The sequence below is a fragment of the Balaenoptera acutorostrata genome, chromosome 15, assembly GCF_949987535.1.
Source record: "Balaenoptera acutorostrata chromosome 15, mBalAcu1.1, whole genome shotgun sequence".
NCBI classification, from domain to species: domain Eukaryota; kingdom Metazoa; phylum Chordata; class Mammalia; order Artiodactyla; family Balaenopteridae; genus Balaenoptera; species Balaenoptera acutorostrata.
In genome coordinates this window covers 79,294,691-79,366,289 of record NC_080078.1, presented here as the reverse complement: position 1 = coordinate 79,366,289, position 71,599 = coordinate 79,294,691, and the positions used below count along the sequence as shown (strand labels likewise).

The 71,599-nt window shown below is 48.7% G+C and overlaps 1 protein-coding gene across 2 annotated transcripts; it reads left to right on the top strand.

Moving 5' to 3' along the window:
* The first annotated feature begins 38,757 nt into the window (after positions 1 to 38,757).
* On the top strand, positions 38,758 to 56,262 carry KCNG1 (potassium voltage-gated channel modifier subfamily G member 1). Of its 2 annotated transcripts, none has more exons than XM_057528314.1 (3): positions 38,758 to 39,192; positions 50,242 to 51,041; positions 54,967 to 56,260. In XM_057528314.1, the coding sequence occupies exons 2-3, from the start codon at positions 50,268 to 50,270 to the stop codon at positions 55,735 to 55,737; spliced, it is 1,545 nt and encodes a 514-aa protein (XP_057384297.1). In that variant the 5' UTR covers positions 38,758 to 39,192; positions 50,242 to 50,267; the 3' UTR covers positions 55,738 to 56,260. The 2 variants fall into 2 exon arrangements, with proteins under 2 accessions (XP_057384297.1, XP_057384298.1); XM_057528315.1 differs by lacking the exon at positions 38,758 to 39,192 and adding an exon at positions 39,207 to 39,391 and having other exon boundaries at positions 54,967 to 56,262.
* Positions 56,263 to 71,599: the final 15,337 nt, after the last annotated feature.

Here is a 71,599-nt window from a genome sequence, read left to right as displayed (position 1 = left end):
ATAACTCTAACTTACATCAAATAAATAATGTAATCCACAGAGAAAATAATTGATTCAAGTAACTTTTAGACACACATTCCAACTGGATACCCTTAGCGGATGGGACGAAAAGAACTGCAAAGAAATTCTGAACTTGATTTAGTAGATTTGTGGTAACAGGACAATAATTCTGAAAGTATTCTGTGTGTGTTGTTTAATAGATTAAATGAGTAACTCTATTAAATTTTTTGGAAATTAGGGTTTCCACTGTGGGAGAATGAAGATATAAATGAAATGAGGAGAGATGAGGAAAAATTGGTGGTATCACTATGAACTCATGATATAAATATATACATATCCTAGCTCTCCACTCAAAAGATCTAGATGTAATAACACTCCAGTATCAAAAAAACACACCTAGCACCCAGATCCTGGTTTCTAAATACCATGCCCCTTCTAAAAGAAGAAACGACTGATTCAATTTCTGGGGCAACATCTTATTGTGTCAGAGAGTAAGGAAGTGCTCAGAACTGACGGAGGCATGTCACAAGGTCAAAGAAGCCACCTTGAAGGGACTCCTACTGGCCAAATCTTGTGGGGAGTGGAGAGACTCTGTAATACCACAATGATACTGAAAATAAGAAACTTAAAGGTGAGTGGGATGGACAGGTGGATGGAGCGCTTCTTGACACAAGAATACCAGATAATAAACGTACAAAGAACAACAAAACTAGAAGACTGTAACTGCCAATATGGTTATTGATTTAGGCGAGGATAATCAGTAGATGCTAAAACCATAGAGGAAAGGCTGTTTGGAACAGAATTGTCACACGGCCTCAGCTGTTCATTCTAAAAGGAAAGAAGAACCTTTACTAGTGGATACAACCTTGAACAGTGCTCAGATGTAGCATTACCAATAATGGATAGTAACTGACTTGATGTGCCTCCCAGTGGGAACCAGTGGGAAGTGAAAACCATTCCCTGTGTATGACATTTGCCAAAAAGGTTTATCCTAAACCGAAGCATAAGGAAATAATCAGACAAATCCAAGTTATTGGACATTCTAGGAGACAGCTGGCTGATTCTTTTAAAATGCCAGTGTCATGGGGGCGGAAAGAACAAAGGCTAGGGGAGGGGGATGTGGCGAACATTCTAGATTAAAGAACCCTAACAGACCTGAAAACTGAATGCAATGTGTGATCCTTGACTGGGTCAAGGAAGAAAAAAAAAATTGCTTCAGAGAACAATAAAAAGGTAATTGGGAAAATATGAATAGGGATTTTACATTAGATAAAATTATTATACCAATTATTAAATGTTTGAGCATGATGACGGTATTGCGGTTTTGTAGGAGAATGTCCTAGTTCTTAGGAGATGCAGGCTCCTAAAAGATGAAGGATCATAATGTCTGCAATCTAATTTCAAATAGTTTGGGAAAAAAATGAAAAATGTGGCAAAAATGTCAAATGCCAACAACTGGTGAGTCTAAATGAAGGGCATAAGGCTGGTTATTGTACAATTCTTTTACTTTTTCTATAGACTTGAAAAGTTTTGAAATAAAAGTTGGGGAAAATGAAGAATTGGGCATGAAAACCCAATTACGTGTGTGGATAAAGGGAGCCCTCTTTTAGCAATAGGTGTGAACGTTGTTAGAATAACAATAGGTAAGTTATTAACGGCTTTGTTGTGAAAAACTGGTTACTCAGAAACATCAATGGAAAATGCCCTGTTAATTTATGTGGGGGATTGGAGAAGCAGGAAAGAAAACAATTTAAAACCAAGTATTGCAGATGAATGAAACTCCAGCTGTCCCTACTCAGACAGAAAGTGAAAAATTAGATCTTACTGATGTTTGATTTCTGTGAAGCCACTCGGCAGAACTTTTCAAAGCGTGTGTCTGCGATTAAACTGCACTCACCCTGGTTCTTGAAACATTCGTGGTACACCCCAAACTTGCCCAGGCTGGCACAGTTGCCATCTGTGTCTTTAAGATATGCTAAAAGGCCAAGGCACACAGTAAAGAGTATAGTTTTCTGCCATTTGTACATATAGATACATTTGTGTGCGCGCAAAATATTTCCGGAAGGAACTAAAAGAAACTGGTAACTGTTACTCTCTAGGGAGGAAAACCAAGTTGCTACCGTCTTGGGCTTACCTTTTATTCTTTTGTTTTATTTGAATTTTTCCACGTGAATGTATTAACTATTCAAAAAAATTTTTATTAATGGTGAAGAATGGATGGAAGGATGGATGGGTGGATGGATACATGGATGGATAATGGGTGGATTAGTGGGTAGGTGGGTGGAGAGTGAGTGAATGGGTGGATCGATGGAAGATGGATGGGTGAACGGGTGGATGAATGGATGGATGGATAGATGGATGATAAGTGAATGGATGGATGGATGATGGGTGGATGAGTGGGTGGGTGGAGGATGAATGGATGGGTGGATGGATGGATGAATGGATGGGTGAGTGGATGGATGGATGGATGATGGGTGGATGAGTGGGTGGGTGGGCGGATGGATGGATGAATGGATGGGTGGATGGATGGATGAACGGATGGGTGGACCAAAAAATGAGTCTATGCACAACTCCCATTCCAGACATTTGCTCCACAATACCTCCCCTCGGGTTCCACGCCCCAATTACAAGGATGGGCTGCTCCCAGGCTAATTAATCTCTGATTTGAGGGTGGCTGGCTCTGTGCTCTATTTTAGGTCTTTCGTTTATGAGACACAGCTTCTCTCAGTTCTGCATCTCCCCTGATTCCAAGAGCTTTCCCCCACCCCCTACAGCCCGAGACACTTTCTTCTAGCCCACTGCGGTTATGTCCCTAGCCAAGGGGACTTCATATGTCAAATTCTAACACCCATCCACTTTATCTGCAAGGACAGAACCAAATTGCAACAAATCTCCTGGACTGGAATTGCTCAACCTCTAGCACAGAGAATAATTCTAGTCACACCCCTGGGGAGCCTTCTGATGACTTGCCAAGGTCCCACACTTCCCTGGGGACTGCAATCCTTTTCTCTGTCTCTGTGGTAATGTGCTTTTTCCCCAGGCTCTCATCTCTCTGGCCTCTGTGTGAGCAATGTTTCTGCCTGCTTTCATTTGCAGCGAAGGATGAGAAGGACAGTGCAAAAGGCTGAGACACCTTTTCATCTCCACTACCTGATACCATCAGGGCAGTGGAAATGAAGAAACATCGACTTCAGGTAGATGACGCCCCCTGGGAGGGCTGAGTCGATCAATATGCCAGCCACGGCCCCCGTCACGGGCCGTAATCCCACAGGAGTTTTCATAGAAAGACAAGGACCACCAAGCCTCAATCTTTTAGGAATGAAGAAGTGCCGAGGGTCCTGATGGTGCCCACCCTGATCCCCTTTACCAGGCGTGCACCCACCCCTCTCTACTGTGGATGAGTAAGGATTGGCTTCTAACAGCTCCCAGTTGCCTCCTAATCCAGCAAATTACCTTCTTGCACGAGGAAGCCCCCATCTCCACCCCGGGAGGCAGCCCAGGAGCAACCACTGGCTAACAAAGGGTCACACAGTCTAGCCTCTTGCCTCAAGGTGGGACCAGTTCCGTGCAGTTCACATGCCAGAACCCCACTCACCCACCCCGCAGTGGGAACGGGCTGAAGCTCAGCTGAAGCTGAGACCACCACCTTACTCAGTTCTTCCCCTGCTCCATCCTGCTTCCCTCACCCCCTTTATTGCGGGGGCACACCCTCAATAAATCACAGGCGCTGCAATCCCCTCTCAGGCTCTATCTTCGGGGAGCTCCACTAAGAGGCGGCCTTCTCCTCCACCGCCAGCATCCTTACTCTCAGTCAAGTTCCCACCGCGTACGTGACACCCCACTAAAGGCAGGAGCATTATCTGATGTAACCCTCACAACAGTCCCATGAGGTGGGGCGGCTATTAGTCCCATTTTACAGGTGATGTCACAGAGGCTGAAAGAGGTGAACCCGCTTGCCCAAAGGCATACAGATGTAGGTGGTGGAACCAACGCAACTGTTAGAGATGCCAGCTGTTCCTGTCACACTTAGGGAAACTGAGACAAGAGGACGATGGAACATGTGTCAGCCTCAGACCAGACATCCAGACCCCACTGCAGTGCTCCTTCCATCACATCAGACCTTTTAGCCTCTAGTCAGGATTATATCTTTAAGCGCAAAACCAAAAAATCTCATGTACACACACACACACGCACACACACACCAAATTGGATCTTTCATTCCAAACAACCCAAGATAAATACAAACCAGCCTGTGGCGGTTTCCTTAATCCCAAACGTGGATTCCATGAGCCATGGCGCCCATTTTAATCATCTGATTACCATCAATTACTATTGCCCCTCGTGGAGAACGGGCAGGGCAACAAAGCTCCGATTTTTGGGGAGGTCCAAGAGCTGGTGCTCCTGGGAGGACATCAAGCCTTTCTTTTAAACATTTGTTCTTATTTTTTTTTTTGGCCACACTGCACAGCATGTGGGATCTTGGTTCCCTGACCAGGGATCGAACCCACACCCCCTGCATTGGAAGCATGGAGTCTTACCCAGTGGACCGCCAGGGAAGTCCCAGGACATCGAGCCTTTCAACTAAACAGAGTGAGGTCCATGCGTGTGCTCTTAGGGGGTTACGGGCTTGCCCTATCCCACCTCCCAACTCCCCCCACCCCAACCCCACTAGCATCAATGTCTTGCTAAGATTTTTGGATCACTTCGTGTACGCCAGGCACCAGGCCAGGTGCTCTACCTGCATTTTCCCTTTTGATCCTCATGATCTCCTGTGTGGTAGGTACAACCATGTGACAGGTCAGAAAACCGAGGCTCGGAAAATTCAAGTAATTCACTGGAAAATGCCGGAACCAGTGCTGGCACCCGGGGCAATCCAAATGCAAAGCCCGCACTCTCACACCCGAATTCTGATGGCTGGGCCTTGCCTAGGTCTGCCTAGTCCCTCTACAGCTGACCCCAAGGCATTTTCTAACGACATGGCCCCAGGAAGACAAAGAGAGAACAGATGGGACCGTTGGGTTCATGAAGAAACGTGAAACTAAACTAAAACTCTCGGCCTGCGAAGTATGTCCCTTTGCATCCCTGGCAGAAACATAGAGGAGATAAACAGAGCTGGGGCTGTTCGCAAACCTGTCAGCTATTTCCATATGAACACAAAGACACTGAAGAGAACAAGGTTATTTTTTTTTTTTTTTCCTTTTTCTGAAAGGCCATTGGTGGACGCTTCTGCTCTTGCTGGCGATAAAGCGTTCCTTTAATTATCAGTTTGGGGCCAAGTCCAAAAAGCTATTTTCCTGCACTATTGTCACAAGGAAATGAAAGGCGCCAGCCTCCCAAGTGGCTCTCGTTTGGGGCCACGGGTGGTCGCAGATATGCTGCATGCCCGGGAGCGTGGGCTGAGAGTAGTGATGGAGGCCACTGCCGTGACCACCCGACTCAGAGGACACTACCCTCGGGTCTCTGGGACTGTCACAGGAGACAGTGCCAGCACCTTGAGTCTGCCTTGGACTTCTCCTTGCCTTCCCTCTGAACACTCACGCATCTTCAGGAAACCGTGATGGGAAGGAGACCAAGGGGGTATTTCTTTCTCTACCTCTGACCCTCAGCTTAACTCCTGAGAACATTCCAAGGTCTTGCTGGCATGATCCAGATGTCCCTGGCCCCCCAGGCTGGCCATTGCTGGCTAGAATCTGGACATTCAACTCAAGAAGACATGCTTTTCCTTACCCCACATTGCCCCCCCCCGCCAAAACCTTCCATAGCTTCCCATCGCCTTCATGAAAAGGACCTCCTCACTCCTGCACCAGCATTTAAGGCCACTGTGATCTAGACCCTAGAGACACAGAGGGGATGATCAAGAGAGTTGAGCTGCGAATTAGTACACCAGGTTTGGGATCATAGCTGTGTGACCTTGGACAAGTGTCTTCATCTCTCTGAGCCTGTTTCTGTATTATATATTGCTGCATTTTAAAATTACCACAACAGTTAGAGGCTTAAAACAACACACATTTGTTACCTCACAGTTTCTAGGGATCAGGAATCCAGGCATGGTTTCACTGGGTCCTCTGCTCAGAGTCTCTCATGGGCTGCAGTCTAAGTGTCAGCCTGTGGTCTTATCTGAAAGATCAACTGGGGAAGAATTCACTTCCAAGCTCACCCCTCTGGTGTTTGAAGCATTCAGTTCCTCAGGAGCTTTTGGAGTAAGAGCCTCAGCTCCTTGCTGACAGCTGGCAGGAGCTGCCCTGGGTTCCTTGCCACCTGGGTCCTTCCTGCTTGCTTCATCAGAGGAACCACATGAGAAGAGCCAGAAGAGTCGCTTACATGATTAGGTTATAAAAGAAATCCATCTTTGTAACCTAATCACAGACATGACATCTTATACCTTCTAACAAATATTCTATTTGTTAGAAGCCAGTCACTAGGTCCAGACCACATTAAATGGGAGAGGAATACACAGAGGCATGAACACCAGAGGGTGGGGATCACTGGGGCCCACATCATCAGAAGCTGCCCACCCCAGTTTCCTTCTCCCTAAAGTGCAAATTATACAGAGTTGTTACTAGATTGAAGTATATAACGTATAGAAAATGCTTAACACGATGTCTGATAGATTATAAGTATTCAATAAATGGTTCTCTGACTTTTTTTAGATCAGAGTTTGACTTTTTTTTATTATCACTCCCACTGGTTTCTGATGATGTGACAAAGTGAAGAGTTCAGACAGCAAGGTGGCAAAAGCAGGAGGCATGAAATTCACTGTATGAATTTCAAGGCTCCGAAGCCCGACTGCTTGAGCTTGAAACCGGCTCTGCCATTGGTCAGTGTGTTAACTTGGAGCAAGTAACTTCACCTTTCTGTGCCTGTTTCGTCCTCTTAAAATGTAAATAACCATATTGTTTTCCCCCAAAGAGCTTGTGTAAGGATTTTTAAAGGTTATATATTTACCACACCTGAAACTATTATTTATTATTATTATTATTAAGTTCAGAAAAGAAAGAGATAAGAATTAGTGGGAGTAAGCAGGGAAGGCTTCCTGGAAGAGGCAGAACCAAGGTAGGAATAACTAAATGGATGGGATGAATTAAGCAGAAACTACTGAAGGTAATAACTCTGGTAGAAGAAATTGCACAAACTGAATGGAAGGACGACCACTGGGTTGCTGGTATTCACGGAAAGGAGGGGACTTTTCAAGAGACGCAGATGGTGGAGCTGGAGTGTTACTATTGTGACACAGCTTTGGGACAGACAAAGAAAGCCGAAGGCTAGCTCACCAGGGCTGTGTTTCTGCCTTTCAGTAGGTGGGAGCAGCAGGTGGCTCTGCCATGTTCTATGGGGCGTCACTGGCACAGCTAGAGCTACAGAAGACGAGTGAGATCGTAGGCGATCATGGACTTGGGAGAGTTAGTGTCTAATGGATATAGAGTGTCTGTTCGGGATAATGAAGAAGTTCTGGAGTTGGATGGTGGTGACGGTTGTGCAACAATGTGAGTTCAATGCCACTGAGCTGTCCACTTAAAAATGGTTAAAATGGCAAACTTTATGCTATATATATGTTACCACCAGCACCACCACAAAAAAGAATGAAATCGACCTGCATGTAATTAACATGTAAATTTACTTCAAAGAGACGATTAGAGAGGAATAAGTAGGGAGATACTACTGTAAACACAGATAAAGGGCCAGGGCACAATACCCTTATCTGACAGCAGTCATTACCTTAGAGGAAGAGACTGCAACTGATGGGGGGGTGGGGAGGGGAGCCAGTGAGCCAAGGGGACACTCTCCACATCCGGGAAGTAAGAGCCCAGGTTTTCAAGCCACACTGTCTAGATTCAAATCCCACTGAGCAACCTTCACCTCTCTGTGCCTCTTGATCCTTCATCTGTAAAAAAGGAAATAATAGACCTACCTCATAAGTGGCTAGGATTATTAAATGAATTTAAACATAGAAAACCCTTAAAATAGTGCCAGGCACATAATCCCTTAATGAATGCTAGCTATTATTATTATTATTATTATTAGCCTGAGTCCAAATAGTTGGAAGATTAAAGAAAATTGTTCCAGGAGAAGGGGTTTGTTTGGAACAGGGGCAGATCACGTAGGTCCCCCAATGCCAGGCTTGCAGAGGGAGTTTTTCCCCAGGACGTGAAGCCGAGACAGGTGCTGAATTGCGATTCATCTCACAGACCGGTTGCCTCGGGACAGCAGCAATCTCACAGTCTGTGGTCTTCCTCTCCAACCTAATTATTTATTCTCACTTCACTGTCACTCCCCTCACCCTTCAAGACCCTCTAATGGTGCTTAATTGTGTTTACCTTGCCTTTCCCCAGCTTCTTATCTGCAAGGCCCTGGCTTCCCTGAATGTTGAAACAAACCTGATGAATCCAGATGGCCTAAGTCACTCTCAGAAGCACAGGACCCAGAAAGAAGGGCAAAATGGGGCTAAATCAACACAATTACAGACACTGGAATGAAGACGGCTTTGTGCTCTCTGTTCCCGACCAGCAGGATCCTCTGGGGTTTGACTTGATGCCTCGTGGCTCGGTCCTGACTCCAACGTGATGCCCCAGGTTGAAATCTCGCCTGGGCCCCACGCAAGCCCTGTCTGCCACCTTGCAGGTCACCGCATCCCTCCAGGCATAATAATAGTGTCTGCTTCACGGCTGTCAAGATGACGAAATGAGCACGCTCCCCTACGGACCTAGAACCGGGCCTGCCCAGAGTAAGCACCCCATAAACTACACCTACATTACTGCCAAATTCAGTCATTTGGGTGAAAAAACACACCAGCAAACCAGTGGTGTCACATGACAGATAAAGTAGCTAGTGGGGTGAGCTGGTTTCCATTTCTAAATTATTCAATATATAGTTATTCACTTGTTGACTGAAAAAAATGCACCACCTAAAAGTTGAGAATTGTTTTATCTGGCAGCCTTACTGAGGGCTATAGCCCAGTATCACAGCCTTTCAAATGGCTCTGAGGGACTGTTCTAAAGAGGTAAAGGAGAAACAAGGATATATAGGAGTTTTTGCTGGGAAAAAAAAAAAAAACCCCCATGTAGTCAAAGACCAAAAAATGACTCCTAATCATAAGAAACAGACAACTCAAGTTAATGATTGTAGTGTTTTTCCATGTATGAGAAGATGCAAGAGTCTGGGCTCATTGAAATTATTCCTTGGATACGCACCTTCACTATCTGGGGCCAGTATCCTATTTTTCTCCATCCTGAGTCCCCTCAGGGCGCAACGTCAGGGGCAGCTGCAGTGGCCAACTGCTTGATGCCCACAACATCCTTTGTTTACTGAAATGGCAGGCAACATTCTTTGTCCACACCCTCCATAACGTACACTGAAGGCAGGTAGCAGGCTGGGATAGCAACAGTGTCAAACCAGAGACCCCGTGCTGAATGGCCCATTGGACGAGGTTTCACATTAAACTCCAGATATCAGCCTCCCCCTCTGGGAAAAACAGAGGCTCCACAGCGCTGGGCTGTGTTCTCTCGTGGCAACAATTGGCCGAATCCCTTCTCCCCACCAGGGGCAGCTAGCCATACCCCCGCTGTATCTCAGTCAGACCCTTACCCACTCACATTACTGTCTGTTCCCTGTCGTCACCCCAACTTGCCACCCCTGTAATCATGCCCAGATATACAGAAATGAATCACAAGCGCTTCCTTACCCAGGAAGCTTAGAAACAGGCTGGAGAAACCCTCAGAGGTACACAAATAACAACGTACAGTATAGCCGGTGACAAGATTGACCAAAAGCAGTAAACAGACAAGGAATCCGGGAGTCTTCCTGTAGGAAGTGACTATTAACTCACTCTGGGGCTTCCCTGGTGGTACAGTGGTTAAGAATCCACCTGCCAGGGCTTCCCTGGTGGCGCAGTGGTTAAGAATCCGCCTGCCAATGCAAGGGACACGGGTTCAATCCCTGGTCCGGGAAGATCCCACGTGCTGCGGAGCAACTAAGCCCGTATGCCACAACTACTGAGCCTGTGCTCTACAGCCCACGAGCCACAACTACTGAGCCCACGTGCCACAACTACTGAAGCCTACGCACGTAGAGCCTGTGCTCCGCAACAAGAGAACCCACTGCAATGAGAAGCCCGCGCACCGCAACGAAAAGTAGCCCCCGCTCGCCGCAACCAGAGAAAAGCCCGTGAGCAGCAACAAAGACCCAAACAGCCAAAAGTAAAAATAAATAAATAAATTTATAAAAAAAAAAAAACTCACTCTGGAAGGATGGAGAAGATTGAGAGAGGGAGTGTCCGGGAGGAAGGAGTGACAAGGACAAAAAGGTCAGACACGAGAGTGGGGCTGTGTGCAGAGAACAGTGTACTTATTCAGTCTGCGGCCAGGTGCCGAAGATGAGTAGGTCAAGGTTAGGGAGGCAGGTCAGAATCATATTGTAGAGAACCTTGAATGCTAAACTGAGTTCAGACTGTTTTCAAAGGGAAATAGAGAGCGACAGAGCCCGGGAGAAGAATCGGAACGTATTGTGAGAAATGCATTTGGTTCAGGGCGGGAGGCAGCATCAGAAAAGGAACTGCAATGATTCAGCAACAAGTTCAGGGGGCCTGAACGTTTGGGGACCTACAGTATCAGAGACATACACCCCCAAATCCCAGGGCACAGGGACGGTGGGGGTGTGGGGTGACCTTTCTGTCGACAATTTGAAAGGTGTCAGAATCTTACACTGAATTTCACAGGAAGCTGCAGCATTAAGAGTTTTCCAGAACAAGAAAGAAAAAACAGTTTATAACTTCGAACATAAACAGGCTGGCTCAGTAACACTGATTTTTCAGAAAGTCCATAACCTGCAAAAATTAAGTAAATGTGAATGCTGAATGCAGAGTAAATTACTGTTGAAAGGAATTATTGGATTCCTACGTTCACCGTGAAATATCTTGGGGATTATGATAGAGAAATGTTTCATAAAGTTAATAAGGAGGGGGAAAATATTGCTAACCAGAAAGCCACACTATATTTCATAGTGATTTTCCTCTAAGTATGGTGATCTGCTGAGGAATAATTAGGTATAATAGTCATATTATTTATGTCTAACTTCTATATCACGACACACTGGCAGCATTTATGAATCTTAGGTGGTTTTTAAATGTTTCAACTAAGTATGATTATTCTCTTCAGTGTTTTCTAGGTGCAGTATAGGTATGATTGTGGTGCACAAGGTGATTTTAGGTAGCACACAAATAAATATTTTGTTTTAATTTAGTAACATTAGGGAATCTTTTATTGCATTTATATCTGGCTGTTTTTTACTTATGCCAAGTGATGTTGGTTTTCCATTTACCATACTGATGATATAAAGCTTCTTTTTATTTATTTTTTTAACATCTTTATAATTGCTTTACAATGGTGTGTTAGTTTCTGCTTTATAACAAAGTGAATCAGCTATACATATACATATATCCCCATATCTCCTCCCTCTTGCGTCTCCCTCCCACCCTCCCTATCCCACCCCTCTAGGTGGTCACAAAGCACCGAGCTGATCTCCCTGTGCTATGCGGCTGCTTCCCACTAGCTATCTATTTGACATTTGGTAATGTATATATGTCCATGCCACTCTCTCACTTCGTCCCAGCTGACCCTTCCCACTCCGTGTCCTCAAGTCCATTCTCTACGTCTGCGTCTTTATTCCTGTCCTGCCCCTGGGTTCTTCAGAACCTTTTTTTTTTTTTAGATTCCATATATATGTGTTAGCATACGGTATTTGTTTTTCTTTTTCTGACTTACTTCACTCTGTATGACAGACTCTAGGTCCATCCACCTCACTACGTATAACTCAATTTTGTTTCTTTTTATGGCTGAGTAATATTCCATTGTATACATGTGCCACATCTTCTTTATCCATTCAGCTGTCGATGGGCATTTAGGTTGCTTCCATGTCCTGGCTATTGTAAATAGAGCTGCAATGAACATTGTGGTACATGACTCTTTTTGAATTATGGTTTTCTCAGGGTATACCCAGTAGTGGGATTGCTGGGTTGTATGGTAGTTCTATTTTTAGTTTTTTAAGGAACCTCCATACTGTTCTCCATAGTGGCTGTATCAGTTTACATTCCCACCAACAGTGCAAGGGGGTTCCCTTTTCTCCACACCCTCTCCAGCATTTATTGTTTGTAGATTTTTTGATGATGGCCATTCTGACTGGTGTGAGGTGATACCTCATTGTAGTTGTCATTTGCATTTCTCTAATAATTAGTGATGTTGGGCATCCTTTCGTGTGTTTGTTGGCAATCTGTATATCTTCTTTGGAGAAATCTCTATTTATATCTTCTGCCCATTTTTGGATTGGGTTGTTTGTTTTTTTGATATTGAGCTGCATGAACTGCTTGTAAATTTTGGAGATTAATCCTTTGTCAGTTGCTTCATTTGCAAATATTTTCTCCCATTCTAAGGGTTATCTTTTTGTCTTGATTATGGTTTCCTTTGCTGTGCAAAAGCTTTGAAGTCTCATTAGGTCCCATCTGTTTATTTTTGTTTTTATTTCCATTTCTCTAGGAGGTGGGTCTAAAAGGATCTTGCTGTGGTTTATGTCATAGAGTATTCTGCCTATGTTTTCCTCTAAGAGTTTTACAGTGTCTGGCCTTACATTTAGGTCTTTAATCCATTTTGAGTTTATTTTTGTGTATGGTGTTAGGGAGTGTTCTAATTTCATTCTTTTACATGTAGCTGTCCAGTTTTCCCAGCACCACTTATTGAAGAGGCTGTCTTTTCTCCACTGTATATGCTTGCCTCCTTTATCAAAAATAAGGTGACCATATGTGTGTGGGTTTATCTCTGGGCTTTCTATCCTGTTCCATTGATCTATATTTCTGTTTTTGTGCCAGTACCATACTGTCTTGATTACTGTAGCTTTGTAGTATAGTCTGAAGTCCGGGAGCCTGATACCTCCAGCTCCGTTTTTCTTTCTCAAGATTGCTTTGGCTATTTGGGGTCTTCTGTGTTTCCATACAAATTGCGAAATTTTTTGTTCTAGTTCTGTGAAAAATGCCATTGGTAATTTGATAGGGATTGCATTGAATCTGCAGATTGCTTTGGGTAGTATAGTCATTTTCACAATGTTGATTCTTCCAATCCAAGAACATGGTATATCTCTCCATCTGTTTGTATCATCTTTAATTTCTTTCATCAGTGTCTTATAGTTTTCTGCATACAGGTCTTTTGTCTCCTTAGGTAGGTTTATTCCTAGGTATTTTATTCTTTTTGTTGCAATGGTAAATGGGAGTGTTTCCTTAATTTCTCTTGCAGATTTTTCATCGTTAGTGTATAGGAATGCAAGAGATTTCTGTGCATTAATTTTGTATCCTGCTATTTTACCAGATTCATTGATTAGCTCTAGTAGTTTTCTGGTAGCATCTTTAGGATTCTCTATGTGTAGTATCATGTCATTTGCAAACAGTGACAGCTTTACTTCTTTTTTTCCGATTTGGATTCCTTTTATTTCTTTTTCTTCTCTGATTGCTGTGGCTAAAACTTCCAAAACTATGTTGAATAATAGTGGTGAGAGTGGACAACCTTGTCTTGTTCCTGATCTTAGAGGAAATGTTTTCAGTTTTTCACCATTGAGAACAATGTTGGCTGTGGGTTTGTCATATATGGCCTTTATTATGCTGAGGTAAGTTCCTTCTATGCCCACTTTCTGGAGGGTTTTTATCATAAATGGGTGTTCAATTTTGTCAAAAGCTTTTTCTGCATCTATTGAGATGATCATATAGTTTTTCTCCTTCAATTTGTTAATATGGTTTATCACATTGATTGATTTGCGTATATTGAAGAATCCCTGCATTCCCGGGATAAACCCCACTTGATCATGGTGTATGCTCCTCTTAATGTGCTGTTGGATTCTGTTAAAGCTTCTTTTTAAAATAAATCCATTTAGTCAAAAAGAATTAGTTAAAAAAAAAACTTTGTCAGTAATAGTACAGGTATTCTACTATGGCATGGACATGGTAAATGGATATGACAAATATAAGGAATGCAGAAAACTAAAGTTTGCAAAATATTGTTCTTAAATAAAAGGGAATTTTGATGGAATCTAATATACAACTTCTTGGGTATTGTTTCCCTCTAATTTTATTCCTTTTAAATATTTTCCTACTATTTCCAGTATATTAGCATGGCAGGCTCTCATACATATTTGCTGGATAATCAAGTGAGGATCAATCAATAGAAGAAACTTCCCATAAGACCTGCAATATCATCCCTGATTAATTCAGTTAATAGTGACAGTAACAAAGGCATTTACAATACACTGAATATTTATTATATTTTAGAAACTTAGTCATATGTTTTACATACATAATCTCATTAAACCTCTACACCAACTTTATGCAGTAAGTATTTATTCTTCCCTTCTTACACAAGAGTAAGACAGAGACAGGTTAAGTTGCTTGCCCAAGTATATCAAGTATGGTCTAAACTCTAAGGATATTTGTGCCTTATTTAACAAGAGGCCTAGAGGTAGATGCTTCCAGGCTTTATTCAGTGGTTCACCAAGGTCAGACATCTCTGTGAGTCTCCTGACTTACCTCATGGTCTCAAGATGGCTGCCACAGCCCTATTTATCACATCCTCACACAGGTACTCCAGGCAGGGAAGCTGTAGGGGCTGACACCAGACAGCTTCCTCTCCAGAACATCTCAGGAAAGAAGCAGTCTCTTTCCCAAAAGCCCCCAGCACATCTCCCCTTACATCTCAGTGGCCAGAAATGTGTCACATGGCAACCTTGAGCTGCAAGAGAAGCAAGAATTATCTAGCACTGGGGTGTGCACACAACTGGCTTAGACCTGTCACAGTTTATCTCTGTGGCTGGTAAAAGACTAAGCTCTTTGAAGAGTGAGGTACCTTAGAAGATAACAAGAATGGAAAGGGAAGTTACATTCAGAACAACAGGAAGAGAAAGGAAGACTGTGAAGTTGTCAGAAGTCAGAAAGCTGGGAAAATAGAGGTTTGTGAGTCTCTAAGGCAGGGTTTCTCAATGTCAGCACTTCTGGGGGCAGGATAATTCTTTGCTTTGTCGGGGAGCTGTCCTATGCACTGCAGAGCATTCAGCAGTGTGTGTGGCCTCTACCCACCAGGTGCCAGTTGTGACAACCAAAAATGTCTCCAGAAAAACATCCCCAGGGGGTGGGAGGAGGGGAGGGAAATTGCCCTGAGTTGAGGATGACTGTCCTAGGATGATAAGGTGGGATCCCAGCCACAGTGAAGATACCTATGGCCCAAACACAGGTCAAAAGCCAGGGCTTTCCCACCGCTCTGGATCTGCCAGGTCCTCGGCACACTCCTGACAGTTGTGAGGGGACAGAGAGAACCCCATTAATGACCGAGATTGAATTTGCCACCAGTTGAAGTGAAAGAAAGTAGAGAAATGTGCTACTTCTTTTTCTGGCCTGCCCAATATTTATGGACTAAGATTTATAGCTGCTACAATGTCCCCTGCAAAGTCCATGTGAGATAAATGCCGAGGTCACCGGGCCAGCTGGGGCCCCACAACATCCCACTAGAATGACTCAGGGTCCCCCAGCCAGGCTGCTTACATCCCTCTGACCACCTCTCACAGCCCTCCTGTCTGCAAGGCGGGTCACAGCGGTGCCTTGTTATTCCACCTGCCTGTGACCTTGGCCAAAGCAGCTCTTCCTCAGATGACATGGGCCAGTGTGTGAGACCCAAGTTGTGAATCCAGGTGCGAGCAGCTTGGCCGGACAGAGGCCTGTGGAAGGACATGTCTGTGCTGTGAACCTTACACTACAGCATTATATTTATAATAATGTAGTTAATTAATGTATGTGTGTATTGGGTGGGGGATGAGAAGGGTGCTCTTCCTGTTTGTCAACGATTTGATGAGTGTTAGAATCTTCACTGAATTTTGCAGGAAACTGCAGCATTTAGAGTTTTTCAGAACAAGAAAGAGAACACTGGTTATAACTTTGAACATAAAAAGGTTGGTTTCTGATTTTTCAGAAAGTCTGTAGCCTGCAGAAGTTAAGTAAACGTGAATACTGAATGCAGAGTAAATTACTAATCACTGTTAGAAGTCATTATGTTATTACTATTATTACGATTACTATAATAATTGATGTACTTATTATTATAATATGTTACGCTGTAATCCTGGAGAGGAAACGTGAGGATCCTGCCCATGGAGCGTTTCCTGATCTCACCTGAGCACATCAGGGTTCCGGGCCAGCCTGAGTCACGTGTAAAGATTTCATGCACACATGGTGATGCCCTTTGTGGAGCCAAGGGCAGCCAGGAATATTTTCAGGGTTCGTATTGGGGGCCAATCAGCAGACCTCAGGGTTTCCTTTGGGTCTTTGGAGAAGTTAGGAGGCTGGCAATGCATTCAGAGGGATCCCCAGAGCAGGCAGGCTGCACCCCGCCAGCCCTGAGTCTGCTGGGAGGCACAGCCCTGCCAAGACCAGCGGGTGGGCTGCAAAGGGCATGTGACCAGTGGGCCCCCTGTTCAGAAGAGCCCTGTGCTTGGGTGAATGCTCTGCGGTTGCCATCTTAAAATGCTTAATATTTTAAAAATGAGGGTCCACATTTTCATTTTGCACTGGACCCTGCAAACTCCATAGCCTGTCCAAAAACCACCCACCACAAGGTGGCCAGGTCTGGTTCACTGGCCTTCAGGTGAGGCGGGGGTGTAAGCACCTTGGCTTGGGAGGCGAATTACCTGGATTCACTTTCTGCCTCTGACAGTCGGTAGCTTTGAGACCGTGGGCCATTACCTGAGCTCTGCCGCTCAGTTTCCTCATTTGAGTAAGCAGAATGATAATGCGATGACCTCACAGGGTTACCATGAGGAATACATGATGAGATGATTCATAAGAACACAAAGCACCAGGCCTCACTTCTACTAGGTATGCAATAGCTGACCATGCTTATTGGCAAAACCATCGCTGCCAGATATCATGTGCTCCACAAATACAATTTCACACTTTTGTTTTTTTTAAAAATGACGCTGGCTTCCCTCGTGGCGCAGTGGTTGAGGGTCTGCCTGCCAATGTGGGGGACACGGGTTCGAGCCCTGGTCTGGGAGGATCCCACATGCCGCGGAGCGGCTGGGCCCGTGAGCCACGGCTACTGAGCCTGCGCGTCTGGAGCCTGTGCTCCGCAACAAGAGAGGCCGCGATGGTGAGAGGCCCGCGCACCGCGATGAAGAGTGGTCCCCACTTGCCGCAACTAGAGAAGGCCCTTGCACAGAAACGAAGACCCAACACAGCCAAAAATAAATAATTAATTAATTTAAAAAAAAAAATGACGCTGAAGGTACCATTATCCTCATTTCCCATGAAGCATCTGAGACAGGGCAGGTTAAACAACCCACCCAAGTAATCAGAGCTAAGGGAGTGTCAGAGCCAGGATTTGAACCCAGGGCTACTAGGCTCAAAGCCAGTCCCCTTTCCACCACGGTACCCTGCCTTGCGCCCTCCGTATCCATCCAAAGACTCCCACTCCTTGAACACGAAGAGCTGGATCAGGCTAGTGGGTATAGAACAGCTGCGGGGGGGGAGGGGGCAAAACAGAGGGCGCAGGGATTGCCAGCCAGTTCGCAGCCAGAGCTGAGTCCTGGCCGGGGCGGCAGCTGCTGCAGGTGTGACATGAGATCCAGCCCAAGCTTCAGCGGCTGCTCAGCTTCCCAACTCTAACAACCCACGGCAGAACCTGGCGGATCGGCTTCTCAACTGCTCATATTCACAAGCCAGCTCTTGCTGTTCCCTTTATGGAAGGGACATTGAAGAGAAGCCAGCAGATTCTCCTTTCCAGCCTGCTAAAATCAATGTTTACCAAGTACCAGTGAGGTGCCTGGTGCGGTGTTAGGCGTCTGACAGAGTGGTAGTGGCTGGGAAACAAAGAAATGGGAGATGTTTAGCTCTGCTTCAAAGAGCTCATCTTCTTCCTAGAAATTCTGATATATTCACTCATTTACTCATTCGTTCAAATGTAACTGGAACAACCCATAAAAAAAGAAATGCAAATGTCTATTAACCATAAAAAAGATGTTCAATCTCGCTCATAATAAGAAAAATGCAAATTAAAACTACATTGGCACACCTGAAACTAACACAACATTGTAAATCAACTGTACTCCAATATAAAATAAAAATTAAAAGAAAAAAACCACTCTGGTAAACCATCTTTCCTCTATCAGATGGGCTAAAATCCAAAGATTTATACACAAAGTTTGGGAGAAAGAAACCAGCCCTCCTGCACATTGTAGGTGGTAATGCAAAATGCTATACCCTCTGTCAAGGGCATTGACAACATCTGCAAAATTGCATATGCATTTACTCTTTGATCCGGCAATTCTACTTCTAGGAATCTATCCCAAAGACACACTGGCAAAAATATAAAAGGATATATGTACTGCAGCACTATTTGTTTCAGCAAAAGACTAGAAACAATCCAATGTTATCAAAAGGAGACCAATAAATAAAATACGGTACTTCCACATAATGGGATTGTCTACGCTATGAAAAGGAATGAGGAATGACTCTACATACTGCTATGGAGTGAGCGCTAGACTATACGGTTAAGTGAAAGAAGCAAGGAAAAGAAGAACATGTATAGAACCTACGGATCTAAGAAGGGGGTACAAAGATATAAGCATTTGGTTATGTATTTATATAGTTGATTACATATATATGTATATACACATATATATGTATGATTATATTTCTTAAAGATGGAAGGATATGCCATAAATATACTTTAAAGATTATAAGGGAAGGATGGAATAGGGTGGAGGTGGCAGGAATAAATGCTAGACGCAGTTTTTGGAACTGTATGAGTTTCCTAAGGCTGCTGTAGCAAATTACTATGAGTGGCTTAAAACAACACAAACTTATTCTCTTACAGGTCTGGGGTGGGGGGCATTTGGCTAAAATCAAGGTGCTGGCAGGGCTGTGCTCTTTTGGGAGGCTCTGGGGGAGATCCGGTCCCAGACTTTGCCAGCTTCTGGAGGCTGCCTGCATCCCTGGGCTTGCAGCTCCTGTGTCTCCGACTCCAAAGCCAGCAGTGTAGCGTCTGCTCTGCTCTCTGACCTCCGCTTCCATTACCAGATTTTCTCTCTGACTCCCCCACTCCTGTGTCCCTCTATAAGGACCCTTATAATTCCATCGGGCCCACCTGGATTATCAAGGATAATCTTCCCATCTCAAGACCTTTGGGGCCTTCCCTGGTGGTCCAGTGGGTAAGACTCCATGCTCTCAATGCAGGGGGCCCGGGTTCAATCCCTGGTCAGGGAACTAGATCCCACATGTGTGCCGCAACGAAGATCTCGTGCGCGGCAATAGAGATCCCGCATGCCGCAATTAAGACCCCATGCAGCCTAAATAAATAAATAAATAAATATTTTTTTTAAAAAAAAGATCCTTAATCCCATCTGCAAAATCCCGTTGCCATGTAAAGTCACATATTCACAGGTTCCAGTGCAGGGATTAGATTGTGGATATCTGGGGCCCATGGCAGGGGAAGGGTGGGGATTAATCTATCATGAGAACCATACAAATATTTTACATATCTATAAACAAAGTTGAATTTTTCACAAAGCAATACTTGAAAAATGAAAATAAATTAAAACAAAAGATACTATGTATCCAGCTGGTGGCATCACCTCACAGAGAGGAAGTATGCCAAGTGACTTTAAGTGACAGTATTTTGACTTATATTATTCTAAGGGCAAAAAGGACTGCAAGTAAATCTTAAACTGTTTTTGGTAATCACATTGTTGATAGTAATGTTGACGTTTTGCTATTCTGAGACTGTTGTGTGTGTGTAATGGGATAAAGAAGATGAGCAATTATGTTTTTGTTGAGAGAATGAGGGTTTGGGCATGAGGGAAAGAAGACACAATGTAAAATCAATGAATTTAAGTAAAAACCCTGTAGTTCCTGAATTTGAAGTATGAAATCATGATTTACTGTAAACATATATATATTTTTAAATAATATTTCCTAACTCTATCTTCTGAAAAGACTTAGGAACAATGACCAACCCAGTAGCAATGAGCACCCTAGTGCCTAGATCGTGGTCTCTAGGTGTCATTTCCCAATAAAAGAACCAGAGCCCCCTGGAGAAATGACTGAGTCTAGGTCTGGGGCAGGAAGTATACAAGATGAGTCTGGGGCATCTTGTCGTAACAGAAATTGAAGAAGCTACCAAAGACTACTAGTGGTCACCTACCAGGAAAGGTCTCTGAGGAGAGGTGGCTTTTGAGCTGAAACATGAAAAACAGAAGACGCAGCCATGAAAAGATCTAGAAGGAACACCAAGGGCAAAAGCTCTAAGCCTGTTCAAGATGAAGAAAGAAGCCTGGAGTAGAATCCTAGACAACGCAGAGGTGAGAAGACAGGCTGGAGAGGGAGGCAGGAGCCCCACCAGACACACAGGAAGGAACTGGGATTTTTTTTTCTCCTAAGTGCAATGAGAAGCCACTGATGAATTTTAAGCAGGTGATGCCATTAAGTTTTCAAAAGATCCCTCCAGCGGCAGGGAGGAGGATGACTTGTAAGAGGGCAAGAATGGCAGCAGGGACCCCAGCTGAAAGGCTGCTACATTCCTCCAGGCAGGACATGATGGTGGCCTGGATCAGGAGAGGGACCATGGAGGGACGAAAACTTGGATTCAGAATTCGTTTTGAAGGGAGTAACAATATGACTGGCTGATAGACTGGATATGGGATGGGGGGAGAGGAGAAATAAAGGAAGACTCCTAGGACTTTAGGCTGATAAATTAGGGTTAGAAAGAGGTGAGGAAGATGGGGCGAGAGTGATCTGGGTTGGAGGGGAATCAGTGGTACCCTGTGTAAGTGGAGTTGTTGAATAGATAGATACATGAGTCTGGAAATCAAAAGAGAATCAATGCTGTAGATATAAATTTAGGATTCATCCCAATATAGATGGTATTCTAAGACTTGGGACTGAATATGATCACCTAGGTTCTGTATGTAGAAAGGGGAGGGGAGAGAGACAAAAGCTAAGCTGTGATTTACTCCAATATTCAGAAGTCAGGAGGAAGAGGAGGAGCCAGCAAAGGAGGCTGGGGAAGAGCCGTCAGGGAGGTAGGTGGGAAGCCAGGAGTGCGTGAGGTGTAGCTCAAGAAGAGTGTAGCTCAACGACAAGGTCAACTGTATCAAATGCTGCTGAGAGTTTGCGATTCTCTTGAGCAGTTGGAGTGGTTCAAAAGACAATGGGCTGGCATAGCACAGGGAGATCAGCTCGGTGCTTTGTGACCAACTAGAGGGGTGGGATAGGGAGGGTGGGAGGGAGACGCAAGAGGGAGGAGATATGGGGATATATGTATACGTATAGCTGATTCACTTTGTTATAAAGCAGAAACTAACACACCATTGTAAAGCAATTATACTCCAATAAAGATGTTAAAAAAAAAAAAAAGACAATGGGCTGGGAAGGAACTGGAGACCCAGGTATGTACAACTCAAGGGCGTCACTCTCAAGAGAAGTGGGAAACTGGGAGGGTGGTTAGAGGAGGCAAGGGGTGTAGGCAGAGGTTTTCCTACAATACTGAAGGAGGGGCGGGGAGAGAATGCAGGAGGTGGAGAGGAGATCAGTGCAGGAATAAAATCCGCAAGGAAAGGGGGAGGGTTCCAGTGTGCAAGTGAAGTTGGGTGAGGATGGAGGAGGGAGAAAAGGTGGGGTGTATGGCTACAGACGCAGGCGTGCTGAGGGCAAGGAGAGAGCTCTCTTCTGCTTGCTTCTATCCTCTCAGGAAAGTAAGAAGCCACATCATCAGCTGAGCGAAAGGAGCGAGAGGAATTGAGGATAGAGTAGAAAATGCAAAATAGTAAATCCTGAGTAGGAGGATGAACAGAGAGACTGAGGAAGTGCGGTGGGATTGTCGGCATTTCTGAGGGTCCACTGAGGGCTTTCTGTACACGAAGATTTAAAAAGAGACCCTTGGCACAGCTGTCTTTTTCTGTCCAGGTAGTGTCCAGTGTGGGTGCAGCTGGGGACAGCTGGATTTAATCAGGGTCAGGGTTTTGCTGGAAGGACTCGACAGAGGGAGAGGGACCGGAGAGCTGAAGCTGTGTGCACAGACCAGCTGTAACCGTGGAACTGGAATTTAAGATGGGCCTGCTCTTCCCAGGGTTGTTACATCTGGGCTTGATTCTCACTGGCTTATTTCAAAGACTCACAGAGAAGAGGGACTTGATTTCACTCCTCCTTGGCCATGACTGACTAATCAGCCTTGGCCTTTGCACTGAGTTGAATTTGCCCCCCAAAAAGGTATGTTCAAGAGCTAATTCCTGTTGCTTGAGAATGTGACCTTAGCTGGAAATAGGCTCACGGCAGATGGAACCAAGTTAAGATGAGGTCACACTAGATTAGAGTGGGCCCTAAATCTAGTGTTTTTGTAAGAGGAAAGAGAGAGACATTTGGACCCAGAGACACAAGAGGGAAGGAGGCCACATGAGGACGGAGGCAGAGAGTGGAGTGATGTTGTCACAAGCCAAGGAGTGCCAGAAGCCTCTGGGAGCTGGAAAATGAAGGAAAAATTCTCCCCTGGAGGCTCTGGAGTATGCCACCACTGATACATTGATTTCAGATTTCTGGCCTCCAGAACTATGAGAGAATATATTTCTGTTATTTTACGCCACTTGCTTTGTGGTACTTGGTTACTGCAGCCACAAGAAAATAATCCAGACTTCTAATAAGATTACTTACTCCTCAATAAATTTCACAAAGCTTAGGAATTCAAAGGATTTTTCCCTGCCTAGGAAAAAATATATATATATTTTCTAGTCCTATCTCTGGATATGTTACCTAATGCTTAATATGCTCTGGTTATAGTACTTAATTACTTAATACTTAATGTGGTAAATTTCAAAATTGTTAAATATGAAGATAAATTAGGCACCATGAAGCACTCCATCACATCACCTTTTTAAAGATGAGATTTGAAATGGCCTTATCACTTATGTGGTTACATGAATATTGTCTCCTTCTCCCCAAACCCCCTCTAGAATATGGGCTTCATGTGTGGGTAGGACCAGAAGCAGGACACACCAGAACCAGGTCTGTCTGGTTCAATTTTATATTCCCAATGTCTGGTACACAGTACATGGTCTTCTACATATACTGAGAGAGGGAGAAATAATAACAACAATGACAATAATTTATCCTCCAGAGTAATATCCAGGGGAAATATTTCCCATAACCTGCAAAGCTTTTAGCCTACACCCTAAATCAATAGTTCTTAACTTAACCAGGCACAATTTTGCTCTCCAGGGATGTTTGTTACCATTTTTTATTGGAGTCATTTCTGTTTGTCATGACTTTCAGGGCGGGTGCTCCTTGCATCTAGCAGGTAGAGACCAGGGATGCTGGAGACACCCGACAAAATACAGGACGTTCCCCGCAGCTAAGAATGCTTCTGCCCCAAATGTCAATACAGGCAGACCTCAGAGATATTTTGACCCCTTGTTCTTTTTTTTTTTTTTTTTTAACATCTTTATTGAAGTATAATTGCTTTACATTGTGTTAGTTGCTGCTGTATAACAAAGTGAATCAGCTATATGCATACATATATCCCCATAACCCCTCCCTCTTGTGTCTCCCTCCCTCCCACCCTCCCTATCCCGCCCCTCTAGGTGGACACAAAGCACAGAGCTAATCTCCCTGTGCTATGTGGCTGATTCCCACTAGCTTTCTATCTGACATTTAGTAGTGTAGATATGTCCATGCCACTCTCTTACTTCGTCCCAGCTTACCCTTCCCCCTCCCCATGTCCTCAAGTCCATCCTCTACGTCTGTGTCTTTATTCCTGTCCTGCCCCTAGGTTCTTCAGAACCTTTTTTTTTTTTTTTAGATTCCATATATATGTGTTAGCATACGGTATTTGTTTTTCTTTCTGACTTACTTCACTCTGTATGACAGACTCTATTGACCCCTTGTTCTTCACGGCATCTAGAATGGTAAATCCTTTCCAGAAGGTCTTCAATTGACTTTGTCCAGATCCATCAGAGGAATCACTTATCTGTGGCAGCTATAGCCTTATGAAGTATATTTCTTGAAGAATTAGACATCGAAGTCAAAATTACTCCTTGACCCATCGGCCGCAGAATGGATGTTGTGTTAGCAGGCATGAAAACAACACAAATCTCATGGTCCATCTCCATCAGAGCTCTGGGGTGACCAGGTGCATTGTCAATGAGCAGCAATATTGTGAAAGGAATCTTTTTTCTTGAGCAGCGGGTCTCAACAGTGGGCTTAAAATACTCACTCAACCATGCCGAAAACAGAAGTGCTGTCAGCCAGGCTTTGTTGTTCCATTTCTAGAGCACAGGCAGAGTAGATTTAGCATAATTCTTAAAAGCCCCGGGATTTTCAGAATGGTAAATGAGCACTGGCTTCAGCTTAAAGTCACAAGCTGCATTAGTCCCTAACAAGAGAGTCAGCCTGTCCTTTGAAAATTTGAAACCAGGCACTGACTTCTCCTCTCTAGCTATGAAATTCCTAGATGGCATCTTCTTCCAGTAGAAGGCTGTTTTCTTTATATTGAAAATCTGTTGTTTAGCGTAGCCACCTTCATGAATTATCTTAGCCAGATCTTCTGGATAACCTGCTGCAGCTTCTACATCAGCACTTGGCTGCTTCGCCTTGTACTTTTCTGTTATGGAAATGTTTTCTTTCCCTAAACCTCATGAACCAACCTCTCCTGGCTTCAAAATTTTCTTCTGCAGCTTCCTCATCTCTCTCAGCCTTCACAGAATTGAAGAGAGTTAGGGCCTTGGCTCTGGATTAGATTTTGGCTTAAGGGAATATTGTGGCTGGTTTCATCTTCCATCCAGACCACTAAAACTTTCTCCATATCAGCAGTAAGTCTGTTTCATTGTATTATCATTCATGTGTTCACTGAAGTCGCACTTTTAATTTCCTTCGAGAACTTTTCCTTTGAATTCACAACTTGGCCAACTGTTAGTCACAAGAGGCCTAGCTTTTGGCCTCTCTCAGCTTTTGACATGCCTTCCTCACTAAGCTTCATCATATCTAGCTTTTGATTTAAAGTGAGAATCATGCAACTATTCCTTTCACTTGGACAGTTGGAAGTCATCGTAGGATTATTAATTGGCCTAATTTCAATGTTGTTGTGTCTCAGGGAATAGAGAGGCTGGAGAGAGGGAGATAGCCAGTCGGTGGAGCAGTCAGAACGCACACAACAAAGTTCCTCATCTTATGTGGGCAGGGTTTGTGGTGCCCCAAAACAATTAACAGTAGTAACATCAAAGATCACTGATCACAAATCACCATAACAAATACAATAGCAATGAAAAAGCTTGAAAGGTGGCTAGAATAACCAAAAGGTGACCCAGAGACATGAAGTGAGACGGTGCTATTGGAAAAATGGAGCCGACAGACTTGCTCGGTACAGGGTTACCTCAAACCTTCAATTTGCAAAAAACGTAATACCTGTGAAGTGCAATAAAGCAAAGCACAATAACACGAGGTATCCTGTAGTGACTGGGCTGAGAAACCGTGCCTAGAAACACAAGGTATTCAAATTGGAAGACACCTTACATATCACAGTACAACACCCTCATTTTACTAAGAGATAGACTGAGGGCCAGAAAAGGAAGTAACTTGTCCAAAGATGGAATAAGGGAGTAACAGAGCTGAGACGAACACTCAAATTTCCCTTGCCCAGGGTAGAGTTCGGGCCTCTGAGCCATGAGACCCCATCGCTGGAAACGAGGATGGATTCAGTAAGCTGACAAAGGGAGAAAAAGAGGGCCGCTTTCCCCACCCTCAGCAACAAACACGATTATCATTATCAAAGCCGGAGACTGACAGCAGGCAGCGGTGGCTGGCTGAGAACCGCCTCTAACCCTGGCGCTTGGTACAATGCCTGTACCCAGCACTGAATGCCAAATCACAGCAATTAGCCGTGTAGTGCCCACCAGCCAACTTCACGCTGGGCTAGTGGTCCAGATTGCTGAAGAGCCACGCCCTCTGCATCTAAATGTCTTGGCAACCACAGCAATGTTCTCTGCTCTCCTTGGAGCAGGGATCATAGGGCTCTGGCTGTGGGGTGTCTCCTAGCTGCTATAGCCTGGCATGTGAGTCCTGGAACAAAGAAAGAGGGAGGGCAGTTTCCCCTACACTCTTCCTGCAGCTTGGCACACCACCCTGCCATCTTCCCTCACCCCCGAAGAGGTGTTCCCTTTGGCTGGAGGGAGGGAGGGAGGAGGGAAATAAACTGCTCACTGCCTGAAGCATTTATTAAAAGCTGGAGTCAAGATCTTGTCTACAGGTCCCCAGCAAAAACTGGGTATCCTGCATACTGATGGGTAACAGAACTGCTACCCACACCTGGGAGTTTAAGAATTTTGTGGATTTTTCCATCAGAAACCAATTTAAGTGAATCGGTTGTGCTAAAAACATCTGTCATTCCCAGGTCCTCACGGTGACCAGTAACCCATTTTGCGTCTAGACTTGGAATTCCCGAGTCAACGAAGGCAACGTCCTGGTGGCTGAAATGAAAGCAACCAATTGTCCAAGACTCTGCCATTTGCAAAGCATTTCCACATCTTGAACCTCACTGAAACTTCACAACCATCCAGAGAGGGATGCAGAGCAGGGATCTTTAGCTGCATTTAACAGATGAGGCAGAGGGCACAGTGATTTGTCCAAAATCACATACCTGGTCAGTGGGAGAGCTGAAGTTCAAATTCAGGCCTTGTTATTCTCCACACTCGTACTGGTGGAAATGTTGCTGGCCTGACCAAGGTCCAGTCCACTGGGTCAACCTTTGCCCACTGTGATGGCCCCCAAACTCTTTAATAAAAGCCTAGGGCTCCAAACAAGAGTTTGAAGGCCACTTGCCTCCAGATCACTTTCTCCACCCGTCTCCGTGCCCTTAGAGGCTGACAGGTACCTGCCTCCATCTTCTGATCGGGCCTGGCCAATGGGGAGCCTCAGCAAGACCAGAGGGAGTGAGGAGAGGACGAGTTCATCAGGCTGCCTGGTCCCTGAACTGCAGGTCATTGGTTCTCTCCAGACAGCTCTCTGTCTCCACTCTCCCTCGGATTCCGGTAATGCTCCCTCCCTCATCCCAGATGATCAAAATCTACAGTATGTCAAATCAAAAGCTAAGGAGGAGAAGGAAACAGCACAGAGAATGGAGAGGTCTAGGAGTAAGGATGGGGTGACTGTACTTTTAAAAAGAGTGACCAGGAAAGACTTCACCATGAAGGTCACTGACCTTTGAGCAAAGACCTAAAAACAAGTAAATGATCAAGCTGTGCAGATAGCTTGGGGAAGAAGAATTTTCCAGACGCCTGGTGTGTTGGAGCAACGGCAAGGGCAGCTGGAGCAGATGAGCAAGGGGTGATCCAGGGTACTAGTGGATGGACTGGATTTAGGAGAATGCAGGTGGGCCAGGAGCCAAAGAGAACAGGGTGAGGGTGACAAGGGTTCAGCACGGCAAATTCCTGACTCGTAGAGAAAGAACACAAGGGACAGACGCTGTGGACAAAGGATCTGCGGCTCGGCCCTATGCTTTTCAAGGAGTGATTATTGAGTGACCGGAGTGTACTCAGCCCCGGACATGACTTTCCCAGAGCTGCCCCCATTGCTCTTGAACCCTCACCATTTTACTTTTCCGCCCTTCGTTTACCATTACCTATCATTCCATATGCATTTGTTTATTATTTACTGCCTCTCTCTCACACTAATATTTACAATGCATGGAGACAGAGATCTTACCTGTCATAGTCAAAGCCATATCCCCAAGAGCCAGTAGAAGGCTTGGCTCATAGCAGGTGCTCAATAAATGTTTGTTTCAAGATGAATAAATGAGTGGACCAATGAATGCACAAACTACTACTACTGCTGACAGCTAATTTTTTTTTCTTTTCCCCAAAAGATTTTTCATTTCAGTTCCTATGAAATTAAAGACAAGAGCTACTGCTTTACCCCTGAGAAGAAAGCATAGCTTTTAAGCATTCAGGGTCCATGAGTCAACATAGCGTTTGGCATACGGTAGATGCTTAATAAATATTCAGTAATTTGACCAGGCATGTAAGCTGAAGTGATGAGAAAGCATTAACCTGGGAGCCCCATTCTACCCCAAACCCATCCTACAATTTCTAAATGCCACAACAGACTCTCTTGAAATATGAGTCTTTATGTTTTTGTTGCCTTCTCTGCCCATCCTTCCCATCCAAGACTCTGCCCCAATAAGTCAGAAGGATCCACATTGTGTGAAAGAGAATTAAAATTGTTTCAGAGGAAATAAAAGGAGAAATTAGTATGGTTCCTTTTTTTCTTACTTCAAAAGGAAGCTCTTGAAAATAAATGGGAGCCCCCAAGGGGGATGAACATTAAGCGTGCACCATAATAAGGGTCTGAAAAAAGAACAGAGAAATTGCCAGAGCCCTCCATTCCAGGGGTGGCTGGAGGGGACTCGACTAGACTGGGAGACTGAGGGACCAGACTTGGGAGGACCAGGAATAGGATCTGAGTCAGTATCAAGAGAGCCATGAAAGCCAAGCCCACCCCTGCAGACCACCAGCCACCAGTTAAATAACCCCCTGGGCTGTTCAGAGTCAGACAAGGGCCTTCCATTGGCAGCTGCCCAGAAGCCCCCAGGGATCACCCAGCAGGATGATGCCCACCTAAAACCAGGACTCTGTTGAGCGCTAACAGGTGGGTCGACCCTCTTGTCAACAGCCCAAGATACTTCTAAGTTCCACCCCCATCCCACCCCCCTGATGTCCAGAGGGCTGCTAGTAGTACAAACAGGCAAAAGCCCCAGCACCTGGACCCATCTGAGACTGGCCAGCCAGTGGCCAAGCCCAGGGCAGTTACATGAGACCTTTACTTTAGTGAGCCTCTGTTTCCTCTTCTGTAACATAGAGAGGGCGATATTTGACCATCACAAGCAAACATCTAGCAGAGCGAGAGAGGTGGGGCTTTGTCCCCCTTGAAGTGCTCTCAGCAGCATTTGTGTGGGAGAAGCTCAGGGGAGGTGATGGGGAGGAAGAGGAGAGCCAGCCTGGCGCAAAGCAGAGGTGGCTCGCCAGGAGCTGGCCTCCAAGCAGCTCTGACAATTAGCCAGGCCATCTATTCCCGAAGTGCCCTTCTCGAGGAAGAGATGGCGGGATCGAGGCAACGCGCATTCATTCACTCAGCCATCCAGTCATTCATTCTATAAATATTTATTAAGCATTTTCTGTGTATCACTGTGCACTGTGCAAGCCCCTGGGAGTAAAGCTGTGAACAAGAGGGCGTAGGCAAGGACTTCAAGATCTTTAAAGATAAGTTTTGAACTATACTTGCTGTTGTCAAAAGTGCCCCAAGGAAAAAAATACAGAGATCACTTTTGTCAAGAACTGTGAAGGTTCTGAGATTGGCCCTACTTGCAAGCTAGCAGGTTAGCCTGCCACGATTTGCTGGATGCTGGCAGAAGACATGAGCCTCCTGGGTCAGAGACAAAGGACAGTTCATTACTCACAGCAAGAGGAGAAGCTAGAGGATCAACATTTTCTCATAGGAGTTCCCCAAGCCCCAGCTCCCACAGGGCAGTGCAAAGACATACAGTGAGTTGCATTACACGAGAGGAACCCTGAGCTTAGGAAACCCAAATCTTTCGTGAGTGTGCGTCTGTGTGTGTTAAAAACATGCAACATATGGATTTCCCTGGTGGCGCAGTGGTTAGGAATCCGCCTGCCAATGCAGGGGACACGGGGTCGAGCCCTGGTCCGGGAAGATCCCACATGCCGCAGAGCAACGTACGCCACAACTACTGAGCCTGCACTCTACAGCCAGTGAGCCACAACTACTGAAGCCCACACGCCATAACTACTGAAGCCTGCGTGCCTAGAGCCTGTGCTCCGCAAGGAGAAGCCACCACAATGAGAAGCCCGTGCACCGCAACGAAGAGCAGCCCCCACTCGCCACAACTAGAGAAAAGCCTGCACGCAACAATGAAGACCCAACGCAGCCAAAAATAAATAAATTAAAAAAAAACAAACACGCAACATAAAATTTACCATCTTAACCATTTCCAAGTGTACAGTTCAGTGGTGTTAATATTCTCATTGCTGTGCAACCGATATCCAGAACTTCTCCATCTTCCAAAACTCTATACCCTTTAAACATCTCCCCACTCACTCCCCACCCAACCCCCCTGGCAACCACCATTCTTCTTTCTGTCTCTATGGATTTGACTGCTCCAGGTACCTCATACAAGTGGAATCATATAGTATGTGGTTTTTTGTGTGTGTGACTGGCATATTTCACTTAGCATAATGTCCTCAAGCTTCATCTATGTCATAGCCCTTGTCAGAATTTCCTTTCTTTTTAAGTTGGAATAAGATTTGGAAACCTAAATCTTTTATAATGGACAGTAAACATGCTTGTCCTTTGCTCCGGAAAGAAACACTATCTCTATCTTCCAAAACTTTTCCCAACACAAACAACCTCTAAAATGTGGTCTGAAGGAAAGCAGTTTGTGCCTCTGCTTACAAGACATGCAGAAACACAAGACACCCAGGAGGATTATCTCCAAACAACTAGCAATGCAAAAAAGACTCACCCCTCAACCTACTCATCAGCGCTGGCTGTGGACGAGCTACTAAGCAGAGTGCCTCGAATAATAATGCACTGGGCCTTCACACAGTTCACATCCGGGTCACGCCTCCAGGCAGAAGACCCTAGCACAGGGAGGTAGTCTATCATTGTAAATGAGGATGTGGGATTTTTCACCCAGCAAGTTCACTGCTAGGAATCTACTAAAAATGGGTGCACATGTCCACAGAAAGACTTGTACGAGAACATTCATAGCAGCTTTATCCACAGAAGTCCCTAACTGGGAACACCTGAATGTCCATCAACAGGGGAAGAGAGCAACAAAATGTGGTGCATCCGTGCAACAGAACACTACTCAGGACTGAAAAAGAACGAACTAGTGATATTTGCAGCAACACGCCAAGTTCAAAGCTGAGCACTGAACTTTATGCTGAGCCAAAGAAGGCAGACACAAAAGAGTACACTCCGTATAGTTCCACTCACACGCAATTCCAGAAGACACAAAGCTAACCTACGGTGAAAGAAATGGGAACAGTTGTGGCCCCTGGGATGGCAGGTTTGGGGGAGGGGGGCCTGATAGGAAAGGGGAGGGAACTACCTGGGGTAATGGAAACCCTCTTTTCCTTGATAGGTGTGTGAGTTATGCAGGTGCATGCGTTTGTCAAGACTGATCAAACCACACACTTATGATCTGCAGCATTTCACCCTATGTAAATTACACCATCATTGTTTAAGTAGCTTTTAAAGAACATGGGCTTCGGAGTCAGGCAGACCAAGCCCTCGACTTTTCAACCATGTGAACCAGTGGCTTCTCCTTTGTGGGGAGGCCAGTTCAAGAAGAATCCGGGTGAACCCCGGCTTCTCCTTGTCTCCGCACCCCCAGCACCTTGCACAGGGCGTAGCACAGACCCGGAGCTGAGGAAACAGTGTCAAATGAACCAATAAAAGTGAGGCTAGATATATGCCCTTGAAGCATTTTTAGGAGTGGACTTTGTCTCCACAAATAAAATCTTAAACTAAAGCAAATGAAAGTGATTCCGCACATGTTTAAATCTTCATCACTTACTGAAAACGGTTTCCTTTGTTTAAGGATCAGCTGAAGTCCCTGAAATCCACCTGCATAGGTTTATTCCTTCGTTCTAAATATAGTTATGGAGCACCTCTGGTGGGCCAGGTGCTTGAGAGAGAGTGGTAAATAAAACAGACAACAGACATGGTCCCTGCCCCCAGGGAGCTTGCACTCTGGTGGGAGAGACACTAAAAATGTAAATGAAACTCTGATAGGAGATCAATTGGGATAGGATCAGAGCTCTTGAGGACAAGAAAATAGAGGCTGTGAAAGAATGTGATGTGGGACAGGGGTTGCTCTAGATGAAGACCTCAGAGGCAGTCTCTCTGAGGAAGAAACACCTGAGCTAAAACCGAAGGAAGAGGAGGAGCAGCCCCATGAAGGGCTGGCGGCAGAGCTTTCCAGACGGTTGGAGCATAGGGAAGGGACCTCTTGAGGTTTGGCCTTCTGAGATTCTGAAGAGGCCGGCCCGGCTCGTATAATGTAAAAGAGCTGGAGCCTGTCAGTCTTGCTCTGCCACTCAACTTGCTGTGCAATCTCCACATATCTCTTGCCCTCTCTGGGCTTTGTTTCATTTTCAGAACACTGAGAGAAGGTCTGAAAACAGTCTCTTGGAGCCATTGCAACTATGACAATCCAGGAGTATCTGACTGGACACTTGCAAAGCCCATGCTGTGCTCTCCCAAGCTCTTGAGTCCGAAAGGATAAAACACCGAGGGGCAGAGTCCACCAAAGCAGTGTCCTCTGGGGCAAAGGGGATAAGCACTGAGGCTCTAAGGCTCTGACAGCTTTGCTGCTGCAAAATGAAGACGTTCTCCTGTCTCCCATCCCTGTCTACAGGAACAAAACAAGGTGGCAAAAACCCAGAGTACTCCGCTTAGCTGTCGGCCGCCCTCTGACTGGCTGCAGCCTTGGAAATAAATGGTCCCATCAGCTCCGAGGAGGGTGAGCTCAGGATTTCAGATGAAAATGAAATAAGAGGGAACGCAGCCCAGAAGCAATGCAAAGTAACGATAAGGGCACTAAAATCTTCCACTGCAGAAAGATGGATGCTGAGAGCGGTGCAACGGGGCACTGACCTCGGATGTGGGGACACTGGAGGAATGAGCTCACGCCCCAGGGCCGGCTGGCGGGGCCTGCATTTCTGGGATCCAGGGGCTGTCTGAGGGGACCTGGGCCGGGCTGACAGGGCCCCTGCCCCACCCCAGCCCGTCCTTCTCTCGGGAAAGCCTTATCCTCCTGCATTTCTCCAGATCAAAGAGCCTCCAGGAACTGACCTGCAGGGCTGGCTAACTGCAACCCTGTGCCAGGGAAAGGAGCCTCAAAGCTGACAGCCTCCCAGCAGGAGGTCTGCAGGTTGCAATCCCAGGAAATGAGGCAACATAGAGAAGACAATGATTTTTAAAAACCATCATCTACCGGCACCTCCAGTCCTGCTAAGCTCGAGGTTCCAGGGTCATCTGTGGACACTGCAATCACAGCTTCCAGTTTTCTGGCCGTGTCATCCTGAGCAAGTTACTTACCCGTTCCCTTGCCTCTAAAACAGGGGAAACAATCGTACTGACCACGCAGGGTTATTATGAGAATTCAATGTAAAAATCTGAGTACAGTTTCTGGCCCATAGTAAGTGCCCTCAATAAGTTAGTTTACTTTAATTTTTACATTGTTTTATAGTCACGTTAAATATGCCTCTATATGTACAGGTAAAGCAACATAGTACCAGCCAAGTTTAACACCCATCTAGGTTCACTGATACTAAGAATCTACAGCCTGGATTCATAGCAAACAATCTCCTGACTCTCCCCTCCCCCATCAACCCAACACTCTTTAGCAATGACACCCAGCCTCCCTCTGAGCCTTGCTAAGCCTCTGCCAGGGCACAGCGCTCTGATGAACTGTCCCTCCTCTTAGAGGAAAAGACATTTGAAAGCAAGGGTTAAAATCTCAAATGCCTACAGGGGCCAGGAAGGTAAAACAGATGAGTAAAGGGAGCCCAGTGTTAGACATCAAGGAGTAGGGAGGACTGTGGCAAACTAGAGAACCCATGTCCCATCTGAAGGAAGAAGCTGCTACCAGCTCTAGCCAATTTTTGCCAGGGAGGAAGGTAGGTCCAGGGTTGGCATATCTTTTAGTTTTCCAGGGAAGCCAGAAATCCAGATTTTTATGTGAGATCTCCTGATGTTCAAATATTGGCACATAATTCATTATTTTAAAAATATGTAAGTCCTAGCAAGATTCATCTATTTGTACCCACTGACTTGAGGGGCAGAGCCCTCCCAGCTGTTACTGGCTGTTGGGCAACTGCCCTCTCCCTGCAAGAATCAGAATCCTGGCTGGGCTGAAGTCACAAGGAACTCGAGACAGATCTTAATTAAGCTCCAGGCAGAGCGCCTATTAGTTGATAAAGGCTTTGGAAAAGAGTGAAGGAAAGAGTCCCCTGAGGGCTGGAGCTGTGGAGGAAAGCTAAAAGAAGGAGGTGGGCTTTGAAATGGGTTTTGGGGGCTGTCGGACCAGGAAAAACTGAAGAACAAAGCACAGTCCAGAGGAGGGACGGAGGGAGATGGGGAATTAGGGAGGAACTGAAAGCTCTTAACTCACAGCATTGCCTGTTCAAGTGTGGATGCAAAATGTCACACAGCACCACTCTCCAGAGGATTCTGCTAGGAAGGTGATTGTACACTGCTCTGGGCTGGGGGCACCTGGAGATAGCACCAAGGATGCAGGCTCCTCCCAGGAGAAAGGACAGTGCCCAGTTCCCTGGATGTGGCCTTAGCCGGAAGTCCTCTGCCCCGTGCAGACCTCGCTCAACACATGATCTGCTTACACGTGCATCCTCCTTCACTAGAACTAACCTCTTCTAAAGCTGGAAATGTGACTTCTATGTGCTGGGCATGTAGAAGGTCCGTAATGAATGTGTGTCACATGATCCACTGAATGAAACCAAAGAACAAGAAGCAAGACATCAAAGAATAGGGTGCATGCCCACACTTCCAGAACTGAACATTTCCCTCAGGGAAAATGAGCAAAGGCATCAGTGGTCACTGCACGCAGCAGCCATGAAAGACCTGGTGTTTGTACAGAGAAACACCCCGCGTGGGGTGTCGGGAAAAGGACGGTGTCATCCCATAAAGACCAGAGTCAGTGAGGCTTACAACACCCCAAAGCCCCCAGGAGATAGACACGATGCACAACCTATCAAAGCTCCAGTGGGTGTCTTGGATCATTCTAGAATGAATGTATTATAAAAAATTAAAGTAAACTAACTTATTATTTTAAGCCCTTCCCTGGAAAGATGGTGCAGCTGAGAGGCTCAGGGCACCTAGGGGACTTGGGTCCAGTCACACAGCGAGTCTAGGGGCACAGGCTGGACCAGAGCTCAGCTCTCCTGACTCCCATTCCAGAACACTCTAGACCAGGAGCAGAGCTGGGACTAGGGTGAGGCAGGTGAGGCACACTCGCCCGGGGAGCAAAATGTAAGGAGGCTAAAAAGCTCTGTAATCAAGGTAAGTAGCATTTTGATGCAATATTTTTTTTTGATGCAATATTTTAAAAAAATTAAAATCAGTGCAAAACAAATCCATGATAAGCAACACAGCAACTTTTAAAACAAAGACTTAAAGTTGTACCCTCGTGTGCCTCAACCTCCTCCACTGCACCCTGATCCCAGCCTAGACTAGGAGCCCCGCGGTGACAACTGACTAAGACGCGGAGAAAATGGTTGTGTGGCAACCTATAGGAAGATCACGCCAGGATCTTAGTTTCCCAACAAGGGATTGAACCTGGGCCCTCGGCAGTGAGAGCGAGGGCCACTGAACCGCCAGGGAATTCCCTCAACCTCTGCACTTTAGAATCACTCAGGAAACTTCAAAAATTCCCTGCCAGGGAATTCCCAGGACGTGGCTTGCTTGGGGTGTCTGAGGCACAGAAAAGAGGCAGAGTGCCGGGAGAGGTGGCAGGTGAATGCCACCCCAACCCCCATCCCCACCCCAACTTGCAGGGCAGCATTTTTCCTGCAACAAGCTGTGTGCCAGGGACACCCAGCTCGACCCCCTGCCAGGAGAGCTCAGAGAGAAAATTCCATCCACCACCCCCCTTCCTAGACAACCCCCTCCTAACTCTAACCAATTGTCTTGCAAATCTTAGCCTTTTCACCTCAAGGGGCAGGATGGATTAAAAAGTTTGGACAGCTCTGGGTAACCCTTCCCGCCATGGAAAAACAACCCAGAACTTTATGACTTACTGACAGTGGGTTATGAATGGGAAGGAAAGCATATCCTTAAACCACAGACCGTAACTCCCTTTTAAGGTATTTCCTTGGGGCCAGAGACGCCACATCTTCCTCCTGTCCCCGGTTCTAATAGCAGCTTGTTTTTTAGTGACAAGCTTGGGCTTTTAGGTCAGCCAGGCCTGGATTCAGATCCAGTTTTGCCATTTACTGGGTGGCCCTAGACAATTTACTGAGACGAGACGATAGCAACTCATGCTTCCAGGGGTCCAGGGGTAACTGAAAGGACATGATGGGGGCTGAGGGGCAAACCATAGGCAAAGGGGGCAGGGCACAACCCAACACCAACACACTGCTCTCATGGGGGATGTCAGCCAGATCTCCCAGTGTTTCAAAAGAAAAAAAATTATGTGAAGTCTCCTGATTTTTACAGGCTGGCCAACTAATTCAAAATTAAAAAAAAAAAAATGTCAACCCAGAAGGGCCAAATAAAACAGGTCTGCGAGCCAGAGCCCACCGACTGGCCCAGTTTGTGCCTCTGACATCCACAAATCACCCAGTAACCTGCCTGGCACCTAGTAGGTGCTCAGCAAACACAGGCCATTTCCATCTTTTCAGGAAACTCTCCAGGCATCATCAACATCTATTTCCACACAACAGCTTGGGAAGGAATGCTTCTCAGGAGGAAAATGAAGATACGAAAAGAAGAGCTGAAAATCTGGAAGGCTCCAAAGGGAGGGAGGAACTGCCAAGGGAATTCCTTAAAAGGATTTAAAAGAATTTTATTGGCCATAGTTTAGCACAAGTCAGGGATAAGATCAGGCAGTAATTTAACTCCTGGGCCCAGCAAGCGAGTCTGTGCCTGTGGGGTGGATGGGGGGTGGGAGGGAGGAATTGTTCTTACTGTGGTCTCCACCAGTGTCTCGGGTCCTCTATCCACAGGTCACCCCAACATCTGACTCCGGCTCACAGTGTTCTGATGGGGACAGCCCCTCCACGGAGGTGCTCATAAGGCCCAGCTGATCCTACACAACAGAAAACAAGGCTTGAGTCTCCCCACCCTCCCACCCCAGTGGATCTGGTAGCTCACATGAACTTTGAAGTCAGACCCAGCTGGGTTGAGTTTCAAGTCTTCAACATCAGAGGTTCTCAAAGTGTGATCCCCAGACCAGCAGCGACCCCATCAGCAGCGGTAGCAGCAGGGAACTCGTTTGAAGTAGCAGCAGGGAACTTGTTTGAAAGGCCCCACCCCAAACCCACTGAAACAAAACCTCGGGGTGGGGGACGGCGCCAACCACCTGGGCTTTAACAAGCCCTCCAGTGGATTCCGATGCACAGTAAGTTTGAGAACTCCCGCTCTCCATCTTTATCCTGTGGTCTTCAGCAAGACCTATGTCTCACTGAGATGATCAACTCTGTCCTATGGGACTGTCCTGAGCATCCCTCCAACAACTATTTCAGAAGCCTGGTCTGTCTGTGCCAGACAGTGTGGAAGATGCTAGGGGGACAGCACATAATCCTGGCCCTGATGGCGCTTGATGTCTAGTGGGGAGACAGATAATAGCAAGGAAAAAAGATATAAACGCCCATTTTCAGAAGGGAGAGGAAGGCAGGGGCCTGATCCACCACATAGAGCTGTGTTTCTCAAAGTGCACCCCAGGGACCACCTGAGCACCAAAGCCCACACAGCCAGGCAGACCTCCTTTCCTACACGCCCCCCAATTCTCCTCTCTAGTGTCCCTGCAGCTCCTCAAACACGCCTCTCTCTCCCGGGCTTCGGGGCCATTGTCTTTGCGGTTCCATCTACCCGGAAAGCTCTCTTCCCAGATCTTCCAAAGATGGGCTGCTTCTCCTTGTTCAGGGCTCAGTGTAAATGTCGCCTCCCCCTAGGTCTAGCTAAGGCGGTCTCTCCCCTCACTCTGTAGCCCCACCACCTGCTCGGGCTTCCTCCCTGCCCTTCTCACAGCCTCCAATCTTGCGCCTCAGCGGCTTTGCTGGTTCTGCCTCTCTCCCAACAGAAAGTGAGTTCTTGGGGGCAGTTCCTTGTGGCGGCGGCCTCTGCGGCACCGGTGAGCCATGATACCCTAACCCTATTCCTCCTCGCGCACTCCCAGCTCCGGAGCTGCTCCCACCCCTGAGGAGGAGGCCACAGGCCGGGCTCAGGGCAGGGTTTCTTCACGGCCTTGCTGGGTTCTCTGATGGTGAGAAAGGGCGGTAGAGACTGGAAGGAACAGAGGAAAGCGCGGTGCGAGGCCAGCGACCCTAAAAGGCCTAAAAGGCCGGCTCCGCGGTGGCGCCCTCTCTCGGGCAGAGCCCTCCAACCCAACCCCCAGCCAAAGCGCGACTCCTACCAATTCCGAGGCGAGGCGTCGCTCTCAGCCGGCTCGGGACCCCAGGACCCGGTCCGAGTGCCCCGCGTCGGCTGGGGGTGCTGGCAGCTGGGCCGCGCGGACTCCGGGGCGGTGGCGCACAGGGACTTGGAGGGAAAGGCACCTGGCGCGGCACGTGCTGTCCCTAAGAAGTTGACGCCGCAAGGCGCGTGCAGTCCCTGGCCCGCAGTGGCACGAGGGGCCCAAGGGCAACGGCGCACTCGGACCTCCAGGGAGAAGCACAAGACCGGGCGCGTGGTGCGTGCGGCCCCGGGGCGGCGGAGCGTGGAGACTTTCCGTGGCACGTTGGCGCCTGGGGCAGTGACGCGAAGGGTCCAGGGCCAGCGGGCACTCGAACCTCCGGGGGAAGCACCTGACCCCTGGAGGCTGGCGCGCGGGGGGGCGAGTGCATCCCGAGGGCAGCGGAGCGCGGGGACCACGAGGGCAGGCGGGCGGAGGGGCGTGGGCGGGAGGGCGGGGAAAGGGGTGAGGGCGGCGGCGGGGCGCTCGGCGCGTGCGGTCCGGACCGGGGCTCGGGGAGGCGCCCAGCGGAGCGCTGCACATCCGAGGGCCCGGGCCCGGCGCTGGGCCGCCCGGACGCCCGGGGTCGGCGCCGCGTGGCCCCCGCGTTCCCCGCCGCCGCCCGCGCTCCCCGCCCCGAGCGCCGCCCCTCCCTCCGGCCCGCCTCCCGCCCCGCTCCCTCCCTCCCTCGGCGGCTGCCTCGCGGCGCTCCCGGCGCACTCGGAGCCCGGCGGGGACCGGGAGGCAGAGGCGGGCGGCCCTGGGTCCGAGTGCCGGAGCCGAGCGGGGCCCGGGGGCCGAAGTTTGCCGGCGGCTCCGGGAGGTGGCGCGGGTGGCTTCCAGCCCCTGGTCGTGTCCTCGCCGGGACCCGCCGGCGAGCCGCGGCCCGGCCAACTCCGCGGTGGGGACGCTGTGCCGCGAACTTGAGGTGGGAACTTGGCGCGCTGCAGCCTCTCCGAGCACCGCCGGACTGGCGGACTCGGGCTCCGGTGGGGGGAGATGCACGTGGCCGTGGCCCCGGCGCCCCCAGAGGGGACCCCGAAAGCCACTGAGGGGGGCGGCCGGGACGACAGAGGACCCGGGAGCAGCTGCGGGCGGCGGCGTGGAGCGCGCTCGCCACGGTCATGGTGCGGGTCCAGCTTCTTTTCTTCCCGGGGGTCCCCGGGGTGCGAAGTGACAGGGCAGGAGGTGGGGGGGCACAACCCGGCTGTGGCAGAGGTTTCTCGCCGTCTCGCGGGAGGATCCAGGGAGGAGGGAGTGTTGGGGGGAGGTGGTAGGGGGGCGTCTGTCACTCGCTCGTTCACTCCATCCTTAGGAACCGAAGGGAGCATCCCGTCAGTGGGCTTTATTGAGCCACTCATTAACGCCACAAGCTTTTATTGAGCGCCCACTGTGTGCTGGGCTCTGAGAACTCCTCAGCCTCCGGGGTTCCCTACCCAGAAGGGGCTCAGCCTGGATGGATTGGAGTCTTCGGATGAGGAAGGAAAAGAGAGAAGTTCATTCATTCATTCATGGATAGGACAAAGATTGGTTGAGCACCTACTGTGCACAGCTCACCATGCCAAGTGCCCAACGTTCATTATTTCATTCATTTAACAGTTATTGAGGCACTGTGCTGAGGAGAGAACCGTGAAGGAGAGGGATGGGATGGGGGCAGGAGAGGATGGAAGCCAGCTTGCAGCTTGGAGAGCATACCCCTCCCCATGTGTGTAGGCAGAACGTCACTGGAAGGTTGCAGAACGGCCTTTCCTTGGTTCGCCTACTGCATTCATTCTCAAGGGGAGGGGTGGAGGCTGCAATAGGTTGTTGGATAAGAAGAAAAGGTCTTTAAAAAGCTCTTTAGGGGAGGGTGGTAGTGGGGAGGGGGGCTGTGAAACACTGATCTAACCATACCGATGAAGGGAGGCTCCCACCGATGGGGTGTATTAGTTAAGTTGTCCATTCAGCAGGCATTTTCTTAAGCACTTGCTATTCTTAAGTACATACAGGGTGCCAGGCACCAAAGTCACCAAGGAGAATGAGACGGACACAGAGACCCCGTTTGCTGACCCCTCAGACAAATGCAGGGGAGGTGGGAGGAGGGAGCAGGAGCTGCCCTGATTCATTGTATGTGTGTTAAAGGGGGAGGGGCTGCTTCTGACTCTATGAATCTAAGCAGAGGTTTATTCACTAGGGTGTGTTTGATACCCACACACATGACTGCAGTCAGAGTCACTTCAGGGAGCCCCCCCGGAGCACGTTTCCAAGGCAGATTTGGCACTGCTGGAGCCAGGGGAGGGGCAGGTAGCCAGACCTGAGCTTGACCCTGTGTCCTCTGTCTTGGAGCTCTGCAGAGGCACCTGCCAAGCGGGGAGGGAGGGAGGGTGTGTCTGAAAGACAGGTGAGGATGGCCCCTGGGGATTGCCCTCACCAGTCATTTCCTAAGCCAGCCCATTCCACTGGAAAGATGTCTGTCATGGGACCCACTCCAAACCCACAGGGGACTGTGAATGTGCTAGAAACAAGACAGCCTTGATTCTTGTGCCAAGCCCTGAGAACCCAGGCTGGGGGAGTCCTGGAGTCTGATTGGGGCAGATCTGGGGGCTAAGCTCCTGTCCCACTGCCGTTCTGAATTCTCTGCACCAGCCATACAGCTGGGCTCTGGCAAGAGGTGAGCGAGATGCCCCAGGGAACAGAAGAGCAGAGAGATGTGTCCTGGATGTAGGGCTGAGAGACTCAAACCGAGACTAAGGAATTAACCCCCTGGACCCCTAAAAGGTGTCTTGACTGGGCCGTCTTTTCTCCACATCCCCCTTCCGAATATGTGAGGAAGAGTCAACATTTCCGGTTGCCAAAGATATAGGGTCTGGGAATCCACTCTTGGTTGGCTCATTAAACCCAGATATGGAGCCCCTGGGTGGAAAATGGCGGCTGGAGAAGCCACTCTAAAGAGAATTAATATAAAGGGGGAGGCAAGAAAGGCTAGCTGCAAGCACTCGATCCCTGCTGGCCATTTTTGTTCCATAGCAGCCAGTATTTGACTGACAAAGTCAGAACACGGAGTGAATGTGCTCCAGATAGGATCCGAACGGTGCCTCAGCTCTCCCCCTGCCCTGTGGTCACAGCCTTACACCTGCGTCTCCCCAGGCGGGCGGGCACGCCATGCTCTCCCTCGTTCCTTCCTCCCTTCCCCGCCGCAGCTGACCACAGACACGCGGCCTCAACACTTGCTAAGGAACAAGAAACGAGGGACTGTTTAAGCCGGTGTCCCCTTCCTGCTGCTCCAAGGCCCTCACTGCTCTCCAAGCCTGTGCCTCTACTTAACGCCTGTGTTCCCAAATTGGGGGGCTGCAAGGAGGCAGAGAGAAACGGACCGTCCGGCTCCCACCCGCAAAGCCCCTCCTGGTAGAAGGCAAACTGTTATTTTGCCAGAAGCAGAGTAGGGAGGCTCCAGAGGCCGCCTCTGTCGGGGGGGAAGGGCGTCTCCGGCATGTTCTCTCTTTGGGGGTGGCGGGGTGGAGGAGAGAGCCCAGCTCCCAGCAAATATCCCCCCCACCCCAGTGACTTGGGCCCCAGCTCGCAGGAAGCAGGGCTGAGGTCCAGCATGGTTGGATTGTAACGAGGGAGGACGGGAGGGAGCCAAGGAAGATGGATTCCCCACGCGGGCACAGCATCTCACAGAGATCCAGCATGCCAGGACCTGGGCCAGCCTAATGGCTGGATCTGTTTGGATTAACGTTTTAATTGAGGATTAATGCGGCGTGACCCACCTCTGAGTCAGCCCAGCCAGGAGCCCTAACCCTGACAGATGAAGCTGCACCGGCAGGGGCAGGGCTGCATGGAGAGATCAGTGGGGTGCCCTCGACACCCGCTCGGGGTCAGGGGATCACACAAGTTGGCAAGTGTGGAGCGGGGTGGGCAGAAAGAAACCAAAGACCGAGGAGCTCAGGAAAAACTGCTTTTTTCTTTTTTTAAGAGAGTTGCATTGTACTTGGTTCATTTCTTACTGCCACCTATTACCACCAATTTAGTGGCCGAAAGCAACAAATTTATTATCTTACAGTTTGAGGGGATCAGGAGTCCAAATGGGTCTCATTGGGCTAACATCAGGGGGGCAGCAGAGCTGCGTTCCTTCTGGGGGGAGAATCCGTTTCTGCCTTTCCCAGCTGCTGGAGGCTGCTTGCCTCCTTGGCTCCTGGCTTCGCATCATTTCACCCTCTGCTTCTGTCATCACATCTCTTTCTCTGACTCTGATCCTCCTGCCTCCCTCTTCTAAGGACGCTTGTGTGATATTGGGCCCACCAGTCGATCCAGGGTCATCTCCCCATCGCGAGGCCCTCGGTTTAATCACAGCAGCATAATCTCTTTTGCCATGTTAGGTAACATATTCACAGGTTCCATCCAGGGCTTGGGACATGGGCATCTTTGGGAGGCCACTATTCTGCCAAGCACAGGAACGTGCCTCATCAGTTTACATTGCTGACAGGGAAACTGAGGCCCAGCCAAGCGAGTGACTTGACTTCAGTGCCAGGTGAGATGGAGAGCCGGCACTGAGGTCCAGCCCTCTGGAAGGAGTTGTCTGCTTCACATTCCTCCTCTGAGAAAGGAAATGCAAGGGGAGGAGCGGGCAGGGGAGGCGCCAAGCGTGCTGTGCAGAAGCCATTCTAGCAAGCACAGAGCCCTTCTAATGTGCCAGGCACGGCTCCAAGCACTTAGGAGGAGGGTGCAATGATTACCCCCAGTTTACAGCTGAGGCCACTCAAGCACAGAGAGGTGAAGTTATTTGCGGAAGGCTGCACAGGTAGTAACTGGTGAGCCAGGCAGCGTGGTCCAGAGGCCACACCCTCACCCCTGGCTGGTGCCTGTCTACACCATAGGAGAGTTCTGCCGAGAGACCAAAATGGCAACTGAGAACTTGACGCAAGCAGGAGTTTTGTTGATTTCTTACTCTGCTCTTGTGCAAATACCCAGTAGGAATAAAGATGTTTCCCCAGCTACGGGCAGTTGCCTGCTTCTCCCCATCCGCAAAGACTTTTCGAAAGCTTGTGCATAGAAAATAGAGTCGAGAGACCCCGTCCCTGGCTTGCTCCTGGTGCTGGACACCCTCCCCACTCCACCAGGAATGAGCAATGCAGGGGCCCAGTAAAATGCAGAGTCAAAGAGGTTTGCTCAGAATCCCACAGACCTAGTTGGAGTCTGGTTTCATCAGCAGAGTCATGAGTTTTCACTTCTCAAAGCCTCAATTTCCTCATCTGTAAAATGGGGGTGTTAATAGTAACACCTGCCTCTTAGGGAAGGACGTGGGCTCGCACAGTTAAGGCTCTTCCACAGCGCCTGGCGCCTAGTGTGTGATGATGGGAGGCTGTGACGGGTGTTGCTCCAGCACTGTGAGTGTTTGGTGCTCTCTCTGCATCCCCCCCCCTCCTGCTCAGAAGAGGGACAGGCCTAGGACTGGAAGAGTGGAGTCGAGAGAGGACAGCAGTTTGTCAAAACCCTGGAGAGACCCAAGAGGTGTCTTAGCAGTTGGGATCAGCACATAACAGTTTGTGGAATCCTTCCTGTCCTTGATGGGATGTGGCCGTGGGGATGAGAGATCAAGTGACAGTGATCGTACCTGCAGCAAACCTCCGTTCACCAGATCCTCATAACAGCCCGGTAAGGTCGGCACACTTATCCCCGCTTTATAGGGGGAAACAGGCCCAGAAGAGGGCCGGCGCCGCAGTGGGTGCAGATGGCTGTATCGGGCCGAATGGGTATTAACAAAAGCAGCAGTGACAGCCAGGCGAGCCTGACTTAGACCTTCCTCCCATCCTGCTCCCCACGCCTGAGTCCTACCCCCCAGGCCCTGCACCCCACCCTCAGTCAGATGCTGACCACAGAGCAGCCTCATGGTGGGGGGTGGGGGGCTGCCCCTCAGAACTCCTCCTGGCTTCAATGCTCATTTCTCTCTGGAAATGTATCCTCAGCCCTCCATCATAGCTCGTGAAAAGCATCTTTCTCCCAGGAAGAAGGAAAAGAAATTGCATGGGGAATGTCATCGGATCTGTGGGCTCACAAAGGGGCATTTGATCAAGGCAGCCCCAGTGCAGAAGGTTTTTCTCTCTAAACAGAGGGTCTCCACTTCTCCAGTGAAGCTCCCCTAGCGTGGGATCCACAGAGCCTTCCAGAACCCCAAGGAGATTGAGCAGTTGGGCAGGGGGCTTCCTGCCAAAGCCCAGAGCAGCTAGAGGGTCTGCAGGCTTTCCTGGCCCCTCCCTTTCCTCTCTCTCAAACGTCAGTAGGCTCTCAGGGAGCCTTCGAAAATGCCAATTCCTGGGCCTCCCCCTTGGGGATTCTGATGGAGAGGCTCTGGGGAGGGGCCTGGGAATCTGTATCTCCACTGAGTCCAGGGAGATTCCGAACCCAGTGGCTTGATTTTTTTCGTATTCTTCTTCTTTTTTCTAAAACCTGGATTAAAACCCAGGGTTGTGCTAACCACACTCTACTTCATACCACTCTTCATCACTGGCCTGTGCCAGGCCACCTTAGTCACTGTTCCCTTCATTCCAATCCCCACACTTATTCCCCTCCCCCTGCCCTCCCAGGCACCCTCCCTGTGGTTGATAGAGGTCCTTACATGTGCTCAAGTCTTTGTAAAATATGTAATGTTGTGTGTGTGTTCATTTACATAAATAGCATAGTGCTATAAACTTCTTTTCCTTTTTCCACTCGGCACCATGTTTTTAAGATCTAAATGTGTTGCTAAACCTACATCTAGTCCGTTGCTTCTAATTCCTGTGCAACCTCCAGGCATCCGCCATCTGCATCGCTTGTTCATTTCCCCCCTGGGAGGGACACTGGGAGACCTCCTAGCACCAAAGCAACACAAGCTGCACACTCTTGTGCCTTGTTCCTCACTTAGATATGAGTCCCCAGAAGCAGATGCTGAGTCAACTATTGAGTGTAAATAATATATTACAGACAATGTCTATCACAACCCCTATGGACCCAGGTCTGGGGAATATACCAAAGAGTGGGTTTCCTGGGTCATAAGGCACATTCCCCTCAGTACCCCTGATGGCTTTCCCAGAGGCTATACCAGACTGCGCTCCCTCCAGCAAGGGGCTCTGGGGTCAGACAATACTGGGTTCCAGTCCTGCTTGATCAGGTCAAGAAAGGAGTCACCATTGGCTGGTGGAGGGGGAGGATGACAAACCCCCCTCATAGCTAATAATAATACAGCAGGCCCACTGAGGGTCCACAGGGTGTCAGGCATCGGGCCAAGCACATCACCTGTGACATCTGCTTTAGTCCTCAGCATAACTCAGGGAGGTTGGAGCAACTCATATCCCCATTTTACAGAGAAGGAAACTGCATCTCAGAGGCAGGACATGACTTTTCCAAAGTCACAGAATGACTGGGCTTGAACCCAGATGTTCTGACTTCAGAGCTTGTGGGCTCTTCTGCTTCCCCGTCTTGGGGTAGTCAGCAAGTTGCCCCCCAAGCTGAAGTCTAACCAGCTTTTTCTCAACATCCCCTGTATTTGTCTCCTATTGCTACTGTAACAGATCACCACAAACTGAGTGGTTTAAAACAACACGAACTTCACAACATTGTAAATCAACTATACTCCAAAAAATAAAATTAATAATTTTAAAAACCACGAACTTACTACCTCACACTTCTGGAGAAGAGAGGTCTCAAGTGGGCATTACAGGACTAAAATAAAGGTGTGGGCAGGCTGCGTTCCTTTCTGGAGGGGAGAGTCCATTCTTTGCCTGTGTTGGTTTCCAGAGGCTGCCTGCTTTCCTTGGCTCATGGCCCCTTCCATCTTCAAAGCCAGCATTGGCCAGTCGGGTCTTTCTCGCAGCGTTGCATCACTCTGATGCACCCTCCTACCTCTCTCTGCCATCTTTTAAGGACTCTTGTGGTTGCATGGAGGCCGCAGAGAATCCAGGAAAATCTTCCCACCTCAAAGGAAGCTGATTAGCAACCTTATTTCCATCTGTAAGCTTGATTCCTGCTTGCCACATAATCTAACATATTCACAGGTTCTAGGGGTTTGGATAAGGACACGGATATCTTTTGGGCGGGGCAGGGTGGGGATTGGGGGGATTATTCTGCCTACCATAGCCCCCCTAGTGGTGTCTACCCGCACTGACCACTCGGGCCTGGGGTGGAGTGCAGCTTCAGCAGGGAAGTGGGTGCTGGGCGGCGGGCACTGAGCACAGGGAATACCAGCCTCTGGGCTTCGCCATATCTCTTTTAGCCTGGCCCTCCTGCCCACCCCAGCCCAGCCAGGTCAAAGCTATCAGCTAATACCATCCCCTCCCTGACCACACATGATCATCAGGTCAGCTTTGGTGGTCTGACACCACCCACCCATCCATGTGCGAGGCCGCCATCCCTGCTCTCTCTCCCTGATTTGCCCACACCCTCTCCTGTCCATCATCCCACAGCCAGGAAAGGCTGCCTCTAACTCAGGCCTCATCACAGCACCACCTATCGGTCACCTGGGTGAATGGCACCACTGGAATCATCCTGCAGCCTAGTCTTTCCCCCTCACCACACTCCAGTCCTGCAGCAGGTCCTGTCAGCTCTTCCACCAAAGTCCACCCCAAATCCATCCAATTCTCCAGACCCCTCCACTGATCCAAACCTCGATGGTCTCTTTCAAGAATGACTACAGGGGCTTCCAGCCTGCTCTCCCCAACCCAGCCTGAATCTTCTCCTGAGGATGCCTCGCCCACGAGGAATAAACCCCAGCTCCATCTGATGCCTGCCCATGCCCCCACACTCATCTTCTACTACCTTCCCCTCACTCACTCTGCCCAGCCACTCGGGCTTCACTTTGGTCTTTGACCATCCAAGCCCACCCCCAGGTCAGGGAGCAGGCTCTTCCCATTCCCACCACCTGAGGCACCCTCCCCCTGGTCCTCCCAGGGCTGGCTCTGCCCCCAGGGTCCCCTCCTCCGAGAAGCCCTCCTGGGTTAGCCCTCCAGCTAACATTGACCCCCAGTCATTTCCCATCTGTCACCTTGTTCTGTTTTCATCACAATACTCACTACAGCCTGTGTACTTATTTAGAGACTGTCTCCCCCACTAGAACGTCACCTCCGTGAGGACAGGGCTGGGTCTGTCTTGTCCTCTGCTGTGCCTCCAGACCTAGCCCAGTCCGACACATGATAAGTGTTGACTGAATGAATGACAGCTCCCTCAGGACTCCTCCTCCTCATCCCCACCATCGGAGCCCCTTTCTCAAATGGCTTCCTCTTCCCAAGTAGACATATAGACCCTAAGAGGCAAAATCATTAAATTCCACCATGCTCGAGAACTGACAGACCTAACACTGTAGGGAAATTTTAAAAGATCAGCCTTTTTGTGAGGGTATCAGACTGGGTGAAAAGAAGCATTATATTCCAGAAGCAGGACTTTGGAGCCTGTTTGATCTATGATCCTCACCCGAGACTCTAGCATGCAGAACCGTCAACCCACACCCATCAGACTGGGTAACCCCAAGACCAAAGGCTCAGGAGAAGTGTGCCCATCCCTCGCTTAGCAAATTCCAGCATCTGGGCCTCCCCAGGGCCCTCTGGCCCTCTGCATACAAGCAGCCTGAACGAAGCATGCTTTTTCTCTCCTCTCCATACTAACAAGTCTCTGAGACAGGACAACTTTCCACACAGGAGACTGAGGCTTTAACTCACAATTGACATGGGTCATGAGAGAAAAAAAATGAGGAATCGTTAATTGGGGGAGCTTTCTGCTGGAGGGAAATCGAGGAGGGTTGAAAGAAGAAATTCTGCAAGAAGAGAAGTGATTACAGATGTGGGGTTTCACAAAAGCTCTCCAGGGCTTGCAGGATGAGAGGAATATTCCTTTGCCTTCATCACTATTCTTGCCAAACAGAATGTCGTTTTCCCTCTTGTCTTTGGTGGCAAAGATAAAGCAGCAGAGCTGAAAAGCGGTTGCACTTAAAAGTGATCTTTCTCCTCCAAGGGATTCTGGCAGGCTTTGCCTGAGGAGATGAGTTCCAATTTTAGGTGAAGTTAAAAACACTCAACTCTTTAAAATCAAATCATTTTCTTCAAACCCTAGTTTTCCAAAACCTGAGTGAAACTATAGCTTGCCCCAAAGATAAATGAGTGGAGTGATGATTTGCTTTTGTGAAAGAATTTCTGTTAGGAAGGTGCCCCTTTCAGATGTGGAAACCGCCGTGGCTCCTGTTAAACACTGCTTCTCATCCATGCAGGGTTGCATGTATGTGTGTGCACCCACGTGTGTTTCCCCTGAACATGTCCATAGCACAGATGGACACTCAGGTATCGGAAATAGGTTTCCATTTGTAATTGATAGGCTTTGCTGGTACCACTTGCATCCATGGGGGATTGAGCTGGGGGGAGGAGTGGTGATTTTTAAAAGCAAAGTATTAGGCTCTTACTACTTTTCCCTGGATCAGCTGAATTCTGGAGAGCTCTGTTGCTGTCATCTAGGGGTCTCAAACTCAAATGCCTACAGGGGCCAGGAAGGAAACATACATGTGGTGGATTGTAGCATTCATGCCCTGCCTAAAGGGGGCAGTCATTTCTCAGCTGGAATTTGGGTCAAATATTACCAGATAGTCTGATTTTTCAAAAGAAACCAAGATATACGAATTTTTACATGAAATGTCTCCATTTTCAAAATCTTCTCCCAGCGAGGCAAAATATTTGTGAACCAAATGCAGCCCATGAGCTATGAATGAATAAGCGATCTCATTCTAGTGGCACAAACCCTTAGCTTTGAGGGTTGGGAAGGAAGAAGTCTATGGAAGCTGAGATTTTGACCTCATCATGTTGGCCTCACCGACAGGAAACGTACTCATTTGTTGAGCATTTCTTGGAGCTTTTACACTGCTGGGCACAGGGATTCAGAGATGAGTAAAGCACGCTCTTCCCTCAGGGAGCAAGCAGTCTACTGAAGGAGCCAGGCTTGCACACAGATCATTCGAAAACAGGTGGCAAGTGCAGTGAAGATAAATGGGGGTGGGGGGTGGGCCTGACATTCGATTTAGCTGGAAGAGCCAAGGAGGGCTTTCTGGAGGAGTGAGCATGCCTGTCCGATTCATTCCTGTATCCTCAAGATGATGTTTACTGATATATGAGCAAACATGGCACTGTTGTGATAACTGTGCATTTTTTGGACATTGACCCTGATTTATGGCAAGTGATATTAGTTTTCCATGTATGGAAGGAATACAAGGTGTCCCTTTGAGTTAAATACTAATAATAATAGTAGACAGTGGGAGTTCTCTGGTGGCCTAGTGGTTAGGATTCCAGGCTTTCACTGCCATGGCCTGGGTTCAATCCCTGGTTAGGGAACTGAGATCCTGCAAGCCACATGGCATGGCCAAAAAATAAATAAAATAAAATAATTTTAAAAATAATAGTAGACGGCAAGTATTGAGTACATACCATGTCCCAGGCACTCTATTAAGTGGTCTTAGATGGTACATAATTCATTGAATCCTCTCAGTAATCCTGTGAAGTAGATCATATGGTCATACCCATTTTACAGATGAGGAATTGAAACACATTGAGGTCGAGTAACTTGCCCAGGCCATGTGGCTCCAAAATCTATGCTTGTAACCACAACAGCAGACAGACATTTATTACTCACAGTTCTGGAGTCTAGGAGTCTGAGATCAGGGTGCCAGCGTGGTTGGGTTCTGATGGGGGCTCTCTTCCTGACTTGCAGGTGGCTACCTTCTCACTGTGCCCTCACATGGGACCTCTAGTGTCTCTTCCTCTACTTATAAGGGCACTAATCCCACCACGGGGGCTCCACCCTCATGACTTCACCTAAACCTAATCACCCCCCAAAGGCCCCACCTCCTAATACCAACCCATTGGAGGTTAGGGCTTCCCCCTGTGAATTTGGGGGAACACAATTCAGTCCATATCAGCAAATATCTGCAGAATCAGCATCATCCGTGGAGACTCAGGAGTCACTGTGGGTCTTTCCTCCCCTCTCCCCACAGGCCCGAGAGGGATGTGAAGGCCCAAAATGACCCTCTTACCGGGAGACAATTCTGATTACGACTACAGCGCGCTGAGCTGCGCCTCCGACGCCTCCTTCCACCCAGCCTTCTTCCCCCAAAGCCAGTCACTCAAGGGCGTCTTCTACCGCCGAGCCCAGCGGCTGCGGCCGCAAGACGAGCCCCGCCAGGGCGGCCAGCCAGAGGACCGCAGGCGCCAGATCATCATCAACGTGGGCGGCATCAAGTACTCGCTGCCCTGGACCACGCTGGAGGAGTTCCCGCTAACGCGGCTGGGCCAGCTCAAGGCCTGCACCAACTTCGACGACATCCTCAACGTGTGCGATGACTACGACGTCACCTGCAACGAGTTCTTCTTCGACCGCAACCCGGGGGCCTTCGGCACCATCCTGACCTTCCTGCGGGCCGGCAAGCTGCGGCTGCTGCGGGAGATGTGCGCCCTGTCCTTCCAGGAGGAGCTGCTCTACTGGGGCATCGCCGAGGACCACCTGGACGGCTGCTGCAAGCGCCGCTACCTGCAGAAGATCGAGGAGTTCGCCGAGATGGTGGAGCGGGAGGATGAGGACGACCCGCTGGACAGCGAGGACCACGACAGCGAGGGCCCCTCGGAGGGCGAGGGCCGCCTGGGCCGCTGCATGCGGAGACTGCGCGACATGGTAGAGAGGCCGCACTCAGGGCTGCCCGGCAAGGTGTTCGCCTGCCTGTCGGTGCTCTTTGTCACCGTCACCGCCGTCAACCTCTCCATCAGCACCTTACCCAGCCTGAGGGAGGAAGAGGAGAAGGTAAGAGCCCAGGACCACTCTCCTCCCAGAAGCGCACAGCCTTCTCACCTGCACTGTCACCTCCTCCAGGAGGTCTTCCCTGAGTGCACTGGCTGAGCAGCACCCCAGTCCATCATTGTGCTTACATATGTTTGTAAGTGTGTTTACATGTGTGTTGCCCGTCTCGACGTTCAAACACAAGCTCCATGCCTGTGCAGGTCTGCGCTGTGCCCCGCCCCCACCCCCGGCAACATTGTCCAGCAGGGAGGAGGCACTCAGCCACTCTCTGTTGGATGGATGGATGGATGGATGGATGGATGGATGATGTCATGGATGATGTGATTTATGATGTACCTGGCCCCCAGCTAAGCACATGACATATACCATCAAAATTTATTTCACCAACTTGCATCCTTTCTCAGTCTTCCTAATTCCCTTGCATGAAAATATCCCAGAAAGCTTTTTTGGGTCCTGAATATGATTTTTATTGATAGGTGTGTGTGTGTGCACATGACCTCAAATAGTGAGCATTTCTTTCTGTTAAATAAGAGAATTCCCATAAAGTGTTTACTCCAGGGCCTGACAGGGTGTGTGTCCAATTCTCAGGGATACCACTCACTTAGCCAGCAGTTACTAGGAGCCAAGGGCTGGGCTGCCACTCTGCCTGCATCTTATTTTCTCAGCGAATCTTCCAGCATCCTGGTATGGGAGGTGTTCTCACACCCACTTGACAGCTGAGAACACTGAGGCAAAGCAGCTTGCCCAGACCCAGGTCTGACTGAGTCCCTAGTCTGGCTCTTAAACATGGAAGTATGGGTGCCACATGGCAGCCTGGGACCTCATCTAGCTCCACAGTTCAGCCTCCTTATGTATGAGACCCTCAGCCTTTGAGTTGGGGCCCTTTCCCCACACATAGGGGTTCTGGAAGCAAGTCTCAAGACAGACCAAAAGGTTCAGACGGTTCAAATTGTGTAGGCATTGGAGAAATAGGTAGTATGGCGGTATGAACTCAACATAAATATCATGCCAGACAGCATTTATTGAGCACTGGCTGTGTACCCTGCATGTGCTAGGGGCTTTACATGAACTCTCTGATCAAACATTAGAACCACTCACCACGTGAGGGTTTTTCCACACACATATATTATGGAAAAAGTAGCAATAGTGTTGCATTTATAACTCACAGGGAGTTTCTGGCACTTCTTTTTTAATGCGTTGAATTTTAAAAACCAGTGTTAAGAAAACAGCACTCAACCAGTAAAATGAACTTTTGAGAAGCATAAGGGGTAGTGATGAAGGGGGCAGGGCTAGAGCCAGACGGCATGAATTTGAATCCCACTTCGTCCACTCTGGCTGTGTATCTGTAGGCAAGTTACTTAACCTCTCTGTGCCTCAGTTTCCCGACATGTCCAAGAGGCTGTGAACAGGCTCACCTCACAGCACTTGAGGGTTCAGTGAATGGGTCTACAGGAAGTGATTGGAATATTGCTTGGCGATTGCGTGCAGAAAGTGCTCACTATGAGGATTATACGTGCCTACCAAAAACAGAGGAAATGCCCGTCATTTGAGACCTGTCTGGAAACACCTGTGTTTAGTGTAGATTTCTTTTTGGCTCCAACGTACACAATACTGATTTTATCAGGAAAATACTAACAAAGCCACAGTTTTATTCAACTTCTGATATTTGCTTAAAAAAAAAAAAAACCAGCCTTTTTCATGACTCAGTAAAAATGCTGTTCTTCTACTTCATTTGGGGGACCAGTGGGGTTCACTGTTTCACCTGAGCACACGTTTGAGTGCCTACTGTATTCAGGCTCCACAGGGCAGACAGGGTGACCAGAGTGAGTCTCCAGATTCAGGGAGCTCAAGTCTAGGTGACAGCCCCGTGACCATAAGTATGACACACAAGCCAAGGGAGCTCTTGTGAGAGGACCACCAACTGTGCTGGGGATACTTGGAGGGGAAGCACTCCAGGAAGGCTTCCCAGAGGAGGGGGCTTCCTGTCCCAGAGGTCTGAGACCTCAAAGCCTCACCAAGTACTAGTTCATCTCTCCAGCCTCTTACGAATTCCTAGAGAAAGAGCTAGCAGAGCAGGTCTGATAGAACCCAGCTGTGCCCGGGAACCGACAAGATGCCCCAGGTAGAACCATTTGTGCCTTCCCTCTCTGCCAAAGGCCCCTTTGAGGTTGAGGTCCAAACCCACTGGGGACGGTCCACCATCCAGTTGTACTGCAGACCAGAGCAACAAGCTGGCAGCCCACATGACAGATGCAGCGCACAGATGTGTTTGAGTGAACCACGGAGTGCTTTCTTTGTATTAAATTGTCACAACATTTAAAACCCAGGAGATTTCATGTGAAACTCCAAATTTCCAGCTTCTCTTGAAAAATTCGGTGAGGCAGCCTCAAGACTGAATTCTCCTGGGACAGCCATCAGGGGGCGGTGAGCAAGATGGCTGCGCTCCCCAGCAGGCCTCCACCCGACCTGGGCCACCTCCACCGTTTGCCCTTTGCCTGACTGGCCTTCACTTGACACCCCGTCTAAACACGAGGCCAGGGCTCTTCCATCCATCCTGGTAACAAATATGAATTGATCACTGGGCGCGTGCTGGGCCTTTCCAGGCACTGGGGTCCTGAGAGTGAACAATACACAAACTGTCCTGCCCTGTGGGGCTACAGTCTCCTGGGGCAGTGGGGCAGGCAGGCAGGGCTGAGACAGACAATAAACATGGTAAATAAGTAACTTACTGAGCATATTAAAAGATGATGAGCATTACGATGAAATAGAGCAAGATAAGGGGAATCGGGGTACCGCACAAAGGGGGGGGGCATTTAAACAGGGCAGGTCCCAAAAGCCCTCCCTGGGAAGGTGATATGGAAGCAAAGAGCTGGAGGAAGGGAGGGCAGAGCGATACGGGCGTCTGGGGGAAGAGGAATCCTGCAGGGAAAGTCAAGAAAAGTCAACGCTGAGCTGGGGGTGAGCCTGGGGTGTTGGAGGAGCAGTGAGGAGGCCCGTGGGGCTGGAGCAAGTGAGCGAGGCAGGCAGGGGGCAAGGAAGTGGGAGAGGTGGTGGCTTGGCCACCTGTGCCCCTGGGAGACTTGAGCCATCTCTCTGAGCCACGGAGGATGCTCAGCAAGGAGGGACAGGATCCGATTTGTGTTCTGAGTCCCTCTGGCCGTGTGTGCGAAATGGACTGCAGGGACCAGGGAGCCCAGGGAAGAGGTGCCTGCAACCGTGCAAGTCAGAGAGGGCGGTGGCTGGACCCGGGTGGGACAGTGGACAGAGTGAGAAGTTCTTTGACTCTGGAATCATTTTCAATGAAGCACCAGTGGGATTTCATGAGGATTACAGGGGAGGCGTCAGGATGAGGCCAAGTCTGTCCTGAGCACCCGGAAAAATGGGATTGCTGATCGCTAAGAAGGGAATCCACAGGTTGGCAGGTGTGCAGGCAATCAGGAGCCCAGAGAGACTAGATCTTAAATGTTCTCAACACAATAAACGGAACGATAATTATTCACATTGCAATATATTAATGTATCAAATCAACTCATTGTACACCTTAAATTTGTACACCATGTTATATGTCAATTACATCTCAATAAAAATAAATTTTAAGAAGAAAGAAATCGGGAGCCCGTTTCAGGACATGATGAGTTTGAGACACCTATCAGACATCCCAGGAGGCAGCCCGTCTGGGGTCTGGAGTTCAGGGGCGAGGTCTGGGCTAGAGAGAGATTAGGAATGGTCAGTGTTGAGATGGTACTTCAAGCCCTAGGTCTGCACGGGATCAACCAGGGAGTGAGCATAACCAGAGGAAGAGAGGACTCGGGGCCGCAGGATGGGGACAGGCATTATGCCCAGACCACCTCTCACCCGGGCAGCCCAGCCAGGACAGAGCCCCGTGCTCCTTGCTGGTGGGACCGCTGACCTCTCCCCTCTCTCCCAGGGCCAGTGCTCCCAGATGTGCTACAACATCTTCATCGTGGAGTCTGTGTGTGTGGGCTGGTTCTCCCTCGAGTTCCTCCTGCGTCTCATCCAGGCGCCCAGCAAGTTTGCCTTCCTGCGGAGCCCGCTGACGCTGATTGACATGGTGGCCATCCTGCCCTACTACATCACCCTGCTGGTGGACGGCGCCGCCGCGGACCGCCGCAAGCCCGGCACAGGCAACAGCTACCTGGACAAGGTGGGGCTGGTGCTGCGGGTCCTGCGGGCGCTGCGTATCCTGTACGTCATGCGCCTGGCCCGCCACTCACTGGGGCTGCAGACGCTGGGGCTCACGGCCCGCCGCTGCACCCGCGAGTTCGGGCTCCTGCTGCTTTTCCTCTGCGTGGCCATCGCCCTCTTTGCCCCCCTCCTCTACGTCATCGAGAACGAGATGGCCGATAGCCCCGAGTTCACCAGCATTCCCGCCTGCTACTGGTGGGCCGTCATCACCATGACAACTGTGGGCTATGGCGACATGGTACCCAGGAGCACGCCTGGCCAGGTGGTGGCGCTCAGCAGCATCCTCAGCGGCATTCTCCTCATGGCCTTCCCGGTGACCTCCATCTTCCACACCTTCTCCCGCTCCTACCTGGAGCTCAAGCAGGAGCAAGAGAGGGTGATGTTCCGGAGGACCCAGTTCCTCATCAAAACCAAGTCGCAGCTGAGCAGCATGTCCCACGACAGTGACATCTTGTTTGGAAGTGCCTCCTCAGACACCAGAGACAACAACTGAGCCCAGAGGACACACCCCGCCACCGCCACCGCCAGGACGCCCCCAGCCCTACCCGCCCTCTGAGGCTTGAAGCTATCGCCATCACTACAGAAGCCTTCAAAGGCACGTGCTGCTTCTGAGCGCAGCCCTGGCCTAGGAGAGACCGAGCCACGCCCCAGGGAGGATGTCCCAGCATCCATCCGCAGGGGGTCCCTGGTCCTCAGAGTCCAGAAGGGAAGCCCAGCACACAGCCCTGTCGGTCCCCCCGCCCGCCCCAGCCCCCACGCCTGTTTCCCTAATAAGGAAATGGCTTGTTCTTTCCACAATGTAAATAACATGCCCAGCAAAGACTTGCTTTCTGGGGCTGCCTAGAGAAAAAATACAAACAGCAGCAGCTACACATCTGTCTTTAGTGTGGATCATATGCAATTAAAGAAAACCGGTGAAAAAGAGAGAAAAAGCCTTCCATGGAGCTCTCTTAAGAGAGGAAACGGCGCTTCCCAGCAAGGCCAGCCAGTGTGGGAACCAGAAGTAAAAGGGCCTGTTTCCTTGGGTCCTTCATGCCTGGTGGGGTCCCCGTGGGGTTGGAGGAAAACAGGGCAGGTACCTTTGGGAAACTGCTGGTAAAGACTGCAGTCCCTCGCTCCTCTTTCTCTTTGATTCCTCCCACCTCCAGGCCTCTCTTTCCCTCCTTTTTCCTTCTCTCCCATCTGCTGTTCTCCACTTTTGCACCTTAAGGCCTGTTTCTCAAACTTTTCCCCCGAGGCACCCCTAACAGCCAAGTAGATACCACGTCAGCACTGCTGACTACAAAGGTGAAATCACTTCATTTTCTCTTTAAAAAAAAATAGTGTGGATTTTTTAAATTCTATGCCACATTTATTTTAATTTTTGAAAAAAAAAAATGCTTCAGACCGTTTATCTGAATCTAAATGTAAACCTAGATGACATTAGGTTGATGCTTTGGGAAGGTGGACCACAGTTTCCTGGGCCATCTGAGGGCATAGTCTGAAGCCCCCAAAGGCCTCCCTGGGCCCCTCAAAGACCTACAGAGCACCCACCCGACCAGGAACACCTCCCGGTCTCATGCAGTGTGGATGGTGCCTGGTAGAGCGGGAGTCCCGGGGCAGCCCACCAGAGTTACTCTGCTTGCAGAGGTCACAGCCCCTCGGTGCCAGTCTGGAGAGGGGGCCTGGTGCCCAGGTGGCGGTCACACGCCTGCCTTCCGCCTCCCGGATACCGCAGCATCGCTGGCTTCTCCACGCCAAACGCCTGCTGCCTTGGCCCCGGACCCTCCCCTCGGCCAGCTGCGGAAAGCAAAACAAAAGCTCTAAAACAAATCTGGTCCCATCACTGTCCTGCCTAAACCCACAGCGGCATCCATCACGCTGAGAATAAAGCGCAAATGCCCGGCATTGACTGGGCCTGCAGCCCTCTCCAGCCCCATTTCCCACGTGTCTCTCTTTCGCTCACGCCATCCAACTACGCTGGCCTCCAAACTGCTCTTTAGAAGCACCCAGCGCATTTCCCGCCCCGGGCCTTCACACATTCAGATCCCTCCGCCGGGAACGCCCTTCCTGCCGAACTCTGCAGAGCTGGCTCCTCCCATCACCTTCCGGACCACTTGCCTATAGAATCCCTTCCAGCGCGCACAGTACCCGCGCTGTCTCTCTCACCCAACTGATCTTCTCCATCCACTTATCGGCCTCTGGAATTGCCTTGTTTATTTCTCTGCTCCTCACTTATGGTCTGTCTCCCGCCCAAGGAGGTCAGTGCTATCGTGGCAGGGATTCAGCGCTAGAGCTCACGGCTGACTCCCAACAGCTAGCACAGGGCCCGGCAGCCAGCAGGTACTCAACAGACATTTGTGGAATGAATGAAAGACTGAGGGGAAGCAAGAAAAGGGGCCAGAAAGTAGAAAGGCTTTTGCTTTTAACATTGGATAGCAGGACTTCCGAGCACCTCTCCCTCCGCCTCCCTCTCTCCCTCCCCCTCCCTCTCTCCCTCCCTCCCTCTCTCCCTCCCTCCCTCCCTCTCTCTCTCTCTCTCTCCCTCCCTCCCTCCCTCTCTCTCTCTCTCCCTCTCTCTCCCCCTACCCAGTGGGGAGGCAGGGGGCAGGGCTACCTCTGCACGGTGTACACGCAGTGATGCCGACTGGAAATATCATGCAAGTCACGAGGGCCTCGTGAAAGCCTCCCCCTGACACCTGCTTCCAGTGACTCACGCCTGAAAAGTAAGTGTTCCGACTAATTAGCTCTACCTTCCCGAGCCCGGTGTGTGTCATAGAGATCAGGCAGTGCCGTCACCGTAATAATACCTTAGATTAATGGAATGAGCTTTTCCCCCCTCCGAAGTGGCTAAGAGAGAACGGAAGACAATTGAAAACGCAACACAGACAGAAGCATGACACACAAAGAGCCTTTAAAACTCCAGGGAGGGGAAAGCCAATACCATTTGAGTTGGGGGAACCCAGAACGGGCCACGCTGGGAGGGGAGTCGCGCACCCACCACACCGAGGGCAGAGGAGGAGCTGGGGTCACTGAGGGTTCAGGTTTCTGGCATCTTCTTGCCCAGATTCTCATCTGTGCTGGTGGCTGAGGCGGAGGCCCAGACGCAGGCACCTCTCAAGACCTCCCTTGAGGGACAAAGGGGCTCGAGATACTGACCTTCACACCCAGAGTGGTGCTTAAGGATCCTTTGCCCTAATTAAGAATCCGGAGGCCTCAGGACACCTAACTAGCCACTTCTAGGACCATCATCGACTTGACCATCGTGGCTTTTCCACTTTTTTTTAGCAATATGAAATCTAATGAAGAAGCCCAGCTATAAATTGGACTGAATAAGGGCTGTTCTGATGGAAGTTGGGGGCACAATTCTTCCCCCGGCCCTAATGGGGCCTCCCTTTTGACCCCGGTACAGGCAACTAACTCCATGCAGTGAAAATCACGGTGAGTGAAAATCACTGCTCTAGGGGAAACGGCAAAGCAGACCTTTCCCAAATGTGTCTTATTTTTTAGGTCACATGGACATCCCCCATCTACAGTTGAGCTCAGTGCTTCCCTAAGACTCACAGTGGGGATTGGGAAAGGCTGATTTCACAGTACAGATTCTCAGCCCACCTCTGAGGAGGGCTGGGACCTCTCACCTCGGGCACAGAATTTAAGGGGGAGTCTAAAAAAAAACACTTAGTAATCAAGATAAATCATATTTCAGTGCAATATTTTAAAAAAATCAAGACTAATGCTAAAAACCCATGAGGAGCAAAATAAAGACAGGATCTGCCTTTGCCATTGCATAACTCTGACCCACATACCTCTCTTCAGTTCCGGTCCTGACTGGACACCCCTGCCATATCCTGCAGGACAGTTCCAGCCAGCCAAGCCAGTCCCCCAGGAAGCACGTGTGGGAGCCTTTAGCACCTGGCACCGCAGCTGCTGGGCATGGGCACCCTTCCCACTGGAGGGGATCAGAATGGCCACCAACCCCACCTCCTGCCCCAGTGAACATTTGAGAACCAGGCCCCTGCCCTCATGGGGCCCGCACAGTGATGGGGAGAGAGAGAGAGACAGTGACATGCAAATTGAAGAAAATAATTTCTGATGTTGGTGAGCACAGGGTGACCTGGCAGACAGCGACTGGGGCCAGAGGAGAGGTGGAGGGCAGCCCCTGAAGGGAGGCAAGGAAGGACTTTCTGAGTAGGTGACATTGAAATGGGGACCGGGAGGAGGGGAAGGGACAGCCATCCAAGCAGAGGGGACAGCCAGTGCAAAGCCCAGAGAGGGGGAAGCCCTGGACATGCCACCAGCTGTCGAGGGAGCCTGTGGGCCCATGGCCCCACTGCGAGAGTCCTTCCTCCTAGGGAGAACACTCAGATCTGCAAAGTTGACACTCTTTGAACAAACATTTCCAGAGACCTTACTGTGAGCCAGGCCCTCTCAGAGCAGCTGGGGACAAAACAATAAAACAACAGAACTGGACTCAGTCCCTGCCCCAGAGGTGCTTATTATTTAATGGAGAAAAAGTGAATAAAAGATTTCTGCACACGTGGGATGATGGGGGTGCAGGCGCAGGGAGCTGTAGGAGCATGGAGAACGACATCAGCTGGGAATTCCCTGGTGTTCCAGTGGTTAGGACGCGGCACTTTCACTGCCAGGACCTGAGCTGGATCCCTGGCTGGGGAGCTAAGATCCTGCAAGCTGCACAGCACAGCCAAAAAAAGAAAAAAAGACATCAGCTAAAGGAAGCATGATTTTCACTCAGATTTACATTTGCTAAAACGGCCTCACATACATTTTCCTCCAGAAAAAAAAAAAAATAGTATTCCTCCTAACACTGGTTCTCCTATCTCTCCTGTTAACTTATATCAGGAATCTGGCCACTTAACCTCCTCCAGTGGTCCAGCCCCCATCCTCTCCCACGTGGATTGTTGCTGAAGCCTCCTCCTTGGTTTCCCTGCTCTCCTGCTTCCCCTCCCATCTGTTCTCTGCACAGCTCCAGACGGACCCTGTTGAAATGCAACTCCAATTATACTCATCCTCTGCACAGAGTGTCTCCCCCAACCTGGTGACATTCCATCCCACTCAGTCAAAGCCAGTGTCTCTCGCGGCCCCAGCTCCCTGACCTGGTCTCCTTGTCTCCTCCTCATCTCTCCTTTCAGCTACACCAAACTCTTTATTCAATGAACGGACCAAATACAGTCCCTCCTCAGGGCCTTTGCACTTGCTGTTTCCTCTGCCTGGAAGACTCTTCCCTAAGGTATATCCATGTGCTCCCTCTCTTCATTAGGGTCTCTGCTCAAATGTCACTTAAACAGAGAGCCCTTATCTGACCTCCTCCCCACAGCCTGTATAAAAGACCACACTCCTAGCATGCCCCCAGTGTGTTAACCATGGCTTTTCTTTTCTGTATTCTGATGCTTTGACATCCGGAACCTTGCAGACCCTGCAAGGACTGCTCCTTCCAGGGATAGCCAATTCCTAGAGATGGTAAACCACTCACCCGCAAGCGTGCTTTTCAAATACAAACCAACCAATCCGGATTCCATACCCTTAGCCACCTCCTTCCACCTCCCTTTTTGGGCTCTCACACACCAGGCCACTATCCACATGCCCTAATCATCCCAGGGCCAGATCAGACAACCAAGGACAGCCCTATGGCCCAGGGCTCGCTGAAATTTTTCCAACTAGCCAATCCTAAGCCAGCTTACCCTGCCTCGCCCACTCCTTCCCTCAAAAACCTCAGTAAAGCTCTTGCCCACAGGTACCCCCTCCCTCTGCCTCTGACCAGCCCTGTGCTCCCCCATGTGTCCCCCCACGATGTGGCATGCCCCCTTCGCTTGGGAACTATGAGTATAACAAACTATCTTTTCAATGGCAATTGTCTCCTGATATGTTGGCCTCGCCGTACCTGAATAATAATAAAATCTATATTTAAAACACCCAGCCCCTTAACCTGCTTCATCCTTCTCTGAGAGCCTTATTATCACCCAGTACCTTATATATTTATTGCTCATGGGCTTTCTTTCTCCACTAGATGGTCAGCTCCATGAGGGCAGGGACCTGCACAGCAGTATCCCCAGTCTACAACAGCACCTGGCACGTAGTAGGTGCTCAATAAATATTTGCTGAATAAATGAATCTGTGGACCCCTTACTTCTATACAGAGTCCTACAAAATACATACACATATCAACCATATTTGTTCACACACATGGTGGCATGACTCTCATTACAATCTATTCCTGTATAAGGGCACCACAATTAAGCAGTCAAATAACCCACCACCACCGCCAGGTCACCCGATGATGTCTGCTTGGAAACCACCTCCACCATGTGAATTTATTTATTTTATTTTATTTTTTTGGCCACTCTGCATGGCATGCAGGACCTTAGTTCCCCCAACCAGGGATCAAACCCATGCCCCCTGCATTAGGAGCACGGAGTCTTAACCACTGGACCGCCAGGGAAGTCCCTCCACCGTGTGAATTTAGTCCTCCATCAACATCCATGTATTTTTAATTAAATGTATAAAAAGATACTGTGGGAGTTTGTTTGAAAACATAAAACAGAGCCCGAAATATTTTTTTCATTTTCTTTTCTGAAAAGAACATGCCATTTACCCAAATGACCTGGAAATGTCCAAATAAATAAATTTGTTGTAATAAATTTAAAGCCACCAACTAGACTTGCCTTTAAAAATAGGGGGCAAAAAGAACCTAATAGGACTACGTCCCAGGTCTGGATTACTTGGTAGCTATTGGCATTCCACCATGTTTATTATTATGTATACATGGGACACAAAACAGAAGTCCTTAGAATCATTCTCTAAATGACAAGTCCATTTAATAAGGACAAGCCCAAGGAGGTGGGTATGTGACCCCATTTAACAGAATAGCTGCTAAATAGATAAAAGCTGTTTCTCCATAAAGAAGATTAGATGGAAAACGCCTCATTTTAGAAGCACAGAGGCTTTTGAAACAGGCATAAAAATTACTCAGCAGTGAGAGTCAACCAAGGTTTCTAGGGGCCATTCTGGGGAAGGGAAGGGAACTGGCAAAAGTGAAGCAATACCTTTATTCTGTTGCCCTCAGCTATTCAGTCTTACCCATTCCGGGCTGCTGGGCTGTGCTTTGCTTTTGAAGGAGAATAAATTGGAAGGCCCAGCTGAAAGCACATCCCCAAACACTAAGATTTATGGTTTCTGGCAGAGACTTGGGGTGGGCCCTCCAGCCTCCTCCACGTGCCCAAGGCCAGAGCCCAAGTTTGCCCAGAACTTCAGCAAAGGATCTGGGAGAGTTATGAGGGTAGCCTCATCTCTGTTAAGGAGGCCTAACCTGTTTGCCTGCAGGGACCAAGGAAAGAGGTAGAGGGAAAATAAGTAACAACCACTCGTGTCTACAGAGTTGCGATCGGTGCTTGGACCTCACCACAGCCCCAGAGTTGGGGCAGTGTTGGGGGCAGACATTGCTAGTTGCCCATGTGAAAGCCATTGCCCGTGACCCAGTTTTGGCAAACGAGACCCCAGAGGAAGTCTGTCTGAGGTTGCTGGGGAGATTTTCCCTCTGATATGAGAAAGCCTTTTTCTCCTCTTTCCTCCTTTCTGCCCTGGATGCTGTTGAGTGAGGACATGGGTAGAAGAAGCTGTAGTTGTCCAGCCCCCAGATGCTGTGTTGTCATAACTCAGAGCAGCCCCCTCTCCAGGAAATCACAGCATCCAGAGATGCCTTCGAGGTTACAGCCCTACCCCACCAAGCCAGCTCACAGCCACTGGCTGGCTGACACAGGGGTGCAAGTCCTCAGCCCCTTGCCTCAAGGTGGAACTTGTTCTGTGATGCTGTTCACGCTTCAGAGCTCCCTGTGGGATCAGGCAGAAACTAAACTCCAGGCAAAACCACATCTTTGCTTACCTTTTCCCCTGCGCAATCCTGCTTCCCTTCTCCATTGCAGCTTTCTCCTGAGAGCACATCTCAGTAAAGCACATGTGCCTCATTCCCCATCTCAGCCCCCTGCTTCTAGGGAGGCCAACCTAAGACAACAGGTGCTGAAGCTGGGCAGCCATACTCATGACCAGGGGATGGCAAGTTGGAGGAAGGAAACCCAACCTGCCAAGGAGGGTGGATCTGAAAGATGCAAAGGGCCTGCTTGGGTCCATAAAGACATTGTAAAGCTGCTGAACTCACCCAGGGACACCTACCTCCAAATGATAAATGCCTTTCTGATTTAAGTTACTGCTACTTAGAATGACCAATCATCCCAGTTTGCCTAGAACTCAGGGTGTTCCCAGGATGCTGCATTTAGCATTTAGCATTCAGTGCTAAACTCAGAAGAGTCCCAGGAAAACCAGGATGAGTTGGTCACCCTACTGCTAGTCAGTCAGGCATTCTCAGAGGCAGAGGCATATCCGACTTGTAGTCAGAGGCATATCCGACTGATATGACTATAGTCCCCATTTTACAGTTGGAGAAACTAAGACACAAGAGGCAAAATGAGGTGTATGTGGCCGCACGGCCAGTTAATAGCAGAGCTGGAATCAGCAATCAGAACTTTTGACCTCTAATCCAGAACTCTTTCAGAAATATCTATTTCACTGAAGAGGAGCTATTAGACCCCAGCAGAACACTAACTGCCAAGTTTAGTGGGCACCTGTAGTTTGCCTCCCCAGCATCTGGCAGTGGCCACTGGGACAGAAACCCTAGTGGCTCATCTACCACCCATTCTCCCCTTCCTCCTTACTAACAAGCCCCAATTCTATCCAGGTGCACTGCCACTGAGATAAAGGCTCTATTTTCCAGCCTCCCTTGCAGCTAGATGGGGCCAAATGAAAATGTTCTGGCCAGTAAGGTGTAAGTGAAGTCTTGTAGGGGCTTTGGAAAGGCTCCTGAAGAGGGGGGAAATGGTCCTTCTTCTGTTCTCCCTGTTCCTGGAACATAGATGTGATTGCTGGGTCTCTAACAGCTGTCTTGGACAGTGAAGTGACTCTGAAGATATAAGCCAAGTACCAAGGATGATAGAACAGGAACGTGAGTACCTGGGTCCTTGAGGGCATCTTAGGGCTGCCACATCCTGGACTCCATCCTCCAAATGGATGTTGGGATTTATATAGGCCCTATCAGCAAAGAACCTCTCTCTTCCTCACTGGATATAAATCTGAATGGTGTACATATGGGAGCCAAAGAATGGAGCCAATAAAGAGGAAACAGAACCAAAGGATGGAGAGAGAGAAACTAGGTTCTAATGTCAACAATGAATCCCTGGAACCAGCAGTGCCTGAAGCCATACCTTCCCCTGGACTTTTCATTCATGTGATCCAATAAATTGGGTTTCTGTCATTTTAACTGACTGATACATACCTGAATCTGAATTAGAAGTCCAGGAAGGGTCCTGTGAAGTTTAGCATCTATCAAGACACCTTTAACAATAAGAGCATCTTCAAGCTGAACTTAGCACTCTAGCCAGCTGGTAACACTGGTCTTCAGAGGAGTCAATCCATATGGTTTTCTTAATTTATGTGAGTGGGACACCCTGAAGGAGCAGGAAGTGCTGCAAGTCCCAGGACAAACAGAAGGAACTTGGGCTCTGGAGCCAGAGAATCTCAAGTTCAACTCCCTGACAAGCTACTGCCTTGTTGTGTGTCCCTGGGCAAGTAAATGAACGTCTAGTTCATCCTCTGTAAAAAAAAAAAAAAGGAGCAGTAACACCCACCATACTGGGATGACATGAGGATTAAATGAAATAAAGAATACAAAGCACCAAGAACAGAATCTGGCCCATAGTCAGTGCTCAACGAACAGTAGCTATTGCTATTATTGTTAATTATTCTCCCCAAATTCAGCCAGCAACAATGAAAAGGGTCTGATAAATTAATAGCATACACAAGGTAATAGAGGTATGCTTTGGCCTGACTTTTTATAACATTTCAAGGGACATTCGCACTTTTCTCATTTGCCTGCACAGTGGCTGCTAATTACAAATGCACGTTCACACTTCGTTCCAAAAGACTTGGCAGAACCACAATTTGGAGATCTTTTCGTTAGCAGGGAATGAATGTGGCGGAGCTGCATTTTTGTACGATTACTCAGGGATCTGGATTTCACCCCTGCCCTCCTCCTTGGCCAGTGTGGACCCCCCTCTGCTGTGATGCACGGCTCTGGCCACTTGAGAAGATGGACAACTGGCTTCCACTCTGCACGGTCCGTCATCTGCTTCCATCACTGACTAGCTGGGTGGCCTTGACTAGTTACCTTGCCTGAGCATTGTTTCCTCATCTGGAAAATGGGGATAATGATAACACACCTTCCTTCCACCCTACAAGGGCTGTGAGGGGATGGTGAGAGGATTAAATGAGATAATGCAGTAAAGTTCCCGGCAAAGAGCAGATATTTAGAAATAGTTCTTTTCCTAAAGCCATTTTGTAAAAATCTAAACAGATATTCTATCAGGCATGATTGCTATGTTTCTAAATAGCAGAAAATCCAACTCAAACTGGCTTAAGGGGGGTGGGAGGGAACGTGGTGGTGGAGGAAGGAATGTGGAGAGAGGACATGTATAGGCTCGCATCACTGAAAAGTCAAGGTCACAGCTCAGTGTCATGAGGAGTCTTTCTCCCCATCTTACAATCCCCACCTTGTCGGCTTCACTCTCGTGACCCCTGTGGTGAGCGCTCCTGTTTCACCTGGCAGCTCAGAACTCTCCTTCCCTGGTGACAACATGGCTGCAGCAGCCCAGCCTCGCATCTTCTCAAGTTCAAGTCTAACAGGAAAGAGCAAGGCATCTTTGGGAGAGCTCCTGCCATAAGCCCTGAGATTCACTCTGATTGGGAGCCTAGACCACCTGCACATCCCTGAGTCAATCAGTGAGGCCAAGAGGAGGCGGTGCTCTGATTGGCCAGGTCCTGGAGACGTGTTCCACCTCACGGACTAAAAGTGAATGACAGATAAAAACAGAAGCAGAGCCAGCAGTGTCCCTCTAGCGCCCTCTACTGAGAAAGATTAACATGGCACTCACTGCAAACGGGAGATGCTGGAAAGGAACTCTCCATCATGGCAGAGCAGGTATTGAAGGGTGAATTTGGAGCTGAGAAGCAATAATTAGTAATTGGCAAACAACCCAGGGCTGGAGCTATAGCGGCATCTGCTTGGCAGGAGCTGTGGTCACAGAAATGCACAGCTGCAACCTATAGTAAGGAGGGAACAGGTAATAAATAACAACACCTGTCTTCTACAGGTACGTCCCATTGTAAACCCAACCCAAAGCCAGAAGACAGGATGCCCAAGGGATGTAGTCCCTAACAGTCAGCTTCTCTGGGCAGAGAATAGGTCTGGGAGCCAACAGGGAATGCCCAGCTCAGCAGGCACAGTCACTATCCCCATTTACAGCTAGGACAAGAAACTTGCCAAATTCACATACCACCCAGCTTCACCGTGCTCAACTGCCCAGCCCTGGAGCCATTCTATGTAAGCAGCAGCGAGAGGGAGCAGGGGTGATGGCAGTGCTATAACAGAGACTCTTCAAAAAAGCATTCCTAGAAGCTCAAAGGTCAATGTTGTTCCTTCCAGCAATTGCAACAAACCTACGTCTACTTGCACAGGAGGACAGAGAAAAAAAAATACTGCTTTCAATCTCTTTCCAACAGGCTGCCCAACAAGGGTTGTCGTTTTCCAGGGGACTGTCTTTCATTTGCACACTGACCCAGGCTGCTGTGGAGTGAAAAGTACGAGAGATAAAAGTAAAAGAGAGGGGGAGAGAAAGATGCAAAATGCAGCCCCACTGCACCCAAGCAGGAGGGACCCAATAATTGGAAATCAAACCAAGTAGACAGTGCCTGTGGTGGGTGCTGCCTGCGAGAGGTGTGCATTGGATTTTAAACAAAAATATATTCAGCAGCTAATTTTTCTGCTGTCTGGGTGGGGCCTGAGCAACCCATTAGAGAGAGGACTGGTTTGCATTTGCCTTGGGAGATAGATGCGTTTTTTGGGTGATCGTAGCCTCTCTCTCCTAGTTGTGATCCAAAGTAGCTGGTTTACAGTGAGCCTGAGTGTGCTCTCAACGCTTGCTACTCAAACATGGACCTGTGCCCCCTGGATGCCTGTTAGAAATGCAGATTCTCAGGCCCCATCCCAGACCTGTGGAATCAGAGTCTGCATTTCAACAAGAATCCAGGTGATTTGTATACATGGTGAAGTTTGAGAAACACTGGTCTAAACCTACACTGGTGGGACCAGAATCCTGCGGAAACAAAGGTGAGGGGACGCTTAGCTTCTAGTAGGGCAACCAACCATCCCAGTTTGCCCAGGACTTTCCTGGCTTTAGAATTCAAAGTCCTGAGTAAACCAGGACACCTGATTACCTTAGCTGCTGCTCCAAACCACCTCTACCAGCTTGTGGAAGCCCAGATGCTTTTTTAAAGTCCCAAATAAAACACCCAGCTCCCCAGGGCCCTCAGGCTAACATCTAAGAGGTGTAGGGTGGTCTCAAGTCCTCCGCAGCCTGGCCCCAGCTCCGCTCCCCAGCCTCCTCTTCTTTCACTTCTCCATCCTCTCTTGGAAGCTCCAGGCACGTAAGGGTCTGCAACCAGGAACACGGGCATGCAGGCAGAGGGAGAGGGGGCCAGGCACGGGCAAGTGGCAGCTGATGGCGTAAGAGTTCATGCCCAAACCCTCCAAGTTCTCTTGACCCCAGACTTTCATGGGTGCAGAGTCCCCTCTGTCTGGGATGCTCTTCCCACCTGCCTTCTCACTCCCTATCCTCACCCCCCCAGCAACCCCACTGTGAGCGGCTGTGCCTCTCTTCACCTCCACTGCTGCATCCCGGTGCCTACCTTGACCCCTGCTCCGTACACATTTGCAAAGAGACACAGCCTATCCAGTGAGGGGACAGTGTGTAATCGGGATTCATCACACAAGCCGGCCTAAGATTCTTAATCCAGAGGTTCTCAGCCCTGCTCACACTAGAATCTTCTGGGGCTTTGAAAAATTATAGATACCTGGACTCAATGCCAGAGATTCTGGTCAAGAACCACTCAGATGAACCTGCAAGACATTCTCCCCCTCATCTCTACCCCAAAAATCTCAGAGAACTGGGCAGGGCTGGGAAACTCAAATGTAAAACTAAAGAACCCAGACTGGCAGCCTGCATGTATGAATTAGGAACAGTATCAGGCAATAGAGGGTGGCAGAGCTTGGAGAGTACACAAGCCACTCAAAGGATAGGTACATTCAATGGATGACACTACAGGTGGTTAAGAGGGAACAACTTCCCCTTTCTGAGCCTCAGTTTCCATGTCTGTAAAATGGGTATGCTAATGATAATACTTCTCTCATAGGGTTGTGAAGATAGAATAAGTTACTGCATGTAAAGTGCTTAGAATATTGCTTGGCCCATAGTAAGTGTTCAGTTAGCATTGCTGTAATTACTATTATCTGCCAACCACAGCCCATAGCCTGTGCGCTGCCAGAAGTTTGCATCCCCTGGGCTGCCAGGTTTATAGCTAGGGTTTGTAATGAACTAGTTTTTGGTTTGGTTTGGGTTTTGTCTTCTGAACTTCCTTCCAGCTTTGAGGAATCCCCAACTTTATGGTGCAGAGCCAGCCTCCCACTATTAGACTCACTTTCCCAGCCTCCCTTGCAGCCAGGGCACAGGCACGTGACATGGGATCCACCAATCAGATGCAGCTGCCAGCGAAGGTCAGGAAGAGGCAGGGACTGCTCAGACTTCCTCGTGGTGCCTGCTCTGTGCCTGGGCTCTGTCTTTGGAGAATCCTTCTAAACAGGTTCAGCCGTTAACACCAACACTTCCCTTTGTAGGAACAGCCTCATTCAAATCCAGGCTCCAACTCTCCAGGTAGGTGACCTTGACCAAGTTACCTGTCTGAGCCTCAGTAACCTCCTCCACAAAAAAAGGGTGCAAATAACAGCCCAAACCTCAATAAGCTGTTTTGAAAGTTAAATAAGACAGGACATGGAAAGCACAGCACTAAAACAGAGACCATGGGCACCTGCTCAGAACAATAGTTTTCAATGCATAAAATAAAATGTATAGGATTGCAACAGAAGCCTATCATACTGAAACACGGTTATTAAATATTTTTTAAATGAACAGGTAGTTCAGTAATAAATGAACTTCTTTGTTATCCATGAATTAATAAGATATAGCAGTGGTTCTAATAATTACCATAATTTGGAGACATTGAGGAACATAAACAATATTTCAAGATACCTGCAGCAAGTGTAATGTAATATGAAAATATCTGGAATTTTCTCTGTGATAGATGTAGGGGATAGATGTAGGGAAAAAGCTTTTTCCTTCTACCCTTCTAGGTTCTCAACTGGGCTCTGCAACAAAAGATAAACAGGAGAAAAGCATAGAAATTGATTTAATAAAAGTTTTATGTGACATTTCCTCATAAGGACATGAAGACCCAAAGAAGTGACGAGGCCTTAGTGCTTATATACTAGGTTGAAGAAAGAGTAGCAGTTATGGAAAAATAACTAAAATTATGGGGAGACTAAAGGAAGATGAGGACTTCCCTGGTGGCCCAGTGGTTAAGAATCCGCCTGCCAGTGCAGGGGACACGGGTTTGATCCCTGGCCCGGGAAGATCCCACATGCCGCGGAGCAACTAAGCCCGTGCACCACAACTACTGAAGCCCACGCACCTAGAGCCCGTGCTCTGCAACAAGAGAAGTTAACGCAATGAGAAGCCCACGCACCACAACGAAGAGTAGCCCCCGCTCGACGCAACTAGAGGAAGCCCACGCACAGCAACGAAGACCCAACGCAGCCAAAAATATAAATAAATAAATAAATTTTAAAAATAAAAACATAAAGGAAGGTGAAATATTTTAACAAGGTCTGTTTGTACAGATTTTTCTCAGCCTCATCATTGGTGATAGGACTGTTTCTTTCCTCCTGGTACAGGGAGGGCCTCTTTCACCTGGGAGTTTATCCCCTGCTTTCAGGAAGAAAAGGAGAGGCCAGAGAGCCCTTTTTGCACCTGCTGGTTTTCAAGCTCAACATTATCAATATGCCAAAGCAGCACAGTTGGAGGTGGCACGTCTTGAATTCCTCTACAGGTCCTGAACTCCATCCTAGATCACGGACATGGCTAATACTAGGGAGGTTTGCTGCTACATTCGTGGTGGGAGGAAATGCTAAACTTCAGTTAGAGGTTAGTGAAATAAAGATGTATATTTTTTCTCCCATCTGAATGCTAACTCTGCACCCTTAGTAAAAAACAACCCTTGACCCAACACAAAGTAACACTTAACAATTAGCTAACCCCTCAGCATCAATTAGTGGCCTCTCCACCTCCCCTGATGTGTAGTTGACCTGAGTGAGTTAAAAAATGTCAGCTCGGCCATATAGGAGGTGGAGGACTTGGCCAAGTTCCTTAAGACCTCTGTGCCTATTTTACTCAAACTTAATGAACCCTCAGTGTTGAAAGCAAGGTCCAAGGCCCTACAGCACCAGCCTCATCTGGGAGCCTGTTGAAAGGCAGACTCTTAGGCCCCACCCAGACCAACTGCATCAGAAGCTGCATTTTAATGAGCTCTCCAGGGCACCGGTGTGCACGGTAAACTCTGAAACTCACCGTCTAAACTTCATGGCTGTGCGATCAGGATGAAAGAAGCTCAGGCCTGGCGAGAACTTAGAACCAAGCCTGATTAGCAGTAGAAAGGAGGAGAGAGGAGGGAGGAGGGAGGAAAAGGTTTGCAAGCAAATAAGCTTGAGGTTCCTTGGCCCATAACAAGTGCTACATAAACCCTTATTAATTTCCTCCTTTGGAGCTCCCATGTCCTCAGACATATTAATGTACCAGAAGCTGGCATTCATGTACTCTTGAGCTACACTCAGGGAGTAATTAGTTCAATCTGAACTGCAGCCATCTATTGTAGACGCTACGAAGTGCTGTCTGTTTCTTGTCCTTCACCGCCACCTATTGGTCTTTCTGAGAACTACAACCTGGAGTCAAGACAGCTCTACCCACTGACCCTGCTTGTAAAGGTTCAGGTCTGTAAAGTTCCATAAAGGAGGTAAGAACCCTAAAATACCTGTGCATCCGGAAGAAGTTCTCTCCTAGGCTCTCCTTTATTCTCCATGTTCTCCTAGACCCTTCCATACCGGCAGGGGGAAATCATTCAAGTGGTCTCTAACATCTGTTCCATGTCATGTAGACATTTGATGGGCTCTCTTCACAATAGTTTCATGGTTTCAACCTTAGATTAGAAATCAATCCCAAAACTTGGATAATGTAAGCATGAGAAAAATACAATCTCTTCCCATATCTTTACATGTCTGGCTACTTCTCATTCTTTAGTCCTCAAACTCAAATGCCACCCCCTCTATAGTTTTGCCTTGGCCATCCTTTTTTAAGAAGCTATCACCCACC

What these genes read in the sequence shown, in the direction of transcription:
- KCNG1 (XM_057528315.1), top strand. Translation starts at nt 50,268, where the DNA reads ATGACCCTCTTACCGGGAGACAATTCTGATTACGACTACAGCGCGCTG. An exon ending in TGAGGGAGGAAGAGGAGAAG is followed by an intron (nt 51,042 to 54,966) that starts GTAAGAGCCCAG and finishes CCTCTCTCCCAG; the next exon opens with GGCCAGTGCTCCCAGATGTG.